The sequence below is a fragment of the Diospyros lotus genome, chromosome 13, assembly GCF_014633365.1.
Source record: "Diospyros lotus cultivar Yz01 chromosome 13, ASM1463336v1, whole genome shotgun sequence".
Lineage (NCBI taxonomy): Eukaryota > Viridiplantae > Streptophyta > Magnoliopsida > Ericales > Ebenaceae > Diospyros > Diospyros lotus.
In genome coordinates this window covers 36,361,305-36,433,393 of record NC_068350.1, presented here as the reverse complement: position 1 = coordinate 36,433,393, position 72,089 = coordinate 36,361,305, and the positions used below count along the sequence as shown (strand labels likewise).

At 36.5% G+C, this 72,089-nt stretch overlaps 3 protein-coding genes across 8 annotated transcripts in view; 1 reads left to right on the top strand and 2 right to left on the bottom strand.

Moving 5' to 3' along the window:
- LOC127788577 (uncharacterized) overlaps positions 1–9,562 on the top strand; it is a 30,716-nt gene extending 21,154 nt beyond the window's left edge. For 4 of the 6 annotated variants that reach the window (XM_052317034.1, XM_052317033.1, XM_052317038.1 and 1 more), the window contains exons 2-3: positions 7,840–7,918; positions 8,765–9,562. In XM_052317034.1, the coding sequence (XP_052172994.1) occupies positions 7,888–7,918; positions 8,765–9,168 (435 nt within the window). In that variant the 5' untranslated portion in view covers positions 7,840–7,887 and the 3' untranslated portion in view covers positions 9,169–9,562. Of the gene's footprint in view, positions 1–7,806; positions 7,919–8,764 lie in introns of all 6 variants that reach the window. The other 2 variants (XM_052317036.1, XM_052317035.1) reach the window with 1 other exon arrangement.
- Positions 9,538–12,062, bottom strand: LOC127788575 (cytokinin dehydrogenase 1-like). The gene is made up of 5 exons (XM_052317032.1): positions 11,347–12,062; positions 10,815–10,942; positions 10,445–10,705; positions 10,092–10,354; positions 9,538–10,001 (listed from the first exon to the last, which is right to left on the bottom strand). Exons 1-5 carry the CDS (start codon positions 11,993–11,995, stop codon positions 9,680–9,682), a joined length of 1,623 nt encoding a protein of 540 aa, XP_052172992.1. The 5' UTR covers positions 11,996–12,062; the 3' UTR covers positions 9,538–9,679.
- Positions 12,063–33,951: 21,889 nt separating this feature from the next.
- Positions 33,952–64,763, bottom strand: LOC127788532 (protein FATTY ACID EXPORT 1, chloroplastic). Its single transcript, XM_052316940.1, has 7 exons — positions 64,546–64,763; positions 55,798–56,038; positions 54,052–54,219; positions 34,623–34,669; positions 34,490–34,530; positions 34,281–34,389; positions 33,952–34,201 (listed from the first exon to the last, which is right to left on the bottom strand). Exons 1-6 carry the CDS (start codon positions 64,651–64,653, stop codon positions 34,296–34,298), a joined length of 699 nt encoding a protein of 232 aa, XP_052172900.1. The 5' UTR covers positions 64,654–64,763; the 3' UTR covers positions 33,952–34,201; positions 34,281–34,295.
- Positions 64,764–72,089: the final 7,326 nt, after the last annotated feature.

The window sequence follows — 72,089 nt, the reverse complement described above, 5'->3', positions numbered from 1 at the left end:
AGCTCTAATACGGATTACATGCAAGAAAGCAGGGAAAAAATTTAATGAACATTAAATTTGGTCAATGTAAAGCTTAAACCTGACAAGAAACTCTCAGAATAGAACCTTACCTGAACTTGTCTTCTTTTCTTAAGGATTGATGAAGAACTAACAAGTTTGGCTGATGCTCTTTCTACACCAGTATTTTGGTTTATCATATATTTCAGTCTTGGACATCCTTCCCTTCAAGGGAAGGAAGAAAATACAAATATACCAAAAGAAATCAAATCCAAACCAAATAAAGTAAATTTGGTCCAGAAAATCCTGATCCATTTTAATGGGGTGCAAGAGTGTTCAGACACTATGAAAGTTGAATTTGAACATTCTCTGAATCTCCGAGGCGTTAAAATTCCTAGTGAACTGCTGTTTGAACAGTTTGCATAAGTACTTAAGAGTCTTGAATGTTGCTGTTCAAACACTTTTGTTGAGATTAAAAATATAATATAAATGATAAAAATTAGCCCTCTATCTAACAACTTAAGCTTTTAGATAAGATGGTGGTTAACAATTCAAGATGGTATTAGAGTAGGCAAAGGCCCTGAGTTTAAACCTCACTACTAACTTAATAATTAAATAATTGCACGTGTTTGGACCAATTATGTAGTGAAACCTAGTCACACAAAATAATAATATAAAAGATAAAGTTAGTCCTCTATCTAATAGCTTAAATTTTTAGATAAGATGGTGGTTAACAATTTGCCTAATTTGTTCGGGCTATTCTAGTGTTTCAGCTAGGGGTATGCCCTAGCTTGCTTTGTGTAAATTTCTAAAAAAAAAATAAAATTCAATAGCTATGAATGATTTCAGATACCCTACAGCATGTTTGAGTTAAATTTCCAGTTTTTAGTTTTATCAGCCATAAATTTCCATAGTTTGTACCATGGGAACTGAACCAATCCTATGGCTCAAAATAATGAAAAGTACTACTCATTTAAGTTTTAGCTACAAATTACTAATATCTAAATAGTAACACCCTCAATAGACAATTGGAAAAATACACACTTTAAACCTTATATGGTTGGACAAGTGTTGATCTTTCTTGGCCTTGCCTGTAGTGATGAGGTTGCTCTCCTTGTATTCACTTATACACAAGAGACTGCCCTGAAACAAATGCTAAATATGCACATTATATCTCATTTAGCTTGTATCCTCCAAGAATGTAACCAGCACAGACTCTGCCCTAACCTGGAACCCTTGAAGCCTTTAGTTGTTTGAACTCTGTTACTCCATTACCTTGATTAAAATATTTGAATATTAATTTACTTTGTAATAACTCATTAAAACTGGAATTTTGGGGTATATAGTCAAAAAGGGGATCCATTTCCACTGCCAGTCACTAAGGTCATTTTTTCCAAAACAAAAAGAAGGTAGGCCGAAATTGAGAGATCTTAAGCCTTTTGATTATCTGATCTGGGTATCATAGTAGGAGTATCACTAAAACAACAACAACAACAACATATCCAGCCTTTATCCCACTAAGTGGGGTCGGCTACATGAATTCTAGACTTTCATGTATTTCTGTCTTTTGTCATATCCTCATTTAGATCCATATATTTCATATCAAATTTTAATGTCTCTCCCAAAGTCTTCTTGGGTCTACCTCTACCTCTTTTTGTGACTAATTGTTCCATTTCATCAACTCTCCTCGCAGGAGCGTCTCTTAGTCTCCTTCTCACATGACTAAACCATCTTAGTCTAGTCTCTCTCATTTTCTCCTCGATTGGCACTACTCCTACCTTATTACAAATAACTTCATTTCTAATTTTATCCTTTCTTGTATGTCCGCACATCCATCTTAACATCCTCATCTCCGCTACACTCGTCTTTTGCTCATGCTGGTATTTGACTGCCCAACATTCTGAGCCATACAGCAAGACTGGTTTTATAGCTGTCCTATAAAATTTTTCTTTCAATTTTAATGAGATTTTACCATCACATAACACCCCCGATGCATTTCTCCATTTTAGCCAACCTGCCTTAATTCTATGTGCGACATCCTCGTGGATTTCTCCATCTTTTTGAATCACTGATCCCAAATATCGAAAATGGTCTTTTCTTTGTAAGATTTGGTCTTCTAATTTTATTATAACATCATCCACTCTTGCATTTTTACTAAATTTGCATTCCATATATTCTGTTTTCTTTCTACTTAATTTAAATCCCTTAGATTCTAAATTGTTTCTCCACAACTCAAGCTTAGTGTCCACTCCTTCTTTTGTTTCATCCACCAACACTATGTCGTCTGCAAATAGCATACACCATGGCACATCTGTCTGAATATCTTTAGTGAGTTCATCCATTACTAGGGCAAATAAGTATGGACTTAGTGCAGAACCTTGATGCAGTCCTATTGTAGTTGTAAATGGTTCAGTATCCCCTCCGCATGTTCTGACCCTTGTCTCTACACCATGATACATGTCCTTAAGGGCTTGTATATAGGCTATTTTGACTCTTTTCTTCTCTAAAACCCTCCATAATACTTTTCTAGGGACCCTATCATAGGCCTTTTCTGGATCTATAAACACCATATGTAGGTCCTTCTGATGATCTCGATACCTTTCCATTAGACGCCTCAGTAAATATATAGCTTCCATTGTTGACCTACCAGGCATGAAACCAAACTGATTTTCTGACACCTTTGTTTCCTTTCTGAGCCTCTGCTCTATTACTCTCTCCCAGAGTTTCATGGTATGACTCATTAACTTAATTCCTCTATAATTTTCACAGTTTTGAACATCTCCTTTGTTCTTGTATATAGGAACCAAAGTACTCTTCCTCCACTTATCTGGCATCTTTTTTGATTTAAGGATGGCGTTAAATAGTTGCGTTAGCCAGGAGATGCCCTCTTCTCCCATGCATTTCCATGCTTCTATTGGTATATTATCTGGTCCCACTGCCTTATGATTTTTCATCTTTTTTAATGTTTGCCTTATTTCATTTGAACTTATGCGTCGATAGAATGTGTAGCTCACATTCCCTTCGGAGTTACTAAGATGTCCCAACCTAACTCTTGTGTCACCACCATCATTGAATAATTTTGTGAAATACTCCTTCCATCTCTCCTTAATCGCTCCCTCATTTACTAAAACATTTTGATTGTCATCTTTTATGCATTTCACTTGATTTAAATCCCGTGTTTTTCTTTCTCTTGCTTTAGCTAATTTATATATACCCCTTTCTCCATCTTTTGTATCAAGTCGTTTATATAGATTCTTATATGCTTTTGACCTTGCTTCACTAACAGCTCTTTTTGCTGCCTTTTTTGCTTCTTTATAATTTTTTTGATTTTCTTCATTGTTGCATTGATATACCGCCTTATAGCAAGTTTTCTTATTTTTAATTTTCAGTTGTACCTCTTCATTCCACCACCAAGACTCCTTAAGGTTAGGGGCTCTACCATTTGTCTCTCCAAGGACTACATTTGTCGTGCTTCTCAGAGCATTAGCCATTTCTTTCCACATTTGGTTTGTCTGTCTTTCTCCATTCCATTCCCTTCTACCCCTTAATTTTTCTTTGAAGATTAGTTGTTTCTCCCCTTTTAAATTCCACCACCTGATTCTTGGATTTTGTTTTATGTGATTTTTTCTCTTCCAATTTCTTACTTGGACGTCAAGTACTAGAAGTCTATGTTGAGTAGTCAAACACTCTCCCAGTATCACCTTACAATTCCTACAACATAACCGAGCCTCTTGTCTCATGAGGAAGTAATCTATTTGGGTTCTTGAGGTGATATTTTTATAAGTGATTAAGTGTTCGTCCCGTTTTTTGAACCTAGTATTGGTTATAATGAGCCCATATGCCATAGCAAAATCTAGGATAGATTTACCCTCATTATTAATTTCCCCGAATCCATACCCTCCGTGTACCTCTCTATATCCGTTTCCGTCTCTACCCACGTGCCCATTTAAGTCACCTCCTATAATCACTTTCTCTCCTCTTGGTATCATTTGTATGAGTCCCTCTATGTCCTCCCAGAATTTTGCTTTTATCTCATCACCTAACCCCGCTTGTGGTGCATATGTACTAGGAGTATCACTGAAGACTAGAGATTTTCAAGCCAATAACATTATTCACAATTTGGATTGCATCTAAAATTTGCTATCCTTCATGATGGTAATCTTCTTGCCAAAACTTCAGTCACTACCCTGTAAACGAAGAAGCTCTTGTAGTTGACAGTTTGAATCTAGTTGGACTCTAGTTTGGTCTGAGTCAGAAGAAAGAGACATCATTTCCCTTATCCATTGCAAGCAGTCTAGATGGTACTCTTGTATGAGTTGATGCATGACAAATGTGATATACATGTAACACCTCACTCTCCCAGGTGTGTTACTAAACCAAAAACTGGGGGAATTTTTTTTTGAAATACAATAATTAATTCAACTTTCATTGTTAAATTAATTTAGTGATCATAGAGAGTGTTACCCTTAATCCATTTGAAAATGCAACCATTTATTCTAAATTCATGATTAAAGGTGATAATCAGAGTTTCAACGCATCTAAACATGTTTAGATTGAACCTCAGTGATATTATCATTTTATACTCTTTTCGAGTTATCTTTACCCCACTTCTAGGTTTAAGGGAGTCCTAGAGTTTTTCTTTAATATGATTGCTATTCAATCTCTTATCGAAATTAAATATTTAAAATACCCATGTCGTTATCAAAATTCATGAAAATTTTACAACTACTATGAAACTCATAAGATGACGACGTGTAAAAATATTAACTTCAAATAATATCATTTGACCCTTTAAAAATTACATAAAAATTGGCTGTTCACAGTTTTGTTCCTGCTATGACACACTTCTGTATTTCAGGTGTTTGATTGACCAAATGTCCACCTTTTCATGAGATCCATACACTGTTAGAAAGCTCAGTTGATGAGCTATAACATACCCAAAATTCATTTGATTCTATTTATGTTTGAACGTCCTGAATTTGACTCTAAGTTAGCTGGTCTGACTGAGCTACTGCACTGTGCAGTCTTTACCAAATCGGGCATATTTTATTTTTCATAAAGATCGAACGGACATGAAACCAAGTTCAATAGAAATTATACTTCCTTGAATGTCATTTAGAATTTTCTTGTAATTTAATACATTGTCTACCACTCCCAGGAAGTCGACAAAACAGACTGATTCATACTAGTGTTCTGTTTTAAACCATTGAGACAGGTTTCATGGAAAAATTCATAAATAAATGTATAAAAATCATTTTTCAATGATTATTGTTCCAAAAATTTGGCAAAACATCATAGTTTTTGGGGAGAATATAGTTAAACACATAACCATACACCAGGAATTCCATTTTAGAGCCAAAACAGTAAGTATTGGTACACAGCCATATGCTGATTTCTTATTTCAAAATTTTGTTTTGAGACAGTTGTCTTGAAAACCAATATCCAAAGAGTCTACATATCTATAGATGGGTTTGTTTTCAAACAAAATAGCACGTCTCTTACATAAAAATCCATCTTCAAAGATAATAATCCAAAATATGCTATCCATAGGAACATTTAGATTTCGCACATAACATGTATTTATGTCAAACATGCTTATTGCTTAAGGGAGAATGATTTCCTTGAAACATCAATCTTTCCCTTGCCCTTTGAAGATCCCACACCCACATCTACATATATATAAATTTTGTAGGAAGAAAATACATTCAGGGGTGAGCTATACATTTGTCAAGCATTGCACAAGCATTTTGACATATACTACATGTTCAACAAACTTCGAATATATCAAGCCATATACATATAACATGTTTTTTCCAAGAATACCAAATAAGCATATGCATAGCCATTTTCAACATTATCCACAAGGTATACAAAATAGCATTCATTAAATCAAATCATCATGTCAAGTAATGCAAGAAAAATTTGCCCATACCCCATACATTGCTTGACTTGAAGAAGACTTAGAAGTTACATAGCTTCATTCTTCTTATTTAGCCAGAGCTGCCTTCTCTGTAACTAAGCCGCTTCTTTCTTCTCTATTCTTCCCACTTTGATCTATCTCCCTCTCTTTAGTCACTAAGGATGGAAGACCACCCCCTTCTCCCCCTTTTTGTAGAAACCCCTAGTCTGTCTCTTGAAAAACTCACTCACAATTGAAGTAAAATTTCAATTTTTTCTTCCAAAGAACTGTTCCCTTTTAATGTTATAACAACCCTCTACTTTTAATTTAGCCTCATTTTACATAGAAATAGCATAAAGAAGAAAAATTATAACCCTTTTTGAGAAAAGAATTGGGAAAGGGATTGCTGCCTCCTCCTGCGTGATCAGCAGGCTGCTGCTCATTCAGATGAGCAGCTGGAAAAGGGCAGCAAGCTGCTCACATGCATGAGTGGCTTGAAAGGGGACTTTAAGGTTCCTTTTCTCTTTTACTTTTTTTTTCTCTCTCTATTTATAGATGCACGCACATATGTCTTTTGTTTTGTTTCCCTTCTTTCTTCTCTCTCTCTTTTATATACATATATATATATTTCATATGTATATCTAGCTATCTTTTTAATCAATTTACTTGGTCAACCATATCACTCCCTGATATAGATCTATGCATTTATATATCTATATATTCAACCACCACATTGGTTAAATACTCTACCATACCAAATACCAATTTAATTTCTTACTTACTAAATTAAATAAATCTTCAAGTTTCACTATTTTGTAATGTGTGTTACTATTTGATTATTAATCAAATTTATCTCAAGCCCAATTTTTTTACAATGCGTAGGAATTATTTTTAAAATTTATTCACCACAAGAATTATTTTTCCAAACCACTCAAATATCAAAATTTTGAATAATCATATTGATTTTTGAAAATTTTGAAATAATAGTCAATTAAGCACATTTTTTTTTATTTTTTATCAAAAATTAATTCTCCAAAAATTCCATAAAATTTGATAATTACACTGGCTTCCAAATTTTCAAATAAATTGTAAGGTTATTCATTTAATGATTTTTCTTCTAAAAATTGATAGTCCAAAATCCTAAAGAATTTTAGCAATCTCACTTGTACTAAAGCTTCCAATTTATTTGTCAATCAGGCTTATTTCAGTGATTTTTACTCATAAATTAACATTCTAAAATTCTATAAATTTGTGTGAGTGTTACATTTGCACTTTCTTCAAAAGAATTTCATTCTCAAAATTTAATTTTGATTAATTATTGAGACATCTATTTAACAAGTTTTTCTCGAAACTAACAACCCAAAATCTTGTAAAATTTTGGGGTGCTACACTCACACCCCCTCAAGAGAATTTCATCCTCAAAATTCATTTATTTTAATCGTCAAGATACTATTTAATAATCAACACTCCAAAAATCTTATAAAATTTTGGGGTGTTACAATTCATGTATTTCCCATCCTGCTCCAAACATATTTCTTTTGTTATCCTTTTTTTTTCTTTTTTCATTTTTTGTAGATGGGGTAGGGCATGAGGTGGATGGATTGCTCATCTTGTTAATTGGACACCACTGTATTTTGGCTTGAGCAATTAAAGTTTTAATATCCTTAATTCATTGGATCTTTAGAAAAACTTGGATAAATAGCAATTCATTGGTAGTTATAACTTAATGGTTCTTACTGTTGATAACTGCATGGTCTCTGTGTCACTGCAATGCCCTATTCTTCCTAAACCATCAGAAGTGATACTATATTTTTTTACTTGTGAACTCTATTGGTCCTTTTTTGGATCTTTTATGCATCTAGGTTCAAGGTTTTGTCATTGCAACTATAACATTGTTCTTGTTTCCTTAGGTCTCTTCAAAAGTTGTTTTCTCTTCCTTCCAGGGAGAACTTTACAACCACGTGCTGTTGCTGTAAAGCTTTTGATCAGCGATGGAGTCTGGCTTGGTTAGAACTCAAGATGGTATTGCATCAATTGAACACTTCTTTTTGTCCTTTGGTTGCACTTGCTTGTAAAGTTCCATTTTCTGTAATCTTGAAATTGTAACTGTAGAAAAGTTGGTAAATAGAAACGGAAACAGCTTGGAGAGCAAAGAATAAAAAACTAACAAACTATAAGAATGGTTAACTACCAAAGTGGGATAATGGCATTTTGTCAGGATGAAAATGGCATGCTTAAAAAGTACTATTTGATTGATGATTATGTCCAATAGAGGACTCCTGGATGTTCCTGCAAAACACTCACTGCCTCTTGAATTGCCCTTTTGGATTTACTGTGGTACAATGCCATGGCTACCTAAGGGTTTAATCTCTCTCTTGCTAGAACTGTCATCTTAAGTTGATGTGATACAAAGATTGGACTTATGTGGTCATATAATAACTAAAAATTCTTAGGGTAGAACTTGCCTCATTTTGGTATTGTGTACCTCCATGAGTGAATCAACTTTGTGAAATCTTTTCAATTAAAGAATAGAGATTAAGTGAGATGGTTTATGTTCCAAGTACACATAATACTGATATATCTCATGAAAATGTCAAGCACTTAAATCCTCTGCAGTACAATAAAAAAATTTTGGAGTGCTGGAAGTTATTTTCAGTTATGTTCCTTTGTTGCTCCACTTTCACAAAAATAATCGATATGCAATAAATGTTAAATTTCAATCATGGAACCAGAGTTTCAAAGATACATGTCAGGCCAAATTTTTAGCGGCTAGAAGTCTTCAATTGAAGGGCCATTCATGTGATGGTGGGGGAAACAGTATTTAGACTGCTGAGCGTGGAATTTCCACTTTTGGATTTGAATCTACAGATAAGGAGGAGAGCAGCACAGGAATTGAAGAATCTGAATCTGCCAAAAATGAGGTGACTCAGAAGGATTACCCTAAACAAAGTCTGGGTTCTCTGGAAGACATGTCACGAGCTAACACTGGGGATCTCAAAGGAGGGAAAAATGTCTCACAGGGTGCAGTTCAGGCAAATGAGGATGCTTCTGGGGATGTAAACATGGAGGCTTCCATATCTTTTGATGATGCGGTAAGGGCTGGAGGACTTGGAGCTAGAGACGACATAGGTAGTTTTCTTCCAGTTGCAAGCTACTCTACTGACTTTGAGGCTTCTCTTCTTGATGCCCGAGACTATGAGGAGACACATGAAAAGAAATGCAGACCAGGTCTTGGATGGACAGAAGCCACTAGTAAGACATTTTGTTGTTAATATTGGGAATGGGGTTGTCGTGGCTCACTCCTCTAGTATCCCTGCTTTTTCGGCCCCTGGTTGATGTTGACAATGTAGTTCACATAACCTTAGTAGGAAGAACTGCCTCCTCTTAGTAGCTAATTGATATCGTAGTTGAACATATGACGAGAATTTTCTTAATGGTATAATTCCTGAAGAACTGTTTTTTTTTTTTTTTTACTGTTGTTATTTGGAGGAGGCATTGTAATACTAAAACTTGTTTGAGGCTTTAATGGCGTGGTCCTTTTTACAGTTTCTTATTGTCCTGAGGAAACTGAAATGCATCAAAATCTCAACAAAAAATGTCAAAAAACACTCCTATGCTTCTATTATAAGGAAACATATGAAAGTACAAACATTATATATTCAATAGATAGCTTTTCTTTTCCTGAGGAAAAAGGATTATTTACAGTTTATTTTCAAGCACTGTGCCTTTTGTTTACGTGCATTAAGTGCTCTTTATGGTTTTTGAAGCGTGCCATGCTGCCATTCAAGAAAATGCTATTCCTTTTTGAAAGATTTGCTGTCCAGGAGCTAGGATTGCTAATGGGTCATAGGTGGATTTCCTTTGAATGAAAGCACTCCATTGAGGGCCAAAGTGAGTTTGCCAAGCCTCCTGGGAGCTATAGTAGGGAAGATATTGCTTCACTCCAAGAGCAGCCGTTCTGCAAAATTCTAGGATTCTTTGGTTCTGGGTTAACATGTGAGCTAAGCTATCTGTTCCTGTTGAGGAGGGCATTGCAGAGGATAGAAAAGCCACTAGGTAGAAGACGTCTTCCTCTGGGGTAACCATAGATGTTCTGTCGTTCCACCTGGAATATCAAAACTAGTCGAGTCAGCTTTGAGAGCATATTAAAACATACTGAGTTATTGAAAGAGATTTGATAGTTAATGTATGGTACTTGGTTTTGTTGACTGGATAGATAAGTATAGGACCATTGATGGAGTCTGTTAGAACATTTCCAAAAACTACTTCAGCAAAGTCTTGAATTCTGCTTTTAGGAACGAGAAGGTTCAACCATGGGTGAGGGACTTCCCACAATCCCTTTTCCCGGAGTTTCAACTCTGAAATGTGCACTCTATCCAGGAAGTCGATATAGGAGACATCTGAAAGGAAGAGTGTGGACCGAATGTAACTCAACTTGGACAAAAGTACATCCACTTTCTGCATTAGTAAATAAGATTCATGGTGATGACATTGTCATGAAAGTATACTGGTGGATTGCATAAAGATTGTATGGAGTTAAAAGTTCACCTGCTTCACCGTGTCAGTGTCATCCAGGTTGAAATATTTGGCTATTTCCAGGCAGAACAGAGTTTTCCCGTCGGATTTGAACTTGCTTGCTTGAAGAGGGCTGTTGGGATTGAAGGAAGATCTCCAGTTATTCAGGATACCTGTTCTGTTGATTATGACAAATCCTTCCACATAATCAAAAGCATCTTCGGATGATATTAGATACTCTTGGTCTTTTGTGAAGATGGAAAAATCTGAATACAGCATTCTAATCCATTTTACCTGTCAAAAAAGTGGTAGGTTAGTCATAGGAACTATACTAGTATTGCTTGTGAGATAAGATAACTGAGAACCCATTATATGTTACTGATGAGAAGTTATGATGTTTTACCATTCTGGGTGCTGGTTCTAGAGAAATTCTGGCCCGGGTGATGATTCCGAACTGTCCCAGTCCTCCAAGAACAGCATAAAAGAGGTCAGCATTCTGTGTATCTGAACAGCTTACCACCTCTCCCTTCCCTGCAAGTGCACTTAGTTAAACGCTATAAAACTCTCTTGATTACACTATATAGTAGTTTTGAAAATAACTAGGTGTTGGTGTTGACCTGTGTAGTCATCAATTTGCTTGCATTTATTGTGGTCTTTTTTTTCTGGAGAGATGGTCTCCCTTGAACTATTGCCTATTGCAGGCAGTTTCTTAAGTCAAGTGTGTTTAACTTTTTTGTTATACCCACATAGGCATGAGTTAGTTATTTTCTGGTAACTTTTAGTAATTATCATTGCGATTTGATTGTAATTTTTTTATGATCGTGTGTTATCTCTGCTGATGTGGAACTTTTTTTAATATTAGGGAAACTGTATTTTTCCTATTTAGCGTGGCCGAAGTGTTTAAGAGAGATTCACACAAAGATATAGGTATTAACCTGTGACAACCTCCAGCTGATAGACATTATTTATCTGGGGCCCATGTCGAAATGTCTGTCCGCTGATTCCAGCATTTGACAAGGTTCCCCCCACAGTGAGATGAAGGTAGTCTGTCCAAGACTTTGGTGCAAGCCCATGTTTAAGACTCTCATGCAGGATATTAATCCATAGTTCTCCAGCAGAAACATCCACGTAGGGCTGCTCCCCATTGTAGAAATGCATTTCTGCTCCCTGAAGTGATTCCATGTTGATGACAATCCCTCGACAGGCTTGTGCTTGACCTTGTAGGGAATGGCCATGGCCTTTGGCAGCCACTGTGAGCTCCGACTCAGTGCCCATCTCGAAAATATGCTTGATGGTGGAGGAAATATCAGAAACGGATTTGGGATGCAGAACTGCTGATGGTAGGTGATGGTGCATGTTGCCAAAGTCCTTGGCTGCAGCCTCTGTGTTCCCGGAGCTTAAATATCCATCAAGCCTTAATGCTCTCAGTGATAAAGGGATATTTGAGTCTGTTGAGGAGACAAAAGGTTGGTTGGAACAAAGGTTGTTTCCATTAATAATGCAGCTGAAGAACATGGCTATGAGAAACCTGAGGAACACTATTAGGTTGTCTTTCCCCAGCTTGCTATAGGTTGGCGGTAACATTCTTCTAGATAGTTTATTGAGAGAAAGAGAGAGAGAGAGAGAGAGAGAGCTATTGAAGCAAAGAGAGAGGAGAGGTTTGGAAGAACTCAAGATGAGCAAAGGATGTGGGGAGAATTTAAAGGATGGCTGTGAGGACACGCATAGCGAGGGAAACTTGCATGAAGACTGTTTATCCTCCATGATTATTCTTTTCCTTTTCCTTTTTCTTTTTTGTATTTTTTGTGGTGGGGAGGGAATTTCTGGATGTGTTCCCAACACAATACAATCTCACACAAAACCAAGAAAAGAGATTCCACTCATTCTTGGTACTTTTCTGTCACAGTATCGAGTTTTTTCATCTTTAACTAGTCAATTATCTGTTAGTTTTAGCATATATAAATGACAATTTCTTTGTATTTATGACATGGGGTTTTCACTCCTGAGATGCCTTTTCCACAGCCTGGCCTTGCCCATGCGTATATAGTTGATTGGTTTGACGGGGGAAGGCCCCTACTGGTTTAAATCTTGGAATAACTTCTTTCTATATATTGTTTTGCTACCCTTTTGTTCTTGCTATTTTAAGCAAAGGTACTTTTAAATTTGACGGTGCCAAAATTTTCTCCAGAATTGACTACTACAATGCTCCTTTTTAGCTCTTGCAGCTTGAAATATTGTAAGTATGCATCAGTGTCAGATTCATTGAACGGGCGGCCCCTACTGTGTGTAATGCTGTTAGAGCTAAGTGGTGCCAAAATGAAGCATCGTGCCATGCTTCACAGGTCACTCTCAGTTTAGGGTTTGTTCTCTTGGTTTGTCTTTCACTGAGGAGCTTGCTTTAGATTCATTCTTGAGGTCGACTCCACAGACCATATTTATGCACATTTTGCTATGGTTTTCCTGTTTTTGTTTTTTGTATTTTCAAATTCAAATTTTTCAAAACACTGAACCCAACTCAATTTGTGATTTAAATGTCACAGGTTATATAGTTTTGAGTCGTGAAAATAGTCTCTATAAAGGTGCACGGGGAAAATTACATATAAAAACAATCCCCTCTCAATTGTTGCAAACTAGAGAGTCTCGAGATGCTATTTTTCGAAATAGTTTGAAAATAATTCTTAAGATCATAAACAGACAGTTGGAATTAATGGATTGGATTTTGCTCTGTTTTCTTTAATTCTTCTGATTTTATTTGGAAAGTCAAGTATGAACTATACCTGTTTATAAAATCAGCCAGACGTAGGGTTCTGGTTGTGGCTTCAAAGATTGTTGTGTGGTTCCAAACTCTGATAAATTAAAAGGAATTTGTTTTATAACTGACAATTTTACAAGACAATTAAGGTGAATTTTTTTTTATAAAAATATTATTTTTACAACTCGAGTTCATGATCTTATAATCACATAAAAATAATCTTGCTGTAATTATCAAAACTTACCTCGGATTATTACTATAGAAAAATGGAAATTGTTCTTTTTCAAAGTTCTGGAATAAAAAATCTCAAAAGGCAGGTGACAGATAAAATATAAAAACCCAAAAAGCATAAGAGAAGAGGCTTGACTATTCCCTGCATCCTCTGCCACTTACAGAAACTACTTTTAGTGTTGGATATGTAGGGGCCTGGGGGCTTGGCCCTGTGTGAGAAAGGGCCTCTCTCTCTCTGTCTGGAGGAGGAGGAGGAGGATAAGTGGACATGGCAATGACAGTTTGAATGGAGGAAACACTTCTAAAGTTAACCTATCAACTAGATATTGCCTTTGGAGGCTTAGATCCCAGAGTGGGGCAATCCCCAAAAGATGCCCTTCAGAATATACAATCCAGTTCTCCATTGATGACGCTCCCCTACCTATGCTGAAATCATTCTGTTCTTTTCTTTAAAAAGCCTTCTGATTTCAGCAGCTATACATGCTGAACAATCTTGTGTCCAAATTAACTGTATTCTTCTTGCTAATTTAACGTTTCTTTGTTCATCTCTCCTTGCCAGTGACTTAACTAGTTCAACTTCATTATCTGGCCCGGCAAGGGCTCTATTTTATTTTCTTTTTTGTTTTATTTGTTGTTCGTTGTGTTGGTTATCACAAATGGTGTTAAAGGGATTACGCAATCTACAAGAAGGGTTAGGCACATGTCATTAGAAGCTTATTTTGTGGGTAAAATGGTGAGAAAAATAAATTATATAGAATTTTACTCGATCCCTTGCATAATGCAATCCATTGAAGGGTATTGGGAAGGAAGATTTCCTGGTTTGCATGGAAAAATATGACTTTGTTTCAAGTGGGGAGTGATGGTTTTTAATAGCTTAAGGTTAATATTGTGGAGATTATCAAAATAAAAGAATTAAAGATGCAAAGTCTCAAACTTGACAAGGGAATAAAAATTGAAAATATATAAAGTGTCCATAAAGTTAACAAATTAATGAAAATGAAAAGTGAAGATCCTAATTAGGGTTGGTAAAATGACTTTAATTTGTAGGAATTTAGTCTTGCTCGTTTCAGTTGGGGTGGGATTGGTGGTCATTGATTTGGGTTAGGTTTGTGTTCGGGTTTAAGTATTTATTGAAAAAACTATTGGAGAGACTTTTAAGTATTAACAAGATTTACTATGAGAAATAATTTTAGATAAGTTATTAAAAATACAATTATATAAATATATTTCTAACAATTTTTTTTTAAATTTAGTTACATGGGCTTAAGGTTGGGCATCTTGCCTCTACTATAAGCCTTATTAAGGTGGGGATTGGATTGAAAATCTTGTCCCGTCAATAAGAGTAAGGCTTAGATTGCACGGAAATAGAAATAAGAAATGAATATGATACAAAACGAAAATAAAAAAAAGTAACATTTTTCAAAAAAAATAAGAAATGGAAACGTAAAAAAAATGCATAAAAAATATGGGATCCTTTTGTAAATATTTTTAATATAGAAAATTATAAAAAAAATAGTTATTCAATCAAATTACTCATGAACATACATGCATTTATAAAAAATATATATATAAATCTTAAGAATGCAATAAGAGAAAACACTCATCAAATTACTCACATGACATATATGGATTCGTAGATATACTCACACACAGCTATATATATGCATACATTCACAATCACAAATTCATAGCCATTTGCATACATTCAGAGAACTATATATATACATGCATTCCCAATTATACATATAGTCACATATATGGCGATCTTTGGTTATGGACGGAGTTGCAATCTCTGGTTGAAGAGGATTAGAGATGGTGGTTCTTAGGATTGTTAGACAGACAAATAATAGAACGACAAGAAAATGAAATGACGATGACAGAATGGCGGAACTACAATAAGAAAATAGAATGATGACAACAGAGACAGAGAAAATTAAGGTTAAAAGATTTTTCAAAATGAAGAAGGAATAACAAGATTTGAGTTTAGTTAGGGACATAATCTTTTTTCATGGTCAGCCGTATAAGAAATGTATTTTCAAATTTTTAAAAATTGCGAAACGACCCCAAAACATTTTTTAGTGTTTCTTGGCATTTTAGGGTACAAAACAATTTAGATTGTCTATGCATTAGAGAGCAAGGCGAGGTACAAAGGCAGGAACTGGGAATTGAGTTCAGGGATGGGGCATGCATGCCCTGACCCGTTGCCAACCCGCTAATGCTAACTAATAGGGTTGAAGACAGCATCTTTTTCCAGCAAAAATACAACACATAAATACAGTTATATATGAAATTCCCTATATGTGTGTGCGTGTGGTTAGCTTATGAGTGGCGCGCGCCGGGGGGGTGCTTCTTTGGATTCATGATGGTTGAGCCTAAACCTTTTCAACCTATTTAGAGAGATGAAAATGGGCTGAGCAGTACCACAACATTCTTATGCGTATAGTTGCCTCAAATGTCATTATATGTTCGGTGGATTGGGGATCAATAACAAGAACAACTCAGTAGCTAGCAGGCTTCAGGTTTTAGACTTTAGGCTTAGGCTAGGCATGGCTCAAGCCTAAAGGAACCCATATCAGATACCAGATCTAGCCAAGCTAGCCTGTATTTCTAGCTTTAATTTAATTGGCTTTGCAGTCTGAGAGGAGAGACGTGGCTAGCTGATATGAGAAGATGTTAACTTTTTGTGTAAAGTTGGTGAAAATATATGTATATATGTATGTATAATGTATCCATATATATATATATATATATATCTGTGTGTGTGTGGGTGTGGGTGACAGTGTCGTCACTAGGCCATTAGAGCTATATAGCACAAAAGAAGTGAGGCTCTCTTTGATCTGAATTCTTGAAATGTTCCTAAGGTGTCGACACATTTTGTACCATTTTGTATTAATAAGCACGAGTTTTGAATGATATGAAATGAATTGGTGTAATTTTTGCCTCAAGTGTTGACATATCTTGTACCATATTTACATTAAAATTTAGATTGAATGATATGGTTTGAATTGATATGATATTCATTTGAGCGTTGACATAACTTTAAAACTTATGAATAATTAACAATATAATTTTACTTGATATATCTTGTAGCATTTTTCATTAAAATTATAAAAAAAATTGCCAACTAGGGCGAGCCGAAATAGGGTGTTGAGAGGTTTGCAACCAAATTTCAACTCACCCCAATTGACAAAAAATTAATATAGCAATGTTATATTAGAAATATTATAATTTATATTTATATAATATTTGCTCTAAAGTTATTAACGTTTATTTCAAGAGATCTGTGTATTTTGTACCATCTCAAGTTAAAACATATAATTTCAAATTATTGCAATGGTCAATCATCTCAAGTGTTGACATAATTTGTACCATATTTTAAAGTGGTCTTGATCAAAGTTGTATTGGTGAACTAGCAATATATGAAAACCTAGCAGTTGGGAATAGATTTTTTTTGTTTCTTCTTTTGTGTGTAATCTTTGATCAGAAGCCAGAGAATATATCATATGCTGTCCAATTATCTTATCATGTTCCCTACCCTATCTACATTCCACTCTCATCATGTCTCTTTGTCTCTACTTTCTTTTATAGGGATCTCTTCTTTCCTCCATTGTTTTCAACTCTTCACTGATTCTTCCCCTTCACATATACATACATATATATATATATATTAAGTTATATACATATATATATTGATGGAAACCAAGATAGCAAAATGGTTTAATTTTTAAATAACACACATCTCATCATATGTCATACCATGGCTTTCTTTTTAGCTAATAAAAATATAGGTTTCAGAATAAATCAAGAGATACAAACTAGATACCAACCAAGATAATAACTCGTGGTCGTATCATAAAAAATAATTAAGTTAGCAAAAATCACGCTTGAGTCATCTCGAATCAAACTATATAAACCCAATAACTCAAAAAATAAAAAGGGATTAAGACCTTAATTTACTTAATTACTATTAGGGTATTACGCTCATTTTTTGAAATCCAAACACTATCTTAACCGTTAGAGCTTTTTTCCAGGAGGCAAAAGTCCGCAATATTTAGTAGATAATGATTCGGGTTCTAAACTCCCAGCATCATATATATATATATATATAATATTCTTTAAATATCCATTAACAACTAATTACTAAACTAATTGGTGCCATTAAAAAAGCTCCATAAAATCTCATCGCCCATGGTTTTTCTAGAAGTTCCATGCATGATATCAAGCATTAAAGCTATGTTTGGAACAAGGAATTTTAATTTGATGGGAAAACAAATTAATGTAACTTAGTCACACACACACATATTTATATTCTTTTTCTTTCACGAATGGTAACTAAGAAAATAGTGTAAAAGTTATCATATAATCAAAGCTTCCTTCAAGTTAATGAGCTGCTACATAGCTGGGATCTTTATCAAAAGCTTGTTTGTAGCTTACAAGACACTCACAAACACAAAAAGAAAGTTCTTTTGGGGGAAGAAGATGACTTCACTTTTACATGTTTCTATCTCTTCCTCTGGATTTGAAACAACTTTTGCTTTTTCCAAACCCTAAAAGGCCACCTTATTAGAAGGCTCTCTTGATTAGGTCTTCGGACAAAGCAGCCAAAGGGTTGGCTAAATAGACGGCCAAGTTTCTTCTTCTTTTGCTAGTTAATTAACAGACGATGAAGCCCTCTTGTCTCTCAATATCTTTTTTTTTTTTTAAGTGTTGAAAAAAGATTAATGTGAATTAATTATTTGTCGGATTTTTAATTTCTTCACAAAAAAATAATATGTGAATAAGAGTATATACATTAATTATTATTTTTTCTCAAACCCCACTACTTTCATACATTTGAATCACATTATTTCTTGTGTCATAATCATCACTTTTTTACGCCTAGATAAAAAGTTGCATACCTACTATTAGTCTCGTGCATATGAATCAGACTATTTCTTGTGTCAAAACCGTCACTTTTCTATGACATGATCAAAAATTACATGACTATATTCAACTATAACTAAGTATATTGGGAACATGCCAACAATGAGACCCTATGGAGTTCAAGTCTCTTTTGTGTTTTGCTAGCTTTAGGTTTAGATCTTGTAGATATTTGGTAGGTTTCAGTACATCAGCCCAAGTCATTCGCCTTAAAGATTGAATATGAATTAAACCCTACTTCTCAATTATGTCTAGCAAGAAACTATGGCCTAACTCTTGGAGTGAGCCCTAGTAGGGATTGGTAATTGTTAAAACTTTCTAAAATGAGCTAGAAAAGAGAAATATTTAATGATATCTCAAAAACTTTATAACCCTAATTAAAAAAAGATCAACATGTGGGAACAGTCAATGACTATGCATGACTCAGTGTAATATTTATGAATCACAATTTTCGGTTCAAAAATTTGGGCTAAGTGAGGTGAAAACTCCATTTTACCTTACATACACATTTATTGTAAAAGTACAAATTAAATGGGATTTTCACCTCACTTGACCTAAATTTTTGGCCCAAATTCTGAATGGAAAATTATTTTCTTACTTTTAATAACTATTTGTTCTTGCATGGTATCGAACAATATATATATTAGATGCTAATGGTGGGTTTTTTCCTCCTTTTTTTCTCACAAAATTCATAATATGTGTGGCTTTCTTTTTGTAGAGAGTATAATTGAGTAGGAAACTATATATACACATACATATAAATAGTAAGCACTTAAACTTTAATTTTAAACTAATTTAAAAGTGAAAAGTATTTTAAAAATAAAAAACATATAATAGCTTTCGAAAAAAAGGGGCCAAACCTACTGGCCACAAACCCAACCTAGCCTAGGCCAGCCATGAGCCATGCGAGGCCCTTCCTTCTCAAAATGAGCTAAGCTCAACATTGGTTTGTTTCATGAGAAGTCATCAAAGATGAACGAGTTTATTTGACATCTTTAATGTAGACATTTAAATCTAATAAGTATAACCATTTTTATACATATTTATCCTTTCTTTATGACCCAAGGGTACTTGATCATGCGACTATTTTCGTGACCATCGCCACTGAACACTGAGTGCACTAATATTTAATGGTCTTTTTTATTCCATTTTTAAAAATTTAAAGCTATCCAAAACAACCCACTTTAATGGACTTTGATCCATGCTCCGTAGACTACTACGTATTTCCCTACCAATAAAAGCTAATTTCCAAAATCTCGACAAATAGGATCTAAAGCATCTATTAGATAAGATCATCTCCCTATCTCAGTCTAGCTTCATTATAAGGTATGTCTAATAATCTAATTCTAGTGCAAGAAATGGTCCACTGCTTGAAAAGGAAATTTGGTTAATTAGGGATCTCATGGCTATATATATATATATAGATAGATAGATATCAAGCTCAACTTCCTATCTAAATCTGATCATTTCATTTCATATATGATTAAATGTTTGATAAAAAGGAAAGGGGTAATTCATTTCATGGATCTTCCTCAAGCTCAACTTCCTATCTAAATCTCAGCTAGAATAGTCATCATTGCATCAATGCAATGGCTTTTACTATTATCATCATCATCAGTTGATCCCTAGAGGAAAATTCCATCCTCGATCGGGGTCTTAGACAGGATGATCGATCCCTTGTCCTCATTTCACTTTTATCATTAGTGTAGAAGCTTTACTTAAGCATATGGTACGTAATATGATTAGGGCATTAACAAATGACTTCACTTAATTTATTTTCTAAAGCTAATCAAAATATATAATGCTACAAAAGTCCAAAAATGTTTAGATCTTCATAGTTGCCTCCTTGGTTAATTTATATATAAACACCTCCAAGGATAAGAGAAGGGGAAGTGCAACATATATACCTTTTATCTTAAAAGAGGAAAGGTAACTATGACACATCTTGATCTTCATCTCTTCCCGAAACGATAATCAAGGAGTTACTACTACTTATCTTGGTCTTCCTCTATTTCAAAAATGATCGAGGGGCTTAATTGATCTTTTAATTTACTTGCCAAGCAAGGTTGGAAAGTGTAGTGCAATGAGGTAGATCAATCAAAGAGTCTGGATCAAGGAGAAGGTTAATTAAGAACACTTTTAGGCAACATTCATCATAAGCAATATTAATCCCTAAGATTCTTATTATACCTCCCTATCCTAGTAATATTACTTGGTGTTGGTTTTTGAATTGCAACTTTGCTTAATTTCTCTACCAAATTAGTGTTCCAATCTCTAAGCTCAATCAGAGGTTTCCCCAAGCATGGGCTTTCTATTTTGAAATCAAATATATAACCCTTAATTATAGCATACCATGGAAGAATATATATGTCCTTCCAACAATAGAAAAACTGTCCATTTGAAGTAATGCCATTTGAAAATTAAAGTTATGAATGAATGGTAGACACAAGTGTATATATTAATATGATTATATCTACTGCATTTCAAGTCCCCCTAACATTATGACCTCTAACTTGGTAAGATCCACTTGGGAAATAGACCAACATCATGTAACCTATAAAAGGTAAATCGGATAATAATGGAGATAAAAAAGGCTAAGCAATGAAATTCCTAATCCATTGGTCACAATAACTCTATCATTCCTCAATCATAGTTATTGGGATCTTCTTTTTCTTAATAATCAATTTATATAAGAGAAACATGATATAAGAAATTCATTGTACTTAATATATTAAGAATTGAAGTGTTTATGAATTCAATTAATTTTGGGGCTCCATTATAATAATAACATTATGTGTGCTAGCTGAATGGAATTCTTAGGTTTAATTATGAGATGAAGTAATATATTCAAAGTTTCCAAATAAACAATTAATATGAGATTAAGTTGTGAAAATTATTATAAATAAAATTTATACTAACACTGCATCAAACATCACCCTACCCTTAATTATTTCATCATCATAATAGAATAGAAGTTGGTAACAAAATAAAAGGCCTCTACATGACATATTTTTATATAAGGTAGGTTTTTTTTTAATAATGCATAAAAATTAATCTCTAAACTATGTTTGGATCAACGATTTTTAGACATAAACAAAAATGAAAATATAAACTTATTAATCCAAATATATCCATTTTCCATCCTTTTACAAATCTTGATCCCAAATATAATATTAAATTCCTCGAGTGAATTAATGTCATTAAAACAAATGAATATCAACTTTTTTAATAAGTAAGAAAACACAAGAAAAATTATTTTATGACAAAGAAAAGTTCCTTTTTCTAGAGTGGGTACATTAAAGTGGAAACCATCAAAGAAAAATTCATAGCAACATAAGTAGGCTGAGAAAAAGGGAAGTCCGAAACCACCAAGACCTTAGCAACAAAGAGGCCTCCCTACCAAAGAGAACAAAGCAAAGACTAAAAGGAGCGTACAAAAGATGGATGCATCTAGGTTTGGCCGACAAGGAACCAAAGCTATCGTATGCTAAGGGGGATAGTTGAGTTAGCTTTTGTCTCCTTGATGAGGGTAGGGGGATGACCTACAAGGGTCGTAGTTGGCACACATAAAGAGGCTCCAAGCCAACCAATACCAAAGAATCCAGAGAGCGTGCATCAATGAACAACACCAACCAAAATCCCTAGCCAAGAAGATACAATAGCACAATCTAAAGATGAACAAACTGAAACACCAAATACTAAGAATAAGCTTGATTGACGAACAAAACAAGGTCAATATATAGAGAATCAAAATTGAATACATGTACCTAAGGCCTAACATTTGTAGTACGAAGTTGTCATGTTCCTTATTAACTTCATCAGTATAACTAGTAGGTACCAAAAACCATAAACTAAGCAACTAACTGCCCCATCACCATTCCGAATTCCCAAATCCCATGGTCTTGCTACCAGAATGAGACCACCCTTGTGAGCCAAGAGCAACAGAATACGAGATTTCCATTGATGAATATCGTTTGGGGATTGATAATCTTGTTTTGACTTGGAAGTAATAGTGATGGTGAAAGCCTAATTAGGGGGGAAATTTGATGATGCATAAGAAGGGTTGAAGGTTGGATTTTAACTATCTCAACGTTAATTACAGGGGCTAGGGTTGGGCAAGGGCTTGAGACAATTGACTCCAATCGATTGGGAAGCATAAATTGGACGGAAGAGTTGATTATGAAAGATTAGGGTAGATAATGGAATGGTTGTTGTGGGGTAGGGGTATTAAAATTGTGATTTGGAAATTAAGACAGGAAGTGGGGCTAGGTTTTTGGGATTAAATTAATTAGTGATGCTCGACAACTGGGTGTTGGGGTGAGAGAATAGGCTGACAATGATGAGAAGAGATGGATTTGGAGTAGATTGGCGAGGAAGACTTGAAGCATGGATCATAATGGACTTGGAGCAAGGTTATGGGCAATCAACATAGGGGAAGGAGAGAACATAGTTAGGTACCTTGGGTGGATACTGTTGTGATTATGACAAAGAAAAGGTTATTTCTTGACTTGATTCATAATTTTTAAGTCACAATAAATGAATCTCAGTTATTACGAAATTGATTAATATGCAAAAAGTTTTTAAAATTCTCCTATTCCTTCTTAGTTGCCTGTCACGCATGATGAAGTTCACATGACCCGTTATAGTCCAAATTTATAAACTTATCAAAAGCAAAAAAGGACATCCAAAATCTCTATCTTTTGTGTCTCTCTTCCAACAATAACTCTTATGTCATAGACAGATTAAAACAAGACCACGTGATTATCACGAGTGCCCACGTGGCTCCCAAATGGGTCAAAATGGTGGCTAGCTCATTTGTGATTCCAAAACAATGTGATGCCATTTGAGTAGTGCTGCACAAAATGGTGATGGCCCATGTGCTTGTAGATAAGTTTGTTGTACTAGAATTACATCAAAGTCAAAAAATACTAAGAATGCTACCATGCTAGGGCCCTTGCAAGCACTAGAGCTTCATCTTCATGCTTACCTTAGCCTTTCTCGTGACAATTATGATGCAACAATGCTATAAAGCAACATCAATACATTCCCCCTTTTATGGACTCGTCAACTGACTTCTTTCTTTCTTTCTTTCTTTCTTTCTTTTTTTTTTTTTTTGGATTAGTGCAAACAGTTTTATTAAAAATAAAAGGATTTATGTCAAACAAAGAATGATAAGATATGAATGCATCATCCGAACTTAAGTTCAATAAATCTCTAGCCCAATTAATTAAGTAGATTAATCAAATAAGACTATAAAGCCCAGCATTTCTAATTATTAATCTACGTAATGTGTCATATGCCCCTATTAAATATTGTCATCTAAATATGACGTGACAAACTGATGTCTAATGAAATAAGCAATAAAGTGGCAGAACTTATTCCCCATTGGACTCAGTTTTTAATAATTGTCTTTTATCTATAGTGAGGTGAATAATTTTTGCCAACCTATTATTATATATCAATTTGTCACGTCCTATTTTAAAAGCAACATTTAAAAAGGGTAGGAGGCAGCCCACAATTAAAACTAAATAAAGTAGAATAATGTTGCTATAAAAAATTAAAAATTCGATATAAAATGGAAAAATCAAGTAAAGTTTAAATTTCTTGTAGTAATTAACCCATAAATATATTTGAAGAACATATTATTTACCCAACATATATACATATATATATTTCTCTTTCATAAGAATTTCATACATTAATGAATTTTTTATTTACCAAATTATTTCTCTTTCATTTTATTAATTATTTACAATTGTATGTAGTTGGGTTTGGTCATGACTCAATAGTGATGTGTAATATATCAAAGCTAAAAGTACACATAAAAATACTTTAATAGAATGATGAGTGTTGGAAAGGTAAATATAAATGCCACTCCAATAGAATGATGCCAAATCTAGGTGTCGTTTTATAATTAAATAGCAAACCTATGACTAATCTAGGTGTACCTCATTTCCCGTTTTGTCTTTGGACTCGATTTTGTGTTCTGATTTTATGATGGTTTGTTTGTGTTCTTTACTTTACACAAATAAAATAAAATAAGAAAATATAGAAAACAATTATACAAGAAAACACTTATTTTTCATTGATTTTATAAAAGAGTTACACCACTTAAATAAAAATATAAGATGTAATCTTGTCAAGATATAAAATAAAAAAAAATTACCCAAAAACAGAAACTAAAATTGTATTATGTAATGATAAGAAATCACGACAAGTTAATTTCAATCAAATTTGTTCAAAATGCACTGTGAATTGCACGAAAGATAGAGACACTAATCGTTAATTCATCAGACACTGATGTCACGTCACGAACCTAACCTTAAACTCATAATCATTTAAAATCCATCCCACAAAATGATCATTGTATTTGATCTTGATGTATATGCCTTTTTTTTCTTTGTAAAATTCATGATTTTTATACGGCCATAGAACGTAACAGTAGCAGTGACAAGTACAGAGTTTAGCAGCATGCTGTGTGCTTGCAAAATGATTGCGGTCCCATTAGCTAGTTAACAACGTTGTGGACAAAAATATTTCAAGGGCTAGGGATAGGGTTTGGCCTGCACACATTGCTAGCTAGGGCTGTAGATTCTGCTTTTCTATCTTCAATGGAAGGAGTGTCCAAGGCGGAAGGTGATGAGGGCCATGCATGTTGGCTAGCTTTATTGAGCTTTAGCCGCAGACAACATGTGCGCATTCATTGTTTTCTTCTTATATACCAACTTTGACAATCATTTTCAATTCTTTTACTTATATCATAACCATGTCTATTCGGACAAGGACACAAGTCTCTTATGCTTCATAAGAAAGGGGCATCCACCCATCTTCCAAGCGCATGCTTACCTACTCTATATGACGGTTACAATTTATATATGGACAAGTGTTCTCCACTTTATAAAGGTTGAGAGAATCATATTTGTACATAATACTTCCTTTATATTTTTACAAAGAAGTTGTTTGCACAACTCAAACTCTATTATCACTTAAGCTATTTGATTGAGTTAGCCTACTTGGAGATATTTTTAAACTAAGCCAATAAAACATCATCAACTCATCACCATAGTTTACAAAACATGCTTGCTATGTTAACCATGGTTAGAGACGAGTTTGTAGAAAGTATTAAATAAATAAATAAATTAATTTATTATTATGAGTTTGCAAAAAGTATTTAAAAAACAATTGTTTTTGCAAAAAGGCTATTTTTGTAAGTTGATCAACTTATAATCTTCCAATCATAAAAATAAGTATCACTTAAGCTCTCTGCTCTTACACCTCGAGTTCTAAAAAAATTAATCTCTTTATTATGAAACACAAGTACGTAGAGTAATAATATTGTAAAATAATTATTTATCATAACTATATACTTAAAAATAAATAATAATGTCATTGTTTCACCCTTCTCTCTTAAAACTCTCTCAAGGTGGAAAATAGCCGAACTAGAACTGATGTATGTCGTTGCCGTAAATGGGCAACTTCAAGTGCCCTATTTTCTTATGCGTGTGTTTGTTTTGTGATATATACTAAGTAACTATCATGGGTTGATCTGGAGCCATTAATTCCTCTTAGTTTTTGCTACGAGCCACCAGGTTTGACTAGTCTTGTGATTTTGGCCAAAAGCAACCAAGGATTTGAGAAGAAAGATGTAAATTTAGGGTCGACAATTTGGATATATTTAGCTACAAACAACATTTGCACATTAATTTTATCTTCTTATATACCAACTTTGACAACCATTCTCAATTCTTTCACTTATACCATAAAACATGTCTAGTCTAAGTTGTCTAACAAGAACACAAGCCTCTTTTGCTGCATAGGAAAGTGACATCCACCCGCCTTCCACATATAGCGTGTGCTTATTGTTACCCTAGATGACATTTACAGTTCTATGAGGTTCCTTGTTTTGCAAAAGTTAAAGAGGGTTGTTTTTAAGAGAGAGGAGGGGACTTACCCGAGCAAGGATATGTGTTCTTAGAATCCTCATGCATGAGAATGTTGATAGTACGTACGTATTGGTTTTGCAAACCACCTTGAGCTTTGATGCCTCTTCTTGTAGCTTTTGCTGCTCCAATTTTTGCTTTTGGGCTTTGGTAACGTCTTGGCTTATAGTTTTTTTTTATATCATGTTTTAATTAGCTGGTTTGGAGACTAGTGTCTATTTATTAATTTCTTGTTGGTCTATTTTCATATTGGGCTAGTCTCTTGATATTTTTTCAATTTTAAATAGTTTAGGATGGTTTGTTTGCTGTTAGCGAGGTTTTAGTTTTCGAGCATGAGTTTGTCTTAGTGTATTTCTCCCTTTGGGGGCTGGGGTCTTTGTCATTAGTTGATTTTATATATTTTATTCCAAGAAAATTATATATATATATATGGCAAACTATGATAATGACGCATTGATGATGATTTTTTATTGGCTTGGTCTACGATCTTTAGGTAGACCAAGTCTATTTAAGAATTTCACCATTTTAAGAAGGCTTCAGTTCATATTCCTTACTAATAATGAAAAGGTGATCAGTAAAGAGAAATATAGAAAATGAGGGTTTCTTTTTAACCTCACTCTCTAGAAACCCTAGATGTAGGGACCTCTGAGCACCATGGATCTCCCCCTGCTTCTAGCGTCCAAATGCTATCTCCATTTTCCTTGTCACCTTCATATCATTCTTCCATCCACCTCACCTTCACTGATGCCCTCATGGCATCATCTTTCCAGTGGGTATTGGTCCCCTATCACCACTATCACCATCCTTCTACCCATCCACGTCGTGCGTTGTCACCTTCATTGCCATTTCCCCTCAGTAATATAGCCCCTAAAACACATCTCCCTCTTCCACTCGATCATGTGTCTTTATCCCCTCCCTTGATTTCCTTTCTATGATTAGATTTGCCCCTCTATATCCCCATCACACCTTAACCCTAATCTAAGCTTCCTTGCCTTTTTAATTTTCTGGCTTCAAAGTCTTGTATGGTTTCAACAACAAAATGATGACAAAAGGTTTGAACGCAAAGATAAGATGATAATTAAGGGTCAGCAATTTTGTTGCTCTGTTTTGTTAATTTGTTGTTTGTTCTTATATGTTGTATGAGTAGTCTATTGATCTTGGGGTGTTAATTAAGGTTAATTGATGAAGTGCTGTTTGTCCGAGGTAGATGCAGTGGCATTGCCAGGAACTGCACCCAACAGGGCAATTCTTCAGTATAAATTAACATGTAATTTAAATTTAAAAGTCTAATTAAATTAATTAGTAGCTATATTAAAATAGTATTATTTACTATATCATACACCCACTAATTCCCAAACTCAAATAAAATAAGTGGTACAAAATTTTTAATGAACTCTTTGTTTTCTAATTTTTCTAAAAAAAAATTACAATGGCAAATGAAGTGGAAAAAAAAAAATTTATATGTAAATTATATGTCTATTGTCTTGTTTAATTATCTAAATGATAATCTAAAGTTTTAATCCATAATTAAGGATTTTAAAAAAAAAAATCGCCTTCTTGACCACCAAATTTAAAAGACTAACTGTTGATCTTTTAGTGTTCTCTTTTAAAAACATAATTAATTAAAACTGATATCAAAAAATATTTTAATAATTATCCCAAAAATTATGTTTGATCATAACATATAAAGACTATTAATATAAAAATAAAAAATAGGATAGGATTTAATTATATTATGTAATTATATGAGAAGTAAACTTGGCATGAAATTGATGAACTTTTTTAAAACAAAAATTCAGCCCTTTCGGTAATTTTCTTTCCATTACTTCTTAATTACCCTTCTTGTTTCTCTCTTTCCTGCCTCTTCCCTTTTTTTTTATATTCATTTCTCTCGTTTAATTTTAAATCTTAATTCAAGCAGCCACTATGTACAAAAAAACATATATCTTAAAAAGGATAAAAAATTATTAATAGCATTTTTATTTTATTTTTTATTTTTGAAAAGTATTCCTTTATATCACTTTTTACCTGCAAACTTTTTAAAATTACAAAATATACCTTGTTTTTTTTTTTTGCTATATAGCTCAATACATGTTCTCTCGTGAGAGTGATATTTTGTTGCATGTCTTGGTTTTCACTTTCCACTCTAGCAGCACTCAAAGTGGTATTTTGGTTTAGTGCTTAATTTTGGTTTGCTTTTGTCTTTAGTGTTTGCAGATAGTTGAATTCGCAATCTCCTAGTAAAAAAAACCGAGTTTATAACTTAAGCCCTTGAGTGTCACCTCAAATTTTATAAAAGTATCTCTTTGTGATGCAAGCACAGTAACAATATTATAATATAAATACTTTTCATAATTATAAAGAACATATAAATAATATCATCTCCATTTCTATCTAAAAGCCCCTCTCAAAGGTTTCTTGGAAAGTGAATCCACTAATTGTTGGATCCAATGGACCCTCTTGGCAACTTCCTCTCTATTGCTAGTTTTCCTAACTCTTTTTCTTGCCCAATCCCCTTCTCTTCTAGCACTAACCTCACAATTTCCACGAGTCGCTCTCTTTGTAAACCCCGTTCTAATGATTTATTTCTCATTTACTTCTCCCTTGTTCAACGTTTCTCTCAATTCTTCTAGTTGTCTTTTGATTTTATCAATGGCTTTGAGAAGTGGTTACAATATATGCAATGATTTTGGGGTTTTATTTTTCGAAAATAGGGATTTAATCAATCCTTGGGCTTTTTTTTTAAGGTGATGCTTCATTATGATGAGCTAGAATTGAGGTATACTGTTGCATAGATGAGTAACTTTTGACGCATTTGTCTTTTTATGTGTTTTTCTTTTGTGATATGAAGACTATCATGGATAGATCTGAAACCATTAATTCTTATCAGTCTTTTGTTACAGGTCATCAAATTCAATTAATCTGTTGTTAGCTAGGTTGGAGCTAATTGTTCTAAGTATAAGGTTTTGTCACATTCGTGCTTTTAAAGTGAGGATAGCTTAGTGCATGTCCCCTCACAAGCATGGTTTAGACATGAGCCTCAGCTTTCAGTATCCTTAATAACAACTCTCATATTATCTGCAGGTTATTATTTCATTTTTTGTTGTTTTTTTTTTTTTTTTTTTGGGCCTTTAGCTTTTGTTAGTTGTTTAGTTGACTCGTATCCCATCACAAGCATGGCTTAGAAATGAGCTTTAGCTTTCAGTGTTCTCCATAGCAACTCTCATATTATCTACAGGTTATTATTACATTTTTGGTTTTTTTCTTTATTTAGGCCTTTGGCTCTTGTTAGTTGTTTAGTTGACTTGTATCCCATCACAAGCTTGGCTTAGAAGTGAGCCTTAACTTTCAAGTGTCCTTCATAACAATTCTCATATTATCTACAGGTTATTATTTCATTTTTGGTTGTTTTCTTTGTTTAGGCATTTGGCTCTTATTAGTTGTTTAGTTGACTTGTATCCCATCACAAGTATGGCTCAGAAGTGAGCCTTAGCTTTTAGTGTCCTCCATAGCAACTCTCATATTATTTGCAGGTTATTATTTCATTTTTGGTTGTTTTCTTTGTTTAGGCCTTTGGCTCTTGTTAGTTGTTTAGTTGACTTGTATCCTATCACAAGCATGGCTTAGAAGTGAGGCTTAGCTTTCAAGTGTCCTTCATAGCAACTCTCACATTGTCCGCAGGTTATCATTTCATTTTTGGTTATTTTCTTTGTTTAGGCCTTTGGCTCTTGTTAGTTGTTTAATTGAGTTGTATCCCATCACAAGCATGGCTTAGAAGTGAATCTTAGCTTTCAATATCCTTCGTAGCAACTCTTACATTATTTGTAGGTTATTATTTCATTTTTAGTTGTTTTCTTTGTTTAGGCCTTTGGCTCTTTTTAGTTGTTTAGTTGAGTTGTATCCCATCACAAACATGGCTTAGAAGTGAGCCTTAGCTTTCAATGTCCTTCATAACAACTCTATATTGTCTATAGGTTATCATTTCATTTTTGGTTGTTTTCTTTGTTTAGGCATTTGGCTCTTGTTAGTTGTTTAGTTGAGTTGTATGTTCTTGTTTTGCTATTAAGGGGCTTTGTTGTACTTTGGCGTTGGGGTTGTGTGTAAGTAATAGTCGACCCATTGTTTTTGGCTCCTTCAAAGTTGTTTAGCCTAGGCTTCTTGTCTAATACAAGTCCCTCTTGTTGTGGATATCTTTGTTGTGGCTATCATTCTCCACTTTGAAAAAAAAAAAAATTATTTATGATAATTAAGTTTAAAATAAGATCAACTATGTTCTATGTACATATGTATACTTTTTTATTCTTGAAAGTTGCATAGCAAATTAAGAGATGAAAGTTAAAGACTTATCGTCTCTCCTTTACAACAAAAAAATAAAACTTCTATGGTGTGGTTTGAGAACATAGAAGAAAGAGAAAAATAGAATCTATCATACTCGTATCGATAAATGATCAAATTACCACCCTTTTTTTTGGCAAAGTTAAAAAATACTATGATGGTTCTGTTGCTTTAAATATTTATTATTTTATTTTTTATTCATTTGTTTGTGATTCAGCAATCCAAAGTTTCTTTTTCATCTGATCAAATAAAAAAAATCAAGAAAAAAGATTTTTTTTTTTCACACTCTTTCATACCATAAAGCTCTTAACAATATTTATGGTATGAAAAAAAAAATTTGTGATGCTGAACGAGACTCCCAATAAAGAAGTTAAAATTAGAAATACTCTTTATCTCATATTATTCTCTCAATATATAATCTAATGTTTTGAAAAAATAATAAAAAATTTCTCATATAGAATTCGAAGTGCCATGCTATTTTTACTATATAGTCTTTTCAAATCAATTCTAAATTAAGACTTATCGTCTCTCCTTTACAACAAAAAAACAAACTTTTATGATGTGATTTGAGAACCATACTAAAAGAAACATATATATATATATATATAGTCCTATCAAATCAATTCTAAATTAAGACTTATCGTCTCTCCTTTACAACAAAAAAAACAAACTTCTATGGTGCGATTTGAAAACCATACTAAAAGAAACACACACACATATATATATATATATATAATCTTTATCAAATCAATTCTAAGTTATCTCATATACTAGGGCTTCTTTTTTCTCTTTTGTTAAGCTAGGGTTTCCTTTCACTAAAAAGAACCCTAACATTTTGAGGACAATTAAAACAGCATGTACTAAACTCTATTTGACCGTTGAACCAACCAAGACCAGCTTGAACTAATAATATTCATAGCAATTCAAAAGAGAAGAATGTGAAAGCAACAAGCTTTCAGTTATGTACTCAAGTAACACAAGTCACCATTATTGCATAGTTGAAGCTGAAGCTAAAGTCATTTCATAGTGAAATCAAATCAAATGGTGTAACACACTCACTTCCAAGGGGATAAAAAAAAAAAACACTTGTCACCAAAGCATGCAATTATAGTGGTTGAAGAACTTCCCAACTTCCATGAATTTCAAAAGAATGACATAATTTGTCCATAAGACTCCCATATAATAATATGATTGATTTGTATTAATCACATTGATATATTGACAGAAAAAAAAATTAATTATACTTGTAAAAATTTAATGATTGTATCCTTATTATTTTTTTTACATTTAGAAAAGGAGAACGAGTTATAATCAACAACCCCAACAAATGAAGCATCGGTATCGTATTTCTTGAAAGATCATTATAAAGCTAGTTATTCACCAAACAATCTTAATTGCATTAAACGCATTTTAATTATACAAAAAAATTAAACAAAAAAATATTTTAAATGAAAAAACATATATATATATAGAGAGAGAGAGAGAGAGAGAACATGGATGGAGATGTATGGCAGAAGTGACCTGCAAAAATGTAGTCTTGAAGGTAAGTGGAGAACATGACAGGACTGGCTGAAAGTAGATGCAGAGATGAGACTGGGGCAGGAGGAGGGGAAGCTCTCTGGGATTCCAAAGACTGATTGTAACTAACACCAACCATATAAGGCGCGCACACACACACACTTATATATATGTATGTATGTAAATCCACTGGAAGAAGATGTATTGTCCAGACAGACAGAAGAAGCATGAATATGATGATGATGGGACACCCAAAAGGGAGAGGCATAAAAGGAGGCTGAGATTAGCAGTTGGGTTGGATATATGGCTGTGGCCCCCCTTCCCCACCCCCCCCGGGGGGTTGGATATATGGCTGTGGCCCCCCCCCCCACCCCCCCCCCCCCCCCCCCCCAGCAACCAAGTAAACAGCAGTAGTAGTATTCTGTGGTGATGATGGCTCGGATCTTTGGGTCACATATTTGTCACTGTACTTAGTGTTTCGCCCTGGGGGACTCACACCCACTTCCAACACCTGTCTGGGTCTATCAACCTAATTATTCCCTTAAATATCACCTTTCATTTTTGGGGTTTTTCTTGATATTTTTAGCTAATTAGATATTAATTATTTAATGTAATTTTATTTGTCTGCACTCGAGACCAATTGTAATTAAGTAAACGCCTTTTAATACCATAAATGTAAGAAAATTATGCAATCTAAAGGGGAAGCTCGGTTTTTGTCCTTTTTATGTGAATTTTAACCTTAATTCTTTTTAATTAAAATTTCTAAGACTAAATTTTAGAAATTTTCGACCTTTTTTAGGGGACTACTAGGGTTCCCTAGCTACCAAAACCGAGGCTACAATGTAAAAACAGGGGTGCATACGAAAAGACAAAAAGGGTGTGATTTAAAAATAAAGAGTACAGTATAAAAATCATAATATAATAGAAAGAAATTCGATAGAATTCAGAGGAGGGATGGAATACCAATACCAAGTACCCTAGAATTACCCTTCACGCATGCACGAACAACCGAAAAGGCCATCATTCTTGAAAATTGACATCCAGGTTGGCTTAGACTGTATCCAGAGGCTGGGCTTTGTGTCAAAAACTCCAGTTTGTTCCAGGAACAGAAACCACAAGAAGGCCCAAAAGCTATAGTAGCACTCGACCACACACTGGGCTCAATTGATAAAGTCTCTACAACCTTCGGAAACCTTTTGACAACTTGTGAATCAAGTGCCCTTGAACCCATTTTTTTTAATTTTTATTTTGATTTAAAAAATTAAAAACTTTGATACTGTTGTGCTTGTAATCAAATCCTCTGTGTATATACATATGTATATATGCCATATATGTGTATTTATAGACAAAGAGAAGAATAAGAACACGAGTTCGGCGTAAGTCTATGTCCCCAGGATAGAGACTATCAAATTCATTAAGATGGAATGGTTTCTTTACAATGAGTGGTGAGCCAATGACTGCAAAGAAAGCTTAAATCTCCCTTAACTCTCTTAGATACTTCATACATACAGAAATGACACTATTTCTACACACACACACACACATATATGTATATATAAGAGAGGCAAAATTCTAATCTCACTAAGAAATAACCGGTCCAAATAACAATATGGGCTTTGGGCTATAGTATTAGAGGCATAACCCAACAGATAGGTTTGATAAATTTGGTTTAAGATTGGACTTCCCTGTACTGATTCGGAACTTTATTCTCACTTTCCAGTTCTCAAAGCAATAAAACTGGTCATAAATTCCAGAACCCAATTTCAAGATAACGGACAGCAACAAAGGAAAGAAGAAAGGAATTTGGACAAATGAAAAGAAAAAAATGCAATTTGGACAAAGTGTTAGCCAAGAACACAAGATATTTTTCATGAATTTGCACGTTAATCATATTAATCCATGTAATATTACACAATCATCACCTATCAACCTGTTCTTATTTGTGGGAAGTACAATCATGCCTAACAACAGACTGTTCTGCACTAATTTTCATTTTAGCAACATCTTCTATGAACGGAACCGATTTCTATAAGTAAACTGTTTCCCCATGGCATAGTCTTCACGTTCAAATCAACAAAAGCATCCTTTGGATTTCTTCACTCAATAATACCACTTTAAGCCACAGAGAAGGTCAAGAAAAATATGAATTCTAAACCTTGGAATCTGACCAAACCTGATGAAATTCTCATTATGACAGGGCAGCGTCAGATGCTTTCAACTTCTTAGGCGGTGGGTTCCCTCCAGCCACCACCACATAGGAATAGAAGCACAGCATTGCAGCACTGGCACCAATGAAGTCCAGAAAAACATGTTAACAAGATCGTTAAAGCAGAAAACTAAAGGATCTTCATAAAAACAAAAGTAGCGAGAAATATTAAGTACCTAATGAAAGCATAAAAGCCTGTAGGGAACAATTTCTTTGTCTGCATACACAACACAATGTATATAATCAAAAATAAAAATATAGAGAGTGAGTGAGAACTAAGACCAATGTGCTGCTGGTGATGTATAGTACCATGGAGTATGTCTGCATATTCTTCCAAAGAAGAACCGCACCAAGTGCTGCAAATTCAGAAATATAACATCCAAAATTAAACAGGTAGAACTCATTACACAAGATGGTAAAAGCAATATTAATTGTTTTTCCAATACAATGATTCATCATAGATTTCTTCAAATATTTCATCCCTTGCTTGTTAGACACAGATTATTGACTTTTTGAATTTTTCACCACTTAGCACCCACTTTTGTGTGTGTGTGTGTGTGTTGGGGGGTGGGGGGGGATGAATGAGATGGATGAAAAGAGCCAAATTTGTTATCTTTTAGGGCACTAGTGACATTGTATTATCTGCTGCCACATGTTTCTCATTTGCACTATCTCATGTTTCACAACCAGTCCCATTCCAAAAATATGAAAATACAAACACAATGCAACCTCATCTCAAGGGGAATCAACAAATTTCTCCCTATTTAATTTGGTAAAGGCCTATTCTAACCTATACAAGTGTGATCACATAAAATTATTCATGAGAAGCATGATTGCTTTAGATCTCATCTCAAAAGAAATGATACTCTTAGAGGGTATCATCTCCATGCCATATCTGGATGGGCACCTATGCCATATCTGGATAAACACAATACTCTTTGGATTCTCCATGCCATATCTGAATAAGCACAATACTCGTTGGATCATCCAACTATTCATCATGTCCAAGCATATCTTCCTTAATTTTTTTCTTAGTTAAATTCACACACATGCCAATGGCACATACATCCATTTTTTAGACACAAGCCAAATCCATCCATTATAGCTCATACTTCGTTAGAGTAGGTGGTGCAGTCCCTCAGCTAAGGCTCGGTCAGAAAGATGAAATGTAGCTTCTCATGTTTGAGCTATAACAGATGAACAAGACACTGTGAGCCAAGATGATGTCAGAGAAATAAAATATACCACAATAAAGACTAATGAGGAATAGTTAAAGAAACTGCAGAAGAAAACAAGGGCGAAGCCGGATTTGGCCAAAGAAAGGAGCACAGAGCAGATGTTTGAATGTTGAAGTTGAATTGACTTGGATTAGAAACTAACTACTCAACTGCTAGGGATATGCATTCAGACACTTGAGCATTCAAATAGAGAAAGAAATCATTCAAACTAAACAGTTCAAAGGTGTTGGGAGACAAGGGGTGTTCAACAGAACCAATGCTGAGAGCCAAACCAAACTAACCTTCCTAGTTCAGTCTAGTTCAATCCAGGTGAATTATTGGTTCAGTCTTAGGTCTCATATTGTAAGAACCAATCACTTTAGTTCAGTTCCCAGATTAGAAGCTCCTTCTCAATTCCAAACTTGAGAATCAAAAATAGTGCAATACCCAAAATTTTACATTTTTAAGAGCTCTACTCCTGTCATCAAGTGCTCCACCTATAACAGAGAATGTTTTTCTTCTTCAATGTGGAATGAGGAAAAAGAGAAACAAAATTGTAAGACACAACATATAGCCAACTGTTGATCTTCCTGCCTACCAATTCTTGACCCTCTGATTTTGCCACAGTACCAAGGCTTATCAGATGGAATCTTCCGTCCTTGCTCCTTTCTGCATCATTTATGGAGCTCTAAGTGTCCTTTTAGTTGTGAACTCTTTCACAAGTATATATATTTATAAATGGGTATTCTTATGAGTGAAGTCCATTCACCAGTATGTACATGAGTGTGTGCCAATGCATATTATGTTTGTAAATACGTTGAACTGAAGGCATTCAGATACTATCAACAGCCATGGTTAAAAAAGTGAAAATTTTACTTAATACAAACTTAATAGATTGATCAAATAATGTTTGTGCATTGAGCTGGTTTATGCTTCCCCTTGTGTGTGCCTTTCTATTTACTCTTCTTTGTTTTTCTCATGATTCAGCATACATACAATTGCATGTGAGAAGACTAATATGAAATTGAAGACAATGAGGATTATTTTATCTCTAGGTTGGAATTGCCAGTTGAAATACTTCTTTGATGCCAGATCAAGAATCTGTGGCTTCAATCTTTTTCAATTTTTAATATAATGAAATCGTATATCTAGAACCTTGCAAAAAAAAAAAAATAGTATATCAAGATCTAAAGATTCTAAACTGTCAAATAAGAACCCAAAAAGGATAACAATTCTTGCTTATACAAAGAGAACTTGGCAGTTGTTCAATATTATCAAAACTAGTTTCATGAGAGGCATTATATTCAACTCAGTTTCATGCATTTGAACCTTCCTTAATGAATGGTTCCAAATTAAAAACAGAAAAATGATGAGTTTCCAATCTCTGCTATAAAAATGACCTCAGAATGGTAGAGCAAGCATCTGTAAGTTGTCTGGGGCAAGTAATCAGCCTTTCATGACTATGTTTTGGGCCCAAGTTAAGTGGCTCAACACCATACAGACTTGCTGAAAATTTTCAAAATCTCTCAAGATCAATTTAGGTCAGAACCAAAGAGATTGGTCACTTTGGTTCAGTCCAGTTCTTCAGGATCCTGGTTCAGTCTTGGGTTAAAGATTTGAGAATTGATTAAAGCAGGATAATGTCACGACCCTTGGGTTATTTTAGGGTTAAAGCTGTAATTGGTTACATTGTTGGTTAGGAAATGCTATTAGTTCTGTTGTAGTGCACATGGTGCTGTTCCTAGACTCTACTTCTAGTTGAACAGCCTATAAATAGGCCATAGTATGTAGAGAAATGTATGCTGAAAGAATATAATGAATTCATAATTTTCCTCCCTATTTTCTCTCTCTGGTTCTTTCCTTGCTCTTCCTCATTTCTCTTGATTTCTGAACTATATCTCCCTCCAATTTCTTTTCCGTTCCTCTCCCCAATTCTTCCCATTTCCTTCCTAGACCCTAGCTAAACCCTAGGGTCGTGACATTTGGTATTAGAGACGTCGTTCCTCGGTTATGATTTCAATCAATCTAGACGTGAAGACAAGGCAGAGGCGATTACGGAAACCAGTAGTTCAGGCGAGGTCGAGCAGCGATTTTGTCCACATTTCAAATCTAAGTAGGAAGGAAACAAGGATTGATCGAAATCGAGATCCACTGGTGAATTCTGATGACTATTGGCTGTAATTCTAGTTCGGGATTTGAAGGCGAAGAAAACCGATCAATCCTTAACCGTGAATTTCCAGCGATACAGTCGAACTCTCGAGGAGCTTCAACGGATTAGATCGGCCAACATTTCCAATCTGATTCCGAAGGAACCAAGGGCCGATTGTAACCAAGCGAGCAAGCAACTATCGGTCGATCTTGGAAGGCAAAGCAAGAGGAGGACGTCCAGCCACGAATTTCGGTAAGTCTTGCTCAAGGTGGAAGGGCGAATTGTGGCCAGGTGATCTCTAACTTGATTCAGTCGAGAGCTGTAATCTGGAAGCGAAGTGTTGCGATTTTGAGCCAAGGCAGAGATAACGAATTCTGGTGGTTACGGAGCTTTGGTCGGTGATTGGGTGGCGAGAGTGACTCCAAGAAGATTGCAGCAAAGTTAGTGGTTCTCCAGGCCTTGGACGGTGATCGGGTGAGAGAAGAAGGCACTGAATCCAACGAGAAGGAAGTCGACTCGAAGGTAGAAGAGATGAACCAAAATTGAGCGGGCTAGGCACTCCAACCCAGCGACCAGTTGCAAGGCAGAATTGAACACAGATTGGAAGGTGTAGTTGAGCAAAGCAAGTTCGGATTTGAAAAGTGAAGCCGAGCAAAGCAACTTCGGCCCGGGAGTGAAGACAACGCAAGCCGAAAGAATTCCAATGGGATATCGAGTGGAATTAGGAGGCAAATCAAGAGCAGCAAATTCCGGGAATTCCGGAGACAGTGGCCGATTCAAGAATTTAGGGGAATCCTAAGCAGCGGTCGGTGAATGGGTGAGACGGAGGTGATCCTTGAACCACTTTGATTTCGGCAAACTTGCTGCATGTGGTTGAGGCTCGGAATTGGATGGAGAATAAAAGAAATGATTGCAACAAGTAACGCGAGAGGTGCTATTCAAGTCGATGCCTCAAAGGACTGCAACGGAGCAACTCCGTGACTTCCGGCCTCTCTTGTCCCAATCGTAAGAGGTTCCTAATTGAAGGCGAGGGCTGGGTCTATCACCAAGCAATTCATTTTGATCGGAAATTAGAGGCAGGTGGCTGGCTGGTGTGGTGAGTTTTGGCAGCAAGCAAGGCCAAGATATTCAGGTGATAGGACTCAGATTTGAGGCGTTGCGATTCAGATCTAGGTGCGCTACGGTGGCTGCCACTTCGGTGAGGTGAATCTAATTGGGCAACCTAGTAATCGGCCAAGGCAGAGGGGATGGGAATGAAACGATTGGAAACCAAGACAGACAATCTAGTAATTGGTGTCTAGCAACTCCAAGTGGAGGCAAGTTGCTATCGATCGGAGTGTGCGGCCCATTTGGATCGAGCCTTTAGCGGACTTAGGGAGGAAATTGCTAGATTAAGTCAGCAAATCAGCCAGCAGTTGCATGTCGCCTTGAGCAGGTTAGTTCAACAACCTAATGCTAGTCTTCCGATAAATTTCACTCCCAAGGCTTCATCGGCGCTAATTCTAACGACACCAAGATCTCGGCAAGGGCCTAATGATGCCATGGAAGCAAGGGAGAGGTTGGACGCAGAGGAGGGAGATGTGGTTAAAAGAGTTGGAGGAAGCCCTTCCACATCCCCAGCACCGCAGATGGCGATTCCTGCGTTTGAAAGAGATAGACCTAAATGGTCGATTAGGAGGTGCGAGAGGATGTTCTACCAATACCAAGTAGCTGAAAGGGAGAAAGTGCACATGGCTGCAGTTTATTTAGATGGAGTTACAGATGCTTGGTTTAAGAATTGGAGCCACGATAGGGTGGAATTGAGCTGGCCACAGTTTGTGATCGACTTGTGTAACCGGTTTGGAGAAAGGACCAAAACCTATGTTATTAATGGAGCATCTAAGACTGCTAATCAGGTAGTGCAAGAAGCTGATAAAGTAGCAGTGGAAAAGGAAGATGACGTACATTCAGCTGAGGCGGAGTATGAGATTAACAAGGTCATAACAATGGGAATAGTAGCTACAAAGAATGAGGAAAAACCTGAACTGAATAAGACAATTCTGAACTTCAAGAAAGAAAAGGCAGTTGTGGAAAAAGAAACTGAGGTTCTACAAGAGGAAATACTCGCTTAAAGTGTGCCTAGGGAATACTTCAACAATCAGCAAGTAGGAGGTTGGGGCAAACCTCTTGCTGATGAATATGGTAGTCCGCTCGATAGTGATGTTTCTAGGGTTCTGCGACAAGACCAGCCCAACTATGAGGAAGAATCAATTAATAAGACCAAACGTTGGGGTGATCTGGAGGAAGAAGAAGAGGAGGTGGAAGAAGAGAGTATTGTACCAGGCAACTTGCTTGGAACATCTCATACAAATGTCATTGGCATGGGCACACAAGACAAGACAAGACAAAGGTGACATTGCAGCCAGAAAAATTGGAAGTATTGTACAGATTTTTTCACATAGAGAGGTTTGCAATTATCTCTATGATTGGAAAAGATAGGGTTGCAGGACTGACAGCTCATTCAAAACCATTTTTAATGGCAATAAGAAAGAAGTCAATGGCTGAGATTGGTGTTGCAGCAGATCATAATACTATTATTGTTGAGAAAGGGGAAAAGAGAATGCAACAGCAAAGAGAAATACTAGAGAAGAACAAGAAAAGACGAAGCAGAAACCAATGGGTAAAGAGAGGCATTGGATGAAGTAACACCGGCTAGGTTGTAATAAGTTTCTTGAGGACAAGAAACCTTTCAAGGAGGGGGAATTGTCACGACCCTTGGGTTATTTTAGGGTTAAAGCTGTAATTGGTTACATTGTTGGTTAGGAAATGCTATTAGTTCTGTTGTAGTACACATGGTGCTGTTCCTAGACTCTACTTCTAGTTGAACAGCCTATAAATAGGCCATAGTATGTAAAGAAAGGTATGCTGAAAGAATATAATAAATTCATAATTTTCCTCCCTATTTTCTCTCTCTGGTTCTTTCCTTGCTCTTCCTCATTTCTCTTGATTTCTGCACTATATCTCCCTCCAATTTCTTTTCCATTCCTCTCCCGAATTCTTCCCATTTCCTTCCTAGACCCTAGCTAAACCCTAGGGTCGTGACAGATTAGTTCTAGGTTCAGCATGAACATGAACCAGTCTGGTTAAAAATTTGAGCCTTGATTAAAGTCAGTTCAATTCTAAGCTCAGCTTGAACATCAACCAAATTGAATTATGTACTGCCCTGACCGGTGTTGCAAGGTACGCCAACACTAACATAGAATCTCAGAGAGAGCAATATGACAGACTCAAAAAAAAAGAGGGGGGAAATAAAGGGCAGAGGGTGAAATTCAATAGAAATTTGAAAGGAAAAAATAAGATCTAAAAGGGAACAACAAAGAATACAAGATGTCTTGTTAAGTCCAATATTATTACCACTAAACACTAAATTCAAATCAAGGAGTAATGACCTCAGAGATTCAATCAAAAGACACAATTTTGAAGACTTTGTAATAAGATCAATTGACACAAATATCTTATGCCACGTCAAAGAGCTGTTTGTTTTAAGTCACACAAGCTTCCTGGAGATATGTCACATGCAAAAACAAATGGGTGTTCAAACACCAAGCTAAATACACCAGACAAGGTTTTTCTTGGACACAACAATTCAGTACAAAAAGCTCTTTTTTTAACACTTTATTCTTTCAAATGGTGCATGAGACAATTTTTGGTCAAATAAAAGCATTTACACGAAAAAGGTTGTGAGTCATCCCAAATGGATAAAGTATATAGAAGGTAAATGAAACTTGATCCAATAAGATAGCACTTTTTTATGTTAATTTCTCCCCTTCATATACTTTTTTTCTTGATGTTTCTTAATCAACAGTTAGAATGTAGACTAGAGCCACTAACACTTCAACTGCTTGAATCCATGAAACTGCACAAAGTCTTTGAAATGAGACATAAAACAAAGTGGTACTACAAATATCACACAAACATTCATGGCATGCATAATGGTGCACTGTGGAACCTTGGCATAGAATACATGACATAAAATACTTGAAGAAAATTTTTTAAAAGAGAAGTCTTACAAAAGTTACAAGTGAGCACAATGCATGGATAAATCAAGATGTAAGACTATCATTTAGGTCAACAAAAAGAGAATCATTTTAAATTTCCTATTTAACATTTTGTTCTTTGCTAATAATAAATTGAACAAAAAAGGGACAAAGCAGACAATTTTTAGAGGGAGCAAAGAATCTAGTCAATGACACAAATTCCAAGAGATTTATAGAAAAATTTCAAATCTAAATGCATCTGGTTGTTTAGAAAACAAATAAGCAAGTTGACTCTTGGCAGGGATATGCTCAAGAGATATGATCTTATACTTGACAAAAATCACAAGAGTGATGCTAAATATCACCAACTATAGAAAATTAACCAATACAACAGTTAACCAAACACTAGTCAACCTTATGTTTACTTTTGACATCATAAATGACATATCAACCCTTAATCCCAATAGGTTGGGTCGACTAGATGGATTCTAGCTTGCTAATCATCTCTATCTATGGCCATATCTTGTGTAAAGCACTTATAACTCATATCATGCCTAGGAGTCTCACACCAAATTTTATGTGTCTTCCTCTATCTCTTTTGCTGAAGACTAATTCCACTATACTTAGAGGAGCTTCTATTGGTCTTCTTCACACATAACCAAACTATTTTAATCATATCTCACTCATCTTATCTTTAATAGTGTCATTGTGACCTTATTACTGAATAACTTTATTTCTAATTTTATCTAATCTTTTATGGTAGCACGCTAATCAAAACATCCTCATTTCCACTACACTCATATTTTACACACCTTGGTGCTTTACTACATAAAATTATATCCCATGTAAGAAAACTAGTTCTATAGCCGTCTTATAAATTTTTCCTTTTAAATTCAACGAAATTGTACTATCACATAAAACACCATATGCAGTCTTCTATTTTAACCATCTTACCTTAACTCTATGGATAACATCCTTATTAATCTCTTCATCTTTTTGGATAATTGATCTAAGATATCTGGACTGATCATTTCTTAGGGTGATTTGATCTTCAAGTTACCATAACATCATCCATAGTCCACACTGTCAGATCGAAGATCTGGCGAAGGGGATTCTTCCACAATTAAGGAAGAATAGAGAATTGGCGGGAAGGGAGAGAACACGAGAATCAGAGAGAGAGAGGAAAAGAGAGAAGAGAAGAGAGAGAGAGAATTGGAGGGAAAGGATTTGTGGAATTAAACCTCACATAATCCCCATCCTTGCAAGAAGCTTCTTATTTATAGGAGATGGTTACAATCTAGAGAGTTTTTCTAACTAACTCCCTGCTGTGAGTTCCCAAGTGGCCATGTGCAGCTTGGGATCTAATTGCAGTTATACCAACTCCTAATTATAATACTAACCACCCATTAATCACAATCTTGCCCTCGGGCTATAATAACCCTCCTCCACTTGAATTATTTATTGTCCCCAAGAAGTCAAAGAAGACTGGCCACCCAGGGGTATTGCTAGAGTAGATCTGGTAAGTACTCCCAAGTGGTATTGTCCAGGTGCAGCTATATCCACTACACCAAAACCTGTGTAATAGGAAGAGAGTCCTTGTAAATCACTCTCGTGTCCAGCACTGCCTTAGGCTCCACCTCCACAACTTGGTCCTCCTTTAACTCTGGAACCCCTCTACTGACTTCTTCAGTTACTCCCACTACCTTCTTCAAGAGTGATACATGGAACACAGGGTGTAGCCCCACCCCTTCAGGGAGTTGTAGCCGGTAGGCCACTAGCCCCACTTTGGCAATGATCTAGAAAGGTCCATAATACTTGAGGCTAATTTTAGTTATAGGACCCTTATGGAATAGGTGTTGTTGGAACCTCTTGACTTTCAAATATACCTCTTCCCCTATTTCAAAGGCCATGTCCATGTGGTGTCTGTTAACCCCCTGTTTCATCCTCTATTGAGCCATGGTTAGTTCCTTCTTTATGACTTGCAATTTCTCTTGTCTTGCCTGTAGGTATAGGGTTAGTTGAGGTTTCAGTTGGGGTGTAGTACGTAACAATTGGAATTATAGGGGGGAGGATACTCAAATAATGCCTCAAACGGAGTCCTCTTACAAGCTGTATGGAAATTGGTGTTATCCCACCATCGAGCCAACAATATCCAACGACTCCAACTCTTGGGTTTCGTAAAGCATAGGCACCTGAGATATGTTTCCAAGCACTGGTTCACGCATTTTGTTTGGCCATCAGTCTCCAGATGGTAGGCTGATGACATTTGCAGCCCTATTCCCAACCCTTGGAACAAGGTTTTCCAAAACTGGCTTGTGAATATTTTGTCTCGATCTGAAACCACAGCTTTTGGTAGCCCATGTAGTTTAAATACCCCATCCATGAGTTTCCTCGCCACCTCTGCGGCAGTAAATGGGTGTGCAAGGATAATGAAGTGGCTGAATTTTGACAATCTATCCACTATTACCAGAATAGTATCAAACCCCTCAAACTTAGGCAATGCTTCAATAAAATCCATGGAAATCTGTTCCAGGCTTGGGAAAGTACTTCCAACGGTTGAAGAAGACCCAAATAGGGTACCTGTTCATACTTGCATCTTTGGCAGATAGTGCACTGCAACACATACTTAGTTACATCCTTTTTGAGCCCTGGCCAATAAAAGAGTTGCCTTACTTGGTGGTATGTCACGTTCAGCCCTAAGTGTCCTCCTATAGGGGAGTCGTGTAGTGATTGAAGGATTCCTCAGTTGAACATCTTCCCCTATAACCACCCTGCCCTGATATCTTAGCAATCCTCCCTTGAAGGAATAACCAATCTCCTCCTAAGGTTGTATTGCCAATTTGGTTATAATCTCCTTAATCCATGCAGTTTGCGCATAGTTGCTTGTTATACCTTGTACCCAATCCAGTACCGAGGTTGAGATGGTATGGCAGCTAGATGTGTCCTTTCTTCTTGATAGGGCATCCGTTACTAGTTTTTCCTTTCCCCTCCTATATTGAATAGTGTAGTCACATCCCATCAATTTGGTGATTCCCTTCCGTTGTAATTGATTGTGAGCTCTCTGTTGGGACAAGATCTTCAGACTTTCATGATTTGTCCTTATGATAAACTTCCTACCTTCTAGGTAATACCTCCACTTTTCAATTGCCATCAGCATGGCTAGCAATTCTTTATTGTATATGCTTAGGCCTTGGTGCCAAGGCTTGGCTCATGTATGACACTAGTTTGCCCTCTTGGCTTAGTACTGCTCTTATTCCCACGTCACAAGCATCAGTCTCCAATACAAATTCCTTAGAGAAGTCAGGTAGAGCTAAAATTGGGGCTTGAGCCATGGCTTTCTTTAGCCTCTCAAAGGCCCCTTCTGCCTCTGTACCCCAATGAAAGTTATTCTTCTTTAATAGGGTTGTGAGAGGCTTACTTATCACTTCATAGCCTCTGATAAACCTCCGATAATAACCTGTGAGTCCTAAGAATCCCCTTAGCTCCTTTAGGGTCCTAGGCTTAAGCCAGTGCTCCATAGCTACCACCTTCTAGGGATTTGTGCTTGTTGGACGAGAAAAGAAGATTCAAATAAATTAAATGATAGGAGAATTATCCTTGTAGGTTATCTGGTTGTTATATTATTGTATTTAAATTAGTTTAAGTTTATTTTTATCTGTTTTATCTCCTAAAGTTTAGGAGATAGTCTTTCCTAGTTTTGAGAATTAGATTATTCCAATCCTTTCCTACTCTATAGGAAAGAGATAGAGTTGTATCCTATATATATTTCCTATCCTTCTCAGTTAATATCAATCAAGCATTCTGTTTTGCTCGTTTCATGGTATCAGAGCATCAGGCTTGATCAAAAACTGTATAGTTATCATTTTTCTCATCTCTCAAGATCATGGCTGATGTTCACCAAAACCCTACCCTAACGGAGGCATCCGCTACCAGCTCTCCAGGTCGTCTTCCTTCAACTGGTCCGGTTTCCTCTTTTCCAAATCTACCAACTACGTCAATCGATAATCATCCTCTACAAATTATTCACCATAAATTGAATGGTAGTAATTTTAGAGAGTGGTTCTAATCTGTGCTACTAGTGATTAAAGGGAAAGGAAAATCTGGCTATTTAACCGGTGAAATTCCTGCTCCTCCTGCTGCAGCCACTACCTATGGCACTTGGGAGGCCGAAAACTCAACCATAATGGCATGGTTAATCAATTCTATGGAGCCTCGGATTGGGAGAACTTATCTATTCCACAAAACAGCCAAGGAGATTTGGGATTCGGTTCAGGAGATGTATTCCGACTTAGAGAATTCATCTCAAAACTTTAAAACAAAGTCAGCCATTAGAACAACCAAACAAGGTAACTTAAGTGTTACAGAATATTTTAATGTTTTGGTTGAGTTATGGCATGAAATAGATTTGTTTCATACCATTAGTTGGGAATGTACTACTGATAGCATGAAGTATAACAAGATGATTGAAAAGGATAGGATATTTGACTTTCTCTATGGGCTTAACACTGATTTGGATGAAGTAAGAGGTAGGATTTTGGGCACTAAACCCTTCCATCTCACAAGGAAGTTTTTGCTGAAGTAAGAAGAGAAGAAAGCCGGCGAAAGGTAATGCTCAACTAACTCGATAATCCAAATCTAACCCATCAGAATTCTACTCTTGCAACTGTTAAACAGGGAGACAATTTTTCAAAAGGGGTAGGAAAGGAGAAGCAGTGGTGTGACCATTGTAACAGACCCTACCATACAAAAGACACATGTTGGAAGATCCATGGCAAACATGCCAATTGGAAACCTAAAAACAAGAGAGAAAACACCCGCACAGCATATGTAGCTGAAACAATTGGAGAAATTGGAAGCAAAATTGATCTGAATCTAATAGAAGAACAGATCCAGGTCCTTTACAGACTAATAAACAAAGGTATTACCCTTGCTAGTCCTTCTACTCATCAACCCATTGCATCAACAATCCAAAAAGAGAAAGGTACCCCTCATTTTTCTCTGATATCACAAAAACTTCCTAAGGATGTTTGGATAATAGACATGGGTGCATCTGATCACATGTCCAGTTCCAAAAGACATATGACTGAATACAAGCCGTGTGATACATTAATTGAGGTTAAAATGGCCGATGGAACAACCTCTCCTACTCTAGGATGTGGAATTGTTTGTCTTTCGAAACTACAACTTAAATCAGTATTATATGTCCCTGGATTGAGTTACAATCTATTGTCAGTTAGTCAGCTCACTAATGACATGAACTGTAGAGTGATATTCTTCCCTTCCTACTGTTTATTTCAGGACCAAGCTTCGGGGATGATGATTAGCAGTGCTGAAGCTAAGGATGGACTTTACTGGCTAACTGGAAACATTTCATCTTCTTTCTCTTTGAATAAATCTGTTCTAATTGTTACAACCAATGCCAAAGCCATGTTATGGCATAAACGATTGGGACACCCAAGTTTTCCTTATCTTAGATTCTTGTATCCTCACATTTTTATCAATAAAGACCAAAGTTTTTCTTGTGAGCAATGCACTCTTGCAAAACAGTCCAAAACTCATCATTCTATTCACCTTTACAAGCCCTCAACACCATTTCATTTGATCCATAGTGATATTTGGGGACCCTCTAAACACCCTAATATATCTGGTTCTAGATGGTTTATTACCTTCATTGATGATCATTCTAGGGCATGTTGGGTATATCTTATGAAGGATAAATCTGAAGCTAGCTGCCTATTCAAATGTTTCCATAAATTTGTTTTGAATATGTTTCAAGCTCATATTCATATTTTGCGTACCGATAATGGTCACGAATATTTTTCCCATGACTTGACTAATTATTTGAATGAACATGGTATATTGCATCAAAGTCCTTGCCCCTACACACCACAACAAAATGGTGTGGCCGAAAGAAAAAATAGACATCTATTAGAGGTGGCTCGGGCTATGATGTTTACCTCCCATGTTCCTCATTCATATTGGGGAGAGGCTGTTCTTACAACCACTTATTTGATAAATCATCTTCCCTCTAAACCTTTATGATTTAGAACCCCACTTGAGACTCTTTGTGACATCTATCCTCATGCACCGTTTCTACAATCTCTTGATCCTAAAATCTTTGGATGTGTGGTATATGTTCATAACTACAATGTATCCCGCACAAAATTAGATCCCAAAGCCCTCAAGTGTGTTTTTGTTGGGTACTCTCCTTTTCAAAAGGGATACAAGTGTTATTGTCCTGTTACTCGTCGATTCTATGTTTCTACCGATGTCACATTCTATGAGAACCTCTCTTATTATTCAAGAACAGCTCCTTTTGCCAACTTACATGACCTTGTGCCTCTCTCTTTGCCTCTTCCTACTTCTCTACCAGCATCCTGTCAAGGGGCAGAAGTATCTATCTTTGACAATGTACTGGCAGAATCAACTCCTAAGCAAAAAAATCAAAATTCCCCACTGTTTGTATATTCTAGGAGACCTAAAAAACTTCCACAGACTCAGCATGGTCAATCATCTACCCTTGAAGCTAGTCCAACGGAAGGTGACAGTTCTTTAGGGGATGCATCAACAGAAGATAACAGTGGAGGCAAGGAGGAGACTGAAAATAACAGTGAAGGCGGGGAGGAAACTGAAAACAGCACTAAAAACAAAAGCACGGACAGTCATGCTCCTCAAGGAGATGGTCTCGATTGGGCAGTTCTTATAGCTCTAAGAAAAGGGGTAAGGTCATGCGTTAAATATCTTATGTCAAACCATCTATCTTATGCAAAATTGTCTCCCAAATTCAGAGGTTTTATTGCCAGACTTGATAGTACAGAAATTCCAAAACATATCCAAGGTGCTTTGGATGATCCTAAGTGGAAAGATGCCGTTATGGAAGAAATGAAGGCCTTAATTGGGAATCATACTTGGGAGATGGTTGAGCTGCCCCCAAGTAAGAAAACAGTTGGATGTAAGTTTGTTTTTACTATCAAACACAATTTCGATGGGAGTATTGAAAAGTACAAGACTCGATTGGTGGCCCAAGGGTTTACTCAAACCTATGGGATAGACTATGAGGAGACTTTTGCTCCTGTAGCTAAACTCAACTCTATTCGGGTACTTCTTTCTATAGATGTTAATCTTGATTGGCCCTTGTTTCAGTTTGATATTAAAAATGCATTCCTCAATGGGGATCTAGATGAAAAGATCTCCATGAGAATTCCACCCGGTTTTGAAAATGAGGTGAACAATGGAAAGGTTTGTAGACTCAAGAAATCTTTATATGGGTTAAAACAGTCTCCTAGAGCTTGGTTTCAAAAATTCAGCATGTCTTTAATCCGGCTAGGATATGAACAAGGGAAATCTGAGCATACTTTGTTTATTAAATCCACTAAAGATGGAAGGAAGTCTATATTAATCGTCTATGTTGATGATATAATTGTGACAGGGGATGATATGCAAGGAATTGAGGAATTAAAGAAACAACTGAGGGCTGAATTTGAGGTTAAAGACCTAGGGTATATGCAATACTTCCTAGGAAAGGAGGTGGCAAGGAGTAAAGCAGGCCTGTTTATCTCTCAAAGGAAATATATTATGAATTTACTCAAAGATACCGGGATGATGGCTTGCAAACCAGCTGGAACACCATTAGATAAAGGCTGGAAATATGAGGAGAAGGATGATGACATCCCAGTGGAAAAAGAAAGGTACCAAAAGCTAGTAGGAAGATTAATCTATTTATCTCTTACTAGGCCGAACATAGCCTATGTAGTAAGTTTAATTAGTCAATATATGCATTCTCCTACAAAGAGACATATGAATGCTGTTTTTCATGTATTAAGATACCTTAAAGGGACACCTGGGAAAGGGTTGATGTTTAAAAGGACAAAGGACCGAGGAATTGAAGTTTTTTTTTAATACAGATTGGGCAGGTTCTTTAGAGGACAGCAGGTTCACAACTGGCTATTGCACTAAAGTGTGGGGAAATGTAGTAACATGGAGGAGTAAAAAGCAATCTGTGGTGGCTCGCAGCAGTGCCGAGGCTGAATCTCGGGTCATAGCCCAAGGAATTTGTGAGGTTATTTGGTTAGAAAGGCTAATGGAAGACCTAAGGATACCCTTGACTCAACCTACAAGGGTATACAGTGATAGTAAATCTGCAATCAGTATTGTAAGGAATCCAATCCAGCATGATCGCATGAAGCATGTAAGGATAGATAGGAATTTTATAAAACAAGAAATTAATGAAGGAGGGATAATTCTATCCTATATTCCAACTGCTGATCAATTAGCAGATGTGCTCACAAAAGTCATGGTTAAACCAAGATTTGAATCCTTGATTAGCAAGCTGGGAATGACCTGCATCTATTCCTCAGATTGAGGGGGAGTGTTGGACAAGAAAAGAAGATTCAAATAAATTAAATGATAGGAGAATTATCCTTGTAGATTATCTGGTTGTTATATTATTGTATTTAAATTAGTTTAAGTTTGTTTTTATTTGTTTTATCTCCTAAAGTTTAGGAGATAGTCTTTCCTAGTTTTTAGGATTAGATTATTCCAATCCTTTCCTACTCTATAGGAAAGAGATAGAGTTGTATCCTATATATATTTCCTATCCTTCTCAGTTAGTATCAATCAAGCATTCTGTTTTGCTCGATTCAGTGCTCACACTTTCTCTTGATATAATATGGCCCAAATATTCCACTCTAAGTTATGCAAATGTGCACTTAGACCTTTTCATGTAAAGTTGATGGCCTTTGAGGATTTCAAATGCCTTTCTGAGGTGGGTCAAGTGTTGGTCTAGGTTAGAGCAGTAGATTAAAATGTCATCAAAAAATACCACCCCGAATTTTCTGAGGTAAGAAGCAAAAATATGGTTCATTAGGGCTTGAAAAGTTGTAGGAGCATTAGTGAGCCCAAATGGCATCACCAAGAACTCATAGTTTCCTTGGTGGGTCCGAAAGGCTATTTTATGGCAGTCATTAGGGTTCATCCTGATCTGATGATACCCTGAGGTAAGGTCCAATGTGGAAAAAATTGATGCTCCTATAAGTTCATCTAGGAGATCCTCAATGATGGGTATTGGGAATTTGTTTTTGATTGTCAAGGAGTTCAATTACCTGTAATCAACATAGAATCTCCACGATCCATCCTTCTTTTTTACCAAGGGGATCGGGGAAGCAAACGAGCTTTAACTCGGTTGGATGAGGGATTTGTCTAGAATATCCCTAATTAGTTTTTCAATTTCAGCTTTTTGGACAAGGGAGTATCGATAGGCTCTTAGGTTAACTGGTTCACTATTGGGTTTGAGGTGAATGGAGTGATCAAGAAACCGATGTGGGGGAAGGGTGGCAAAGATATCCTCAAACTCCATTAACAATAAGTGAATAGGGTCTTGTGAGTGTACCTGAGTGGTGCTTGGCTCTGGGGCCTTGGCCATAGGTTGGCCTCCTCTCCTCAGCCAGTTGACAGAACTATCCTCCCCCTAGTCACTGTCCTTCTCCAGGGCATATAGAGAATGTAATTGCCCTACCAACATTCCCCCTTGCTCCAAGAGTTTCTATAGCCTCTTCCCTGACACTGTCTTACATTCCCCCATCTCTTGACACCCCACCAAGGTAACCTTTTGACCTTCCCTATCAAAAGTGACCTCCAGAGTATTGAAGTCAAACACTAGGGGACTCACTGTCCGAATCCAGTCCACCCCTAGCACGATGCGACATCCCCCAAGCCGAAGAATCCTCAAGTCAGTTGAAAATTTCTGACCCCCCATCACCCACCTGAATTCCTTACGCTTATATTGGCTCACCATCCGACTCCCATTGGCAATCAGCACAGACAATTGGGGAGTCTCTTGCATTTCACACTATAGAGTAGTGGTTGTCTCCTCATCAAGGAAACTGTGAGTGCTGCCACTGTCGATGAGCATCACGAGTTTCCTTTTACCTTTAGTACCCTACCCAATGCACATCCTTGCAAAGCATGCATGGATATTTCCCCTTCTTCATCCCCCTCAATCTACTCCTCTTGTTCTTCCACTCTTTCATTTTCTATTTCCTCCTCTCCTTAGCCTTCCATTGTAAGTAACATTCGCTTGCACTAATGCCCTGGCCCAAACTTCTCCCCACAATGAAAAAAAGCCCCAACTGTCATTTCTAACCCATAGTCAGGGCCTTAACTGGGGGTGGTGTTGGTTGGTGCCTCACTGTCACCCCATTTTTTTACCAAGGTTGATTACTACCCTTGCTCATTGCCCCATAGGAATTCTCCTCCCGAAATCCTTTAGGAGACAACTTGTGCCTTTTGGCAAAAGCCTCCAAGCCCATATCATGAAGATGTGCCCACTCTATTGCCTACCTTACTGACGTGGGGCAGAGCATCATAATAGTGGGGTAGATATGATCATCCAACCCATTGATAAAGCTGGATACAAAATAAGCTTCATCTAAAAAGTGGTGGAATAAGGACAACAAGGATCAGAGTTTCTCAAATCTCACCTAGTACTCCTCCACGGATCCCCTCTACTTTAATTTATTGAATTCTTCTATGACGTTGGTTCTCGACTTTTCCCCAAACTGATTGCACAAGCCATGTACAAACTCTGGCCAACTCCATTCTACCCGTCCTCTACTCCAATTCTAGAACCATGTGTCAGCAACATCATCTAGATAGGCCACAGCCATATTCACCTTCTCCCTTTAGGCTATCATGTATTGGTAGAATACCCTTTCATATCTCTTACTCCACCATCACGGTATGTCCAGTTCAAAAGCGGGAATGTCCATTCATGGCCTTGGAGGGTTGGAGTGGTTGCCGCCAATTCCTAGAGTCAGATTGTCTTCTTTTGCCTCCACCCTATCCCCTGCTTCCATCTAATCCTTAGGCCTCTGCCTCGCCCTCAGCGTCGTTAGGATTGGCGCCGATAAAGCCTGAGGAGGAAAGTTCATCAAGAGACTGGCATTAGGCTGTCGAGCAAACATGTTCAAGACAGCACTAACGTGCTGACTTAATCTAGCAAATTCCTCCTAGAGCCCACTAATGGCTCCCTTCCAAATTGGTCACATTCTTTGATCAACTCTGATTGATCTCTTCCTAAGTGTTTCTAATACCCAAGTCCAACATCTCCAGGTGATCTTCTACTTGCTCCTGGTTTTGTCGCATCCCAAATTCAATGGCATCCAATCTAGATTCCATTTGCTTCGCCTGCGTGCCTTCAACCATGTCCGCTATCCTGGCCAAGTCGCTAGCTCTGACACCAAATGTCAGATCGGAGATCTAACAAAGGGGATTCTTCCGTAATTGAGCAAGACTAGAGAATTGGCATGAAGGGAGAGAACACGAGAATCAAAGAGAAAGAGAGGAAGAGAGAGAGAGAGGATTTGGGGAATTAAACCTCACATAATCCCCATCCTCACAAGAAGCTTCTTATTTATAGGAGATAGTTACAATCTAGAGAGTTCTTCCAACTAACTCCCTGTCGTGAGCTCCCAAGTGGCCATGTGCAACTTGGGATCTAATCGCAGTTATACCAACTCCTAATTACAATACTAACCATCCACTAATTATAGTCTTGCCCTCGGGCTATGACACACACTTATATTTTTACTGAACTTACATTTTATAAATTTGGTTTTCAATTTGCTCCACTTAAAACCTTTAGGGGTTGTTCTTTTCGTATTTCAGTTTTCAATTTTGAGTTTTGAATTCATTTTCAATTTTATGTTTTGAATATCTATTTTGAAATTGTTGAAAACGCGTTCTTTTTGTCTATATTCTGTAGCGTTTTCTGCGTTTTGGAAATTTTGAGCGTGTTTGTAATGAAAACAGCCAAAACAACTTTTTATTGTTTTTGAGTTTTTTTTTTTTTTTTTTTTTAACAAATTTTTTCCTTTTTTTCGAAAATGCGTTTTTAAAAATACGAAAGTAAACACATTTTCACTATTTTGGAAAATTGAAAAACGAAAACGGCCTAAAAATAGCAAAGAGAACAAGGCCTTAGATTCTAGAGTGTTCCTCCATATCTTGAGCTTAGTATTCAGCCTTCTTTTGTCTCATCTCCATAAAGAAAATGTTATCTGCAACTAGCATACTAGCATACAACAAGGCACCTCCACCTAGATATGTTTAGTGAGTTCATTCATTACTAAGGCAAAGAGAAACGGGCTTAAAGCAAATCTTTAAGTAATATAAGTAATTGGAAAAGATCCTTAAGTAACATAAGTAATTGGAAAAGCTTCAATATCTGATAAGTTTTACTGCTAATATTTTTCCTCATCTAGGTAAAGAAGAGTATGGAACAACACGTATAAAATCCAACAGCACAAAGTTTAAATATCCAATATTGTGACATGTTAGATGATGGGTATAAAAGGTACCTGCTTGTCCCAGTATAAATGGTAAGCTTGACTTTCCCTGTCTCCAGACCTTTAAGCTAAAAGTGCTGAGTGCTAGCAAAGCACCTCCATAGAGTACACCAGTGGTTAAGGTAGTTGGATTTCTTGTAAAAATAAAACCAGCAAGCCCCCCAATTAGAACAAACCCACCTATTGAAAAATATAATCAGCAAAAAAAATCAATTAGCACAAAAAGTCAGGGGTATGGATAGCAAGCCAAATAAAATAGCCCAATGTTGGATAGACTTCAGATACAACAAACATGGGTCACCATAACACTAAGTTACCATGAAGGTTAAATATTGAAAAACAGTCCGCATAAAATCAGCAGTTCACAAAAACACACAGAACTTAGGGAATAGGAAAATGGGATTACTGCCTCTGGAATCCACCCATAAAGAAGGTCACTGAGGTCTCAAGGCATCACATACCCTGTGGTAGAAACAATGTAGAGAATAAAACAGAGGAACTTGCTGAACAGACCCTTGTGCAGTTAAATACGTAATCACATTAAGAATCCCATTTCATAATTATCTAGAAAAAGTAAATCGTTTCGGTTTCTACATGAACTTTACTTCATTGGTTGTAGATAATTTCATAGTCTCAAAATTGCAGAAATGAGCTATATAGGTCATCAGTAAAGTTTTCATAATCACACTCACATTATTAGGCCCTTGTCTTTCTATACAGTTTTGAGTTGTCATACATGATTTCATAAGTCAAAGTCTTAGCTCCCCCTGTAAGTCAAATTCTTTTAGATTAAAGAATCCTTCATAAAGCCAAGTTAATAGAGAAAACGTTATTAACAAATTTTGAGCAGAATGATCTTGCAATTTGTAAATATAATCCTAATCCTGTCTCACAATTTATGCATTTTAATTCCTAGCCAGATCTGGCCTATATTTATTTCCCTCCTTGAAAACCTATTTTACAAACCTACCAAATTTTTTCATCAACCTAAAAACCATAAACCAAACCAGCCTCACTTACAGTTTACAGGTAATCTTTGTAGCCATTAAAAATCAGCAATGGCTGGCCATAGATGAAGCCCTCTGTTGCTGACTCCATTAGTTTGTGCTAATGTAGGAGTATACTCTGCAGTCATCCTACATCAAGATGTCAAAACAATAATTGTGTGCATTTTCCATTTTGTATGTGTAACGTGTACACATAAATATGATGACAAAAGCCCTGAAGGGAATGCTCTAATATACCTGGGAATAACCTATACAATAAAATCATTCTCCAACTCATGATATTATACAGTATATTACTTGATAAAGATCATGGTTTGTTTTATTATTCTTAGAACACCATAAGAGACATGGCATCCAATACATGTTAAACTAGCAACCAGAAACTCACAGAAATGTGTCCATAAATTATACAAATGGAATACAATGACAATGTGAAAAATCTAACAAAGCCAAAAGAATGATATAAGCTATCATTATAATTCCAAGTCATGTGTCCATAAGTGGGAAATGATATGTCATAAAGCTGGCAATCATCTTCTGAACTCATACACTTTAAGCAAATTGTACATTTATGAGTAGTTTGGGAGACTAGAAACATAATCAACGAATCCTTAATTAATTTCATAGACAATGGTGCTGAAGTACATAACTAATGGCTCACTTCTCCCACTCATCAGCCAGGATATGCCTACTAATTTTTGGGTGAAAACAAAATATCCGAAGTACATGCCCAATACAGAGGCATACTCACCAAATGGAATGCCAAGACAAAAATCATGGATCTTTGCTGCCCTTTTCTTCTGAGTGAGACAATGGTCTTGCTTTGGCTCATTCTCCCCCTTGCCATTGAAATTTTCTTCTGAGGTTGTGAAGGAATTTGCTGACCCTTCAATATGAGATCTTGAAGCATCAAGAGTATAACTTAGATTGCTCTTTGTCTGTGACCCTGACATCCATGTGCCACTTCCATTGTCACTCATGACAACCAGTACCTACAAAATTAAATACCCAATACTTAGACCAGCTAAAGATGCAGTAAATTAGGTCAAATAAAGCAGTTAGCAGACAGTAGGAAAATGGCTCGAAAGTTGGGCAATTTATGATAAAAATGTTGATATCAAAGAAGCATGTCTACTTTAAACATAGTCTGCAGTATAAAAAGCACTGAGCAAATATTTACTATTTTTCAGGGGTAATGTTCATGAACACAATAAGAAAAAAGCACAAAAAACAAAAATAAAAAGCGTCCCTAGTGTATGAGGTCCGCCGAATCCCCGCTTTGCAAGGGTGGGGAAGTCGTTTTTATATGCAACTTTACCCTCGCTTTGCAAAGAGGTTATTTCCAAATCTCGAAGTTGTGACCTTCTAGCAACAAAGGACTAACCTTATTTCTGCTATCAAGACTCACCCTCCACTAAAAATAAAAGTAATAACAAAATAGGGCATGCCATTCAGCATGTTTGGCATGTGTCCCAGAATGCCCGTCCTTATTTAATACATATCTGAGGTACAAAACCCAAAATAAAATGTTTGTACTCCCTAGTCTACATGCTATAATATATTAGAGACAATTATTTTAATTTATACAACTAGATTTTAACAACAACGAAAACAATTACAAGCCTTAATCTCACAAGGTAGGGTTAGTTACATGAATTCTAACTTTCAACCATCTCTATCCATGGCTATATCTATAAGGCCATTATACCTGTATCATATTAAGGGTTTCACACCAAGTTTTCTTTGATTTTCCTCTACCTCTTTCATTATTAATTTCTTCCATTCCATGTACTTGTACCACAAGTGCATCTATTTGTCTTTTTCTCATATGTCCAAACTATCTTAATTGCATATCTCTCACCTTATCTTCAATACGCTCCAAGCTTATGATGTGTAATCTTGTTTTTGAATTCTCTCTCACATTGTATAACCACACATCTAATATACCATCCTTGTTTCAGTTAAGCTCCTATTTTGTTGTTGATCCTTAATTACCCATAATTCAAAACCATAAAAAAGAAAGATGGTCATGTATCTGTCCAATAAAAGTGCAATCAAAAAGGCCCAAAAAAAAATGAAATAAAATAGGATCTGAATTTCTATAAGAAAAATAAATGTCGAAACGAGCCACGATGGAGACTCATGATTTAACCCATGAGAAAAAAAGACTTGAAAGAATTCCTGCATGAAATGAAAAATCTAGGGCACAAAACTAAACAGAAAAGAGACGAGCAAGATTTCCAGCAGAGTGAAAAATAATGCCGCAATAGATTCTGAAGATGAGCTGCCTTTAAATAGACAGCTCAACAGCTCATAACAACAAACAAACAAACAACCGCTAACTGAAAAGCTAACTGAAAATATAAAGAACAACATATATATAGCTAGAGAAAGAATATGATATTTAAACTACTCTAACACTTCCCCTCAAATCGGACTCCATAGAAGTTGAGTGGTCAAGTGTAGAGAATCTTTCAGCATCTGTAGAACCAGCATGCACAGGAGACAAAACCAAACCAAGCCTTGCTCGTAGAAACTTAAACCGGTCTCTAGGCAGTCCTTTTGTAAGAACATCAGCCACCTGATTAGCTATAGGAACATACCTAACCTCTACTTCACCATTCTTCACTTTCTCTCGAACAAAATGAACATCAACCTCAATGTGTTTGGTTTGAGAATGAAAAACTGGATTCTCAGACATGTTTTTGGCAGCTAAATTATCACTCCACACAATAGGAACAGCAGCACATGGATAGCCTAACTCTTGAAACAATGTTTTCAACCACATTAATTCAGTTACACCCAAGGCAATGGCACGATATTCAGCCTCTCCCACAAACCTAGCAACAACAGTCTATTTCTTGGATCCCCAAACAATAAGATTCTTGTCAAAATAGACACAAAAACCACTTGTAGAGCGCCAAGTCACCTTGCAGCCAGCATGGTCTGCATCAATGTATACTTGCAAAGACAAATCAGCTCGTGAGGGAGAGAAAACTAAGCCCAAACCAACTCTGCCATTTAGATAATGAAGCAAACGCTTAAAAGCTAACCAATCCTGAACCTTGGGAGTGGACAAAAATTGACTCAATTTGTTAACTGTAAAAGCTATGTTCGGGCGAGTATATGTCAAATATTGTAATGAGCCAATGAGAGTTCTATACAAAGAGGGATTGAAAAATAATTCTCCTTCATCTGTTAACGAAACTCCAGTAGCCATAGGAGTATCACACGGCTTGCTATCTTGCATAGCAGTCTTTTTCAGTAAGTCAATCACATACTTAGTTTAAGTTAGATAGATACCACTGCTATCTCTATAAGCTTCAAAACCCAAAAAGTAGTTCACAGAACCAAGAGTCTTAAGGGCGAAATGAGTGTCCAAAGCATTACTACACGACTTAAGGGCAGCATTATCAGAACTAGTGAGTAGAATATCATCAACATAGATCAACACATAAAGCACAAAACCAGCAGTCTTCTTAATAAACAAGGATACATCTGATACAGCCTGCACAAAACCCCAAGATTGTAGGGCTATTCGCAGCTTCATATACCAGGCTCTAGGAGCCTGCTTCAACCCATACAAAGACTTCTTTAATTTGCAGACATGGGTAGGAAATTGAGTACTAACAAAGCCCTCAGGTTGGACCATATAAACTATTTCAGTTAGATCTCCATTAAGAAAGGCATTATTGACATCAACCTGTTGAATGCACCATCCATATGTAGCTGCCAAAGAAAACAAAACTCAAATGGCTGGGTCCTTAACAACCAGGCTAAAGGTTTCAGCATAATCGATACCGAGAGTTTGATGAAAGCCCTTAGCAACCAGCTTGGCTTTATACTTAAGAACAAAACTATCAGCATTATATTTCACCCTAACCACCCACTTATAGCCAACCAAATTCATATCCTTTGACAAAGGAACCAAATCCCAAGTGTGATTGTTCTGCAAGGCTGCATACTCCTCATTCATGGCCTTAACCCATCATGAGTCTAAAAGGGCCTCACTAACGAAACTAGGCTCAATGAAACTCACTAAGGCATGAGGAGAAGGGGCAACTAACTGTTTGGACTTGGATCTTGTGACCATAGGATGAAGAGAAGGGGCAGGAACAAGTTTAGATGGCTTAAGGTTTAGACTGAGGTACTGAGACAGATGTAGTAAGGGGTACATAGACAGATGAAGAAGCTGTAGGAGATTGCAGCTCCTATAAACGTGCTGCAATTGGAGCTGAAGCATTACTTTGACCACCAGACTGTGTGGGAACCAGAACTGATGCAACCGGAGCTGGTGCAACCGAAGAACACCATGAAGAATTAGAGTGAAAGAAATTAGGATCCAAAAAGATAGTAGAACATCCTTGAGATATGGATGACTTAGGCACTGAAGATAGGGAAGTAGGAAACAAAGAAGGATAACTAGGATTAAACTGGACATGCCGAGACGCATACACTCTCCCAGATGGATGCAAGCACTTGTAACCAGCTTGAGTATGACTATAGCCAAGAAAAACACACTTGGCAGAATAAAAATCAAATTTATGTCTATTATATGGACGAAGAAAAGGAAAACAAACACAATCAAATGATTGAAGAATGAAGTAATTGGGTTGTTTATGATACAGCAGTTCAAATGGTGTTAGAGACTTTAGAGAAGAAGAAGGAAGCAAGTTAATAAGATGAACTGTTGTTTGAAAGGATTCCACCCAAAACTGAAGAGGCATATGAGCATGTGACAATAATGTTAAACCCATTTCAGCTATGCGTCTGTGTTTGCGCTCGGCGACACCATTCTGTTGATGAGTGTGTGGGCAAGTAAAGCGAGATTGGATTCCATGTGCTTGAAGATAAGGTAAGAAAGCTCTAAATTCCCCCCCATTATCAATTTGCAAAACCTTAAGCTTAGTGTTGTATTGAAGTTCAGCAAACTTGTGAAATATAGTGAATATAGATAAGGCATCTGATTTAAGCTTTAGGGGGTAGAACCAAGTATACCGAGTGTAGGCATCTACAAAAATGATGTAGTATCTATAGCCTTCCACAAACAAAATAGGGGCAGGTCCCCAGATATCAGAATAGACCAATTCCAAGGGTTTAACAGCTGTAATATCATGATTAGCAAAAGGAAGCTGACTTAATTTTCCAATCTTACAAGAATCACAAAATGACAAATCTGAAACTTAATAGGAAATTCCCATTTTATTCAACATAGATCTGAGTACATTCATAGAAGGATGTCCCAATCTATCATGCCACTGTTGGCAAATTTGATTACACTGAACATCATTTACACCCTGTGGTAACTCATGACAGAATGAGTGTGACCTTTTACATGTACCTAGTTTATTACATGTAGTTGAAGAAAACGTAGAAGAAACAAACGAAGGTTCTAGGGGTGAAGCAGAAGTGCTGCCACCAGCAGAACAAGAAGCTGGAGTCAACCGATAGAGCCCATCTTTAAGATGTCCCTAAAGCAGCACCAGTCTGGAAACTTTGTCCTTAATCAAACAAACATTTGAATCAAATTCAACCACAACATTATGGTCATGAGTAAGCTGAGACACACTAATTAAATTCTTCTTCATACTAGGAACATGAAGGACATCAAGTAAGGGAAGAACTAGATCTGGTTTGGATTGCAAATAACTTGTGCCAACATGAGTAATAGAAAGTTGCTTACCATTACCAACAACAACTTTGTCTCCACCAGTATAGGGAGCATGCAAAGAAAGGTTATTTAGGTTGGAGGTGATGTGGTTAGTTTCCCCAGAGTCAACAAACCAATTTGGATCTGGAAGAGAGGGAGAGGCTGCAAAATTATCAAGTGTGAAAGAGTTAAAAGGACTACCATAGTGAGAGCCTTGCATTGAAGCCATGTCATTAGTGTAGAACCCATTCGAATCACTAAAGGAGGCCACATAAGCTCTAGAGGGGTGTTGATTCATAGACTGAGGTTGATTAACAAACTGAGGTTGATTGCCACCATCAAACCTACCAAAACTTGAGTTGGATGGTCGCTGGAAACTTTTATCAAATCGATGATAACACCGATCCACAAAATGTCATGGCTTACCACATAACTGACAGTAGATTCTCCTATTTGAAGCTCTAACTCGGCCTCTCCCTCCTCCTCTATTACCATTGCCTCGCTGAGAGGATCCTCTTCGATTACTACCAAAATTAGAATTCTAAACAGAAGGTATTGATGCCACATTTACATGCATAGTAGAAACCGAATCAAAGTTCACAGTAGAATTTTTTATTGAAAGTCTTTGTTCATGCATCAACAATAAGTATTGTACCTTCTCCAAGTCTATTTCGTCCATTTGATATGTAATAAGACTAACAACCGTCTCATACTCCTGATCTAGTCCATTAAGAATAGCAAGTAACAATTCTTTATCATTCAGTGGTTCAATTATTGCTGCCAAAGCATGTCCAACGGTTTTAATCTTAAGGATGAAATCATTTATAGACAAAGAGTCCTTTTTCATAGATCGCAGCTGCTGTTTTATTTGAAATGATTTAGCTATAGTCTGGCGAGAGTACAAATTTTCTAAAATACTCCATACCTCAGCCGATGATTCACTATGGATCACCTATGCAAGTACCTCTTGATCAATTGTTGAGAATAACCATCCCAGCGGAAGTTGATCGGATCGAATCCAGTTCAAATACTTTGGATTAACTTCGGTTTCTTCACCGTCAGATGCAGCCAGAAACTTCGTAGGAGGTGTCGTTTTATTAAGAAATGACACTAGATTGAAAGCACGCACCGTAGCAAGAACTTGTGCTTTCCAAAAGATATAATTGCTAGAATTGAGTTTAATTGGAATGAAATTGAATGCCTTAGCAACAGACGAAAAATCCGACTGAGATGCAATCGATAACGAGGAGGAAGAACGAGGAGAGGGAGACGAGGAAGAATCGAGAGTTCGATTGGAGGCCATCAGATTAGATCGGTGGCTTTGATACCATGAAATGAAAAATCTAGGGCACAAAACTAAATAGAAAAGAGACGAGCAAGATTTCTGGTAGAGTGAAAAATAATGCCTCAATAGATTCTGAAGAGGAGCTGCCTTTAAATAGACAGCTCAACAGCTCATAACAACAAACAAACAAACAACCGCTAACTGAAAAGCTAACTGAAAATATAAAGAACAACATATATATAGCTGAGAGAAAGAACATGATATTTAAACTACTACACTATGGTATGATATAATGTTAGCATATGTGACCAGCCCAAAATTCACCATATTGAGAAGCATTTATCGACTTTGAGAAACCACACTCAAATTAACACCTACCAATTTTATTTTATTTGTGCATAAACAAAGCTTTCAACACATAAATAAGACAATAGCCAATTAATCAGTTTCTGTAACTAAAAAAACACAGAAAATGCATTTAAAGATTAATCTCCCAAACAATAAAACCTATTCCAACCAGTGTTGTAAAAAATGCTAAACCTTGGTGATTCAACAGATGGTATGCTTCTCATGAGACATGACATATGGTACCTTTTGACGATTTCAAAGCAATCATAAAGTTTTTTCCTTAAACTTGTGGAAAATAACTTGCTGACAAGGGCAAGTAAAAATTTGCCATCTTCCTTGTTTGCTTTAGGATAGAAGAGTCAAGGAAATGAAAAATGTGGGGAAAATGAGGATAGTTGTTTTCTTTTCTTTTTTTCCTTTTTCTTCTTCCTTACCTTTAGTTCCTGTGAGAGTTGAGCAAATAAAGAGAAAACAGAGATCTTAAGCATTCATCAATGGTTGAACCGACAAGGAAGAAGAAGAAAAGGAGAACAAAATTGTAACAACTGAATTCGTTTTTAATCAATCTTCTGCTTCTGCAACAACAGATTCTTCGTTCACAGATAGGTGGAGAAGAGCATCATCTGGAAGCTGACTGAATTGATCTTCTTCCTCCTCCTCCAATTCATGTTCTGCTTCTGCAACAACTGATTCCTCTTCTTCATTTGCAGATTGGTGGAGAACAACATCATCCAGAAGCCGATTGAATTGATCTTATTCCTCCTCCTCCAATTCATGTTCTGCTTCTGCAACAACTGATTCCTTTTCTTCATTTGCAGATTGGTGGAGAACAACATCATCCAGAAGCCAATTGAATTGATCATATTCCTCCTCCTCCAATTCATGTTCTGATTCTGCAACAACGGATTCCTCTTCTTCGTTTGTGAAAATGTCATTCTAAGAGACTTCTTTAACAGAATCCAGCATTGCCCACAATTGATAGCAATGTTGCCAATTAAGTTCTGGAAGTTCTTTTTTTAATTTTTGGCAAGTAAATCTATGCCACATTGCTATGCTCTATGCTGCCCTAGGCAGCCTGCAACCCTGTATGGGTTGAATGGATGGGTGCCATGATTCTGTGAGCCAGGTGTTTCCATCCCTTCCAACTTGCTCAAATGACCTTGAATGGCCCTCAGGATGCTCATGCAACATAGTAGGGAAAAGGGTGTGATTGGCTTCAATCATTGTGCAATACCGGTGGCGAGATGCCTACAGGCATATCACAATGATGAAAAGGGATGCCACAGCACAAGCCAACAGCTGGACAAACAACTCATGGCCATGTATAGATTCAATGGACAATGTCATGATGCAGTGGGTTGGGTGTGGCATGGACATGCCTCATGGCTTGCTTGAATGGCCTTGGACTACTTGTTCAAGGCAGCAGGGCGGCAGGTGTAACTGGTTTCAATCATTGTGCAGTACTTATGGCGAACACGGGACATGCCTGGGAGCTACTCAGGAGTGCCTACACTGCAGGCATGCTTGTGTTTGGCTATATCAGCAAAATTCTATGAAGTTTGTTGGAAGATAACAAGCGAACCCATTATACTCTTTCTTATTTCTACCCAAGAAAAGTTAGCCAATTCTTTCACAGCATTTTATCCCCATTTGAATGGAAAGTAATTTTCATGCATCTACAAACTGAAACCATGAGAACAATCAAAATTGTATTGGATTATAAGCTATTCTTACTTAATAAACACAGAGATATATGCATATGCATTATCCTTGTTTGGTGCCATTCCATTAGGTGACCGAGAAAAGAAAAACAAGAAACAAAAAATAATATATTTTGAAACTCTAAAACGAGTAAAACAGGTATTGTGAACCTTGATTGGGCAGAGACTTCCTTGCCACAAATTGCACAAAACAAACAAGCAAAGCTAAATCAATATTTTCTCCTTGCGAAATATAAAAGGATTTACGACCCACTCTTGGGTGGCAGGCAGAGAAAATCGAACAAAATATACAATCAGCATTTGTCATCTTAGGGTTCGAAGAACATAAAAAGAAAAACCTTACTTTAGTACCATGTTTGAGGAGGGGAGAGCTGTCACTGTCCCCAATTTGCATACAACGAGTCGACGACAACTAAAAAAAAACCTCAAAAAATAACAAAAATAATCGCTGCATTTTCTACGGAACCGAACGGGAGGCGGAAACAACATTTATACCTTGGGGCGAAAAATGGGGCATGGAGCTGATCGGCGGCGCAGATTCAGCCTGGCGCGGTTGATTGAAGAGAAGCACGCGAATTGATGGCAGATTGCGGACGACGACATGGCTCTCGATGAATCTGCTTTGTTTGCTGTTTCTGGGCTTCTTCTTCTTCCTCCTCTTCTTCTTCTTCCTCTTCTTCGTGTTAACACCTAAAACGCGCGATGGAAACGTGTTTGACCCAATCACCATCTGTCCTCCTCCTTTCTGTTACCCCTTTTTCATTTCTAAAACGGAAATTCTATTTCACACTCAAATTTGATACTATTTTGTATTAATATATTTTAATATATATTATATTTAAATAATATTTTCATTTAAATTTTTCACGTCAATTTTTCAAATTGAGAGGGAGTGTAGCATGGAGTTAAGACAAATAAAATTCACTATCGAGAGTAGCTAAGTGTTTTTTTTATACTATATTCAATAAATAATTTGTTACACTTAATAACAAGTTCTTCAAAATAAGATAAGATAAACTACATGTAGTTTTATTTACATTATTTTCTTATTGATTGCATGTAATAGGAGTTTATGTTTTTGTCTTATGTAATTGAAAATTTCTTGATACAGAAAAAATAAAATTATGCACAAGTAAAATTAGAACATATCCCAAATAAGAAACAAAAGCAAAAGAAAAAATGAACACATACTAGAGATATAGGGACTCAAAGAGAAAAAGTCCTCAAAAAACTACAAGGTATATAAGGTTGACTTCAACTATAAGCTATTATGTTCACCAAACCAAATAACAGGGAGCCAGATGTATATTTGATATTTCTTCCTCCAACACTGCTCGCCATTGCCAATTCTCCTCTTCTAAAATATGGCAAAACAAAAAACTCTCATCATGTGTGGCAATCGAAATTGTTGGAGTTATCCTCGCCATCTCTCCCCCCACAACGGCCATCAACACCATAAGCGATGGCCACTAGCAGATAAGAGATGTGGTTCACTACCTGCGGAAGCAGTAGTGACCAACGGATAAGACAAGTTGTTGACAATGTTTGATTTTGGGCATGACAAGTATAATGGGTTTGTGATTTTTTTATGAATTTTTTATTTATTTATGTATTGGATTAATGATATTGTGTATTTTATTATTGATTTTATGTATGTGTGAAAATTATATGTAAGATAAAATAAATATAATTAAGATTTATGAATAAATAAATAAAATATAAAGTAAAGTAGATAGGAGAATAGGGAGCATGATTGGAGCAATCATAGTTTTCAAAACAAAATAAAAATAGAATGCGAATTATTTATAATATAATAAAGAACAAAATAAGAAATTATATTGAAATCAGTTAAAGACAACTTAGGAGGAGGTGCCATAAGTGGACCAAGGCCAACTCTTGAAGAGATTGAGAGAACTAAATAATAGATATATGTGTTCAAATAGCGTTCTGAATCATATAAGGTAATTGGTCTACAAAACGCTATTGATCATAGAAACACCAGTTATTGCACTCTCGCCAAATATAGTAAACTATATCTTGAAAAACAAAATGGTTGTCGACTCGCCACGAGCGCTTGCCACTCTATCTTTTAAAGGCCCAACACACCCCATTATCCCAACGATGCCAAGGCCAACCAAATTTAGTCAATCTTAAAAAAATGATGATGATCCACCTCAAATAAAAATACTCAAATAACACGTGACTATGCCTTTTTATAATTGTGTGAATAGTTAGTAGGTTACATAAACTAGTTATTTTAAGTAGCAAGTTTTGCTTGCCCAACTCCATGCTAGCTCTCTTTTCCAATGTGGAAAAAAATAATGTGACAATTTTGTATTATTGTAACACCCCGCCTTTCACGGGCGCGTCACTATAAGGAAATTTTCGAGAATCTTTTTTTTTTTTTTAAAGTATGTCACACGCGGCGCCATGGACACAATCTTCACATGCAGATGAAAAACCTGTCACCTACGATGGTCGACACCCGCGGTGATTCCAAGAACAATCTTCACATGCAGGTAAAAATTCCGAGAACCCCAGTCTTACTCGTTTAACTAACAAGATCAATAGACTTAAAACTAAACGAGATATGATATAACATAGCGAAATAATTACATCAAAATGTCGTGGCCTACCACGAGTTTCATACAAAGTATTCCCGTACTGAAATATGTAATACAAACTTTCAAGTGATACAACGATGTCATACAACTGATTATACATATACCAAAATAAATACTAACACTCCCAAAATGGTACAACGATTATCCTTTAAACACCACTGGCCCCACCGGCCATCTCCTCGATCTCACAGCTGTCCCTGGCTGGAACGTTGAATGTTCCAAGGGCATAACCCAGGTTAGATGATAAAACATCTAAGTGATGGCATGAAACAGTTTATACAATGCATGAACAACATATGAGCATGGCATATACAAAAAATGACAACATGAAACATGTCTAACTTGAGAAATCTCCCTGACATACTCAACATGTAACACCCCGTCTTATACAGGCGTGTCACTATAAGGAAATTCCCGGGGTTTCTTTTTTTTTTTTTTTCAAGTCTGTTACTCGCGGCGCCTGTGAGCACAATCTTCACATGCAGATGAAACACTCATCGTAAAACTACAGCCGGCACTCGCGGTGATCTTAAGAACAATCTCCACATGCAGATATATACCCCGAGAGTTCCAGTTTTACTCGTTTAGATAACAATAACAAATCTTAACCGAACAAGACAATATAAACACAACGGAATACTTAATTAATCAAAATGACGTGGCCTATCATGTGTTACACACAAAATGTTCCCATACCGTCATATGAATACAACATTAATACTAATTATTACAACATCGTCAAGCGATATATAATATCAATGCTTCCAAAATAATACAATAACAACAATTATCAAACAAACACCACTGGCTCATCGGTCGTGTCCTCGACCTCGCTGCTGTCCCTGACTAGAACGTTGAATGTTCTAGGGGCATAACCCATGTTAGATGATAAACCATCTAAGTGAATGTATGAAACAATTATACAATGCATGAAAGACATACGAGCATGGCATACTATACGACAACATGCAGGACACGTCTAACTCGAGATATCACCTTGACATGCTTAATCCCTCGAATGTCCCACTATGGCACACGTTCACCTGGTCCAACGTTAATCCCTTGGGTGCACCGTCGTGACACCCGTTCACCTGCTTTAACATTATTCCCTCGAGTGCCCCAGTGTGACACCCGTTCACCTAGATTAGCATTGTCCCAATCTCAAGTAGACCCCATACCGCCCCATACGGACCCAACGATGCAATTAAACTTGACCCCACATGATATAAAAATTTACACGCCATGCACCAACATTTTAAAAATAAACAGTTAATGCAATGTAGTGAATATCGACACAACGAACGTAAGTAAAAGCCTTGTAAAATAAGCTAAGTCTAGGAGGGTATAATTACTCACAAGAACTCACCAAAAGCACTTAAAAACACTTTCGAGTCAAGGTAAGGCTAGAATCAAACCACTCACCTCAATTCGAAAAAGTCTGGATTTCGCCTCGAAAAACGTGCCATACCTCAAAAATTGTGTAATTATTCTTCCAATGACCCAATTGATTCCTATTTCACCATTTAAGACCTTTGGAATCAACATTTCTATTTTTCCACAATTTTCTCTATTTTTATTTAATTTTCAAACATTTCTACCTTCGGAAATTCATTAAAAATACCTAACATCAATTTTCACAAAATATTTTTCCATGATAATTCCTAGAATAATTTTACCTAAATTCTGAAATTAAAAACACAGAAAAAGACTACCTCACGCGCCACCCCGAAGCCCTGCGAGTGGGAGCCACGCGCCGCCGCACAGTCGTCTTCTCCGGCTCCGGCGACTTCCTTTGGCTAAAACAACTATGGGGCCTTGAAGATCTTGATGAGGCGACCTCAATGGTACCCTCAAATGCCCAAAACAACCACCGAAAAATGCCTTAAATGGCGGTTGCAGGTCGCGGCGTCGGCCAACCGGATTTTCCGGCCAACTTAAAAAACACCCACTTATCCTACACCAATCGATCCCAAATGCTCCAGAAATGACCCTCTCAACCCAAGGAACAAAAGCCCCTTATCCCTCAAGCTCAATTCAAGCAAAAACACAAGAAATTTTGAGCAATTTCGTTTTTGAAACCATCGGCCGAAAACCTTCTTTTATACTCGATTTTTACTCGATTCCCCACCCTATCTTGCTCGTCCTTATCCCTTAAGCCCAAATCTAGCCTCTAAACCAATCGAGAAACACCAAATCAAGTGCTAGACCCCTCGAACGATTCGTCCAAATCGGAAATATTTTTGGCCATCATTTCCGATCACATCCAACTCATTTCCGGCCAATGGAAGCTCCCAACGAGCTTATCATCGTCTGGAGGCTAGCCTAGAGCCTCCGGGCGACCTGCCCGATGCCCCAGAAGCGACCGCCGGCGGCCATAGGCGGCCGGTCGGTTTCACACCAAGAACTTTGCAAAAATTACATTTTAGCCCCCAGCCTTCTTTTAATTGAATTTCCTCCATTTCTTAGATACCCCTAGACTTTCTAACACTTCCACCACGGCCCTCAAGTTCTATATTTTCCATTTCCTTTTGGAATTTCTGAAAAATTCGTCAATTCGACCTCCCACTGATGTTTTGCAAAATCTGCACTTTTGCCCGGACTCTCCTAATTGCGTGCTTTTAACTTCAATTCTTCGAGATCTCTTGATTTTTATCAAATATCGTCCAATTGTGCCATTTCTCCTCAATTGGCTCATCTTAACCTAGTCATTCGTCTTTCGTTTGAGTTTTGAATATTGCACTTAGGCCCGAAACTTTGCTAAATATCATTTTGACCCATATCTTCGAAAATTCTCTTATTATTTAATACCGGGTATTACACAACCTCCCGTGGAATAAAACCATTCCACACTCCGTTGGGGTTAACCTTGCCGGGACATACTTAATCCCTCGAGTGCCCTACCGTGTCACTCGTTCACTAAGATTAACCTTGTCCCATTCTCAAGAAGACCCCATCCCGTCCCATGCGGACCGAACAACGACATGAAAATCGATACCCCGATGTTATGAAAATACATGCCATGCACCAACTCGTTTTAAAAGTAAAAATAGTTGATGCAATAAATCACATGATAGATATGCATATGATGTCACAATGTACATAAGTGAAACACCTTTGCAAAACAACCCGGGGTTCAGGAGGGTATAACTGCTCACTAGAACCGGTCCGATCACGTAGATCATAAGCTCGGGAGGGTAAAATCACTCACCAGAACTCTCCATACACACTTCAAATCATATTTAAGACAAGACAAAACTAGAGTCAAACCACTCACCTCAAATCGAAAATGTTCGGATTTCGCCTCGAAAAACGTGTCACGCCTCAAAATTCGTGCAACCCTTATTTCCAATTCACCAATTGTCTCCTATCCACCATTGGGACTTTAGAAATTAATATTTATATTTTTCCTCAATTTTCTCTATTTTTCTTTATTTTTAAACCTTTATTACTTTCGAAAATTCATAAAAAATACCTAATATCAAGTTTTACCAAATATTTTTCTATGAAAATTCCTAAAATAATTTTAAAAAATTACAAAATTAAAATCAAGGACAAAACCTACCTCACGCGCCACCCAGAGGCTCGGTGAGTGAGGCCCATGCGCAGTTGGTTCCGGTCGTTTTCTCCGGCTATGGCAGCTTTCCGGCGACTTCCTTTGGCAAAAACGACCACGGGGCCTTGAAGATCTCGATGAGGTGATCTTGATAGAACCCTCAAATGGCCGAAACACCCATCAGAGGACGCCTTAAACGGCGGTCGCAGTCCGGTCGAGCCCGACTTTCCGGCGAACTCACGAAAACCCCTCTATTTTTATACCAAATGACTCCAAATGCTCCAGAAACAATCCTCAACGCCCAAGGAACAAAAGCCCTTTATCCTAGAAGCTCGATTCAACCTAAAACTTAGAGAAATTTCACTCGATTTTAAATTTGAACCCTCGGCCAAGAACCCTATTTTATACTCGATTTTGACCCGATTCCCCATCAAATTTGGCTCGTTCTTATCCCTTAAACCCAAATCCATCCTCCAAACCAATAGAAAAGCCCCAAATCACGAGCCTAAGCCTTCGAAAGATTCGGCCAAATTGGAAATCTCTCCCACCATTAAAACCGGTCACCTCAATGTTTTTTCCGGCCAATGGTGAGTCCCTACAGCTTCATCATTGACTGAAGCTAGCCTAGCACCTCCCAGGTGACCTTCCCGATGTTCCCAGGCGGCTGGCCGGCGGCCACAGTGCGGCCGGTCGGATTCACACTATGCAATTTTTGAAAAATTGCATTTTAGCCCCTAGCCAAATTTTAATTGCATTTTCTCCCAACCTTTGATACCCCTAGACTTTCTAACACTTCCACTACTGCTCATAAGTTCCATATTCTTCATTTTCTTCAAAAACTTCTGAAGAACTTGCTATTTCGACCTCCTTCGGATAATTTACAAAATCTGCACTTTTGCCCGAATGTCCCAAATTATATGTTTTTGACTTCAAACCTTCGAAAATCTCTTGATTTTGTCGAATGTCGCTTATTTGGACAATTTTGAACTTTATTGGCTTGCTTGACATAGTCCCTCACCTTTTGTTTATGTTTTGAGTATTGCACTTAGGCCCGAAACTATTGTAAATTCCATTTTCAACCTCATATTTTTTGAAAATTCTCTTAATATTAAATACTAGATATTACAATTATTATGTTAAAATATTTGAAAATAATTTAATTAAATCATTTAAAAAAATAATATATCTTCAAATTTCTCATAATGAAAACCTCCCATGTATTGTGCAAATTAATTATTCTCCCTCAACAATTATAGGGTTTAACATAATTATCATTACTAGCTAATTTTCTCTTTATCCAGATTATTCTCTCAAGTAGTATTTGTTAACTAAGATATAGATTGAAAAAAGTGGGATATGGAAAGTATCTCAGATAAAAGTGATTTTTATTATATTTGTTAAATTTATTTGTAAATAAGTCATGTGACTTATTATTTTGAACTTTCTAGATAAATTTACTTCTCCTCCATTTTCAAATAAGTTATCTTGAACCTTATAAATAAGTTATCTTGATACAAACTTATCTTACTCATTTTAACAAATACTACCTCAATATATATGAGATGAACCAAACTAAGATTATTTCTCTCCAATTATGAACCTAACACGATAACATGGTGGTAGTCAGCAATTGTAGTTTACCATCACCACTAATTCTTTAATTTTTAAAATATTTTTGCTTATACAAATGAGTGAGCAATAAGAGATAAAGAGGAAATACAAAAAGCATTTTGGATATTTATAGAAAAAATAAGTCATTTGTTTATGAAAGAGAAAGTAATATACACTTAATAACCCCAATTGAGATTTTTATCATTTTGTCCCCCTTTTTATACCAACTTGAAGAGAGGTTTTATGTGTAA

Excerpts from the sequence above, each read along its gene's own strand:
- LOC127788532 (XM_052316940.1), bottom strand. The coding sequence starts at position 64,653 with ATGTCGTCGTCCGCAATCTGCCATCAATTCGCGTGCTTCTCTTCAATC. Across the intron at positions 56,039-64,545 it reads GCCCCATTTTTCGCCCCAAG|GTACTGGTTGTCATGAGTGA; the intron begins GTATAAATGTTG and ends TTAATTTTGTAG. Across the intron at positions 34,670-54,051 it reads ATTTATACTGGGACAAGCAG|CACTTGGTGCGGTTCTTCTT; the intron begins GTACCTTTTATA and ends CTGAATTTGCAG.
- LOC127788575 (XM_052317032.1), bottom strand. The coding sequence starts at position 11,995 with ATGTTACCGCCAACCTATAGCAAGCTGGGGAAAGACAACCTAATAGTG. Across the intron at positions 10,706-10,814 it reads TAGAACCAGCACCCAGAATG|GTAAAATGGATTAGAATGCT; the intron begins GTAAAACATCAT and ends CTTTTTTGACAG. Across the intron at positions 10,355-10,444 it reads ACACTGACACGGTGAAGCAG|AAAGTGGATGTACTTTTGTC; the intron begins GTGAACTTTTAA and ends TTACTAATGCAG.